Source organism: Strix uralensis, chromosome 4 (assembly GCF_047716275.1).
Source record: "Strix uralensis isolate ZFMK-TIS-50842 chromosome 4, bStrUra1, whole genome shotgun sequence".
NCBI classification, from domain to species: Eukaryota; Metazoa; Chordata; class Aves; order Strigiformes; family Strigidae; genus Strix; species Strix uralensis.
This window is the reverse complement of record NC_133975.1, coordinates 67,465,144-67,535,616: the sequence shown is the minus strand read 5'-3', so window position 1 is coordinate 67,535,616 and position 70,473 is coordinate 67,465,144. Positions and strand designations below refer to the sequence as shown.

The window sequence follows — 70,473 nt, the reverse complement described above, 5'->3', positions numbered from 1 at the left end:
AGGAAGTGGGGAAACTATTGGAGACATCCAGGAGCCCCTGATACACAGGATCTTGCCAAGTGAACCAGAACTTTCAGAATTTTTTTTCAGTAAGAAATTATAGTTTATAATTGCACTTTATAATATTTTTTTGCTAGAGAATCTTTGAGGATTTTTGAAGCACAGTGAGTTGCACTATAAAAGACAGTTACCCTGGGTGCTGAAATACAGTGAGATATGTCTGGGTAACTACAGAGTTTGATTTGTTTGTCACTCATTTTTCATAGGGGGTTGTGTTACTTTTTTAAGCACAATTTTAAACAATGTTTTCCAAATCAGCTGAATTGTCTTTGAATTCTATGCCTCCCCCCCTACCAATTATATTCTCCTGAAAGAGACTTCGGTAGAGTGATTTAATTTTATAAAGAAAAATCAGCTTCTAGTTTGGGGACAAAAAAAGGCTGTAAGCTAAGTTTCTAATTTATATTAATGTTTTCATTTATTTTCTTTCGGTTTTCTTCCCTATTCAGCTGTCCTCTGACCCACTTCCATTTGACACCTATCAATGGCTGTCATTTGTTATTGATAGTGAATTTAGTCAAAAGGGTGCTTGTGGTACTAGAAGCCTACTTATCTAAGTGGTTAATATTAATTTACACAGTTCTGTGGGTGATGTTTTTGGAAAAAGGAGCAAATGTTAAGCTGGCTGTTTCCCAGTTGACAGCCCTCACTGACCTACCAAGAATAGCAGATTAATGACCTCCAAAACACAATGATGTTTAAATAATTTTTACCAAACATTTTCTTTTATACAAGTAGAGGCCTACAGAAATGTGTTCTGAATATAGGAATTTAAGTATTAAAGGAATGGCAGTTGAAATCACTCATGTCATGTGGAAATTTAGTGTGGTACTGCACAGACATGATACAAAGAACTTGCCAATTAGAAGACAGGATGTAAAAGGAAAAGCTTTGAACTCTTTCTTATTTTTTTTTTACATCTGAAGTTAATGTGCTGTCTGTAAGTGCTACAAGTTGCTTGTAAGATGTATTTGCCCTACAGCATGGGAGAAATCCAGCTATCCAGAGGAATGCAACCTCTCAAAATTCAAACCCACAATTAAAACACGAACTCCATTTGTCACTCTTCCTGGCACTGAGAAGATTTCTGACACAATTTATCCAACTGACAGCGAGGAGGTCCAGCAATCTTTCGGCTCTTCAGCAGTCCATTTAGGCAACAAGTCAGCAGTATTTCCTATTAGTGCTTCTAGCCCTGAGGACAGAAATTATGAAACCTCTGTGTTTGGAGAGTATATGGAAGATAGAGAAAGGGAATCCGTACAACCAGTGTTCCCTAATGTGACTTCACAATATAGACAAAGCAAGTGGCTAAAATATCAAAACAGTGCTCAGTGTGACTTGATAACTCAAAACAGCGATGATGGGGAGGTGACTGATGACATCTGTGCTGAGAAGGTCCTTGGAATGCTGTGGGGTGACACAGGAGAGAGCAGTGCTGTGAATAAAAGTGCTCCTGGCTTTGCATCTCTGCTGACTGCAGAGAGCATGCTTGGTAATTGCTGTGCAAATACCAGCAACGGAGATTTGATTTCAGAGAGGAAGTTACTTTCTCTGCACTTAAGTCAGACACCTTTGGCTGAAGCAACACAAAAGGTGTTAAGTCATCTGAGCTGCCACACTGTAATAGGAGACGGCCAGGTGTGTAACTGTTCAAGCAAATACAGTTATAAGTGACAGAAACACATTTTTCTGAACAAAGTAACTGCATTTATCTGATTTCCTGCAAGATATTATCAGTATGATTGGATGAAATGTTTCTACATAGGTAGTAACACAAGAGTCTCAGCTACAGAATAGCAGCTGCTAATGTATTTTTTTAAGTGCTGTGACTAATCCTTTGTAAAGGTAATTCCTTGGCACACACAGTGCCATCTTTAGATTTTTAATCTGAATGTTGATGGCAGGAAGATGAAATAAAAGCTGTTGGGCTGTTTTTTCATCTATAATTGGTAAAAACGTGTTTTCAAGGCATGTTTTTCGCAATTGTGAAATCGGCATCATTTTAATGAACACCCATATCTTGCTTCAAAGCATAGTCTCAGTCTCTGATTTTAATTTTTTTTATATTTCTTCAGTTACAATTGTGGAAAAGTAATTTATGGCATTGAATAAGCACCTAAAAAACTAGCACAGCTGTTTGTGGCCAGTAGACTGTCTTAAACAAATGGAGTAAATAGGAAAAAACCTCAAACCCACCACAAGTCAAGTTTTAAAAGTTGTCAAATTACTGCGTTTGAGAGTTAATGAAAATGCATCAGAAGAAAAATGGAAAACTCTAACAAACTTAGTATGCTGTGTCTTCTAGTTCTTTAAAACTGTTTGTACAGTAAAATATTAATGTGGAATAGAGGTGTGGAAATAACTAGTATTTTTCACTTATAGACTGGTATACACAATGTGTGTATTTATATATTATCAATATATATTGGATTTTTAAAAGCTTATGAAAAGAGTTATCATTATGATGCTCACTGCAGTGTAGGTAGATGGAAGAAGCTCCTCAGGACTAGCTGGGGTGGCAGGCACAGGGGTAGCTTGTGGTACGCATGCTTTCCCCAAAGCGCTCTAGTCTCATTCTTCCTTCCCATGCCTTATACTGCTTTTGCTAGAGTTTCATCCAATGGATTTATTTCTGTGCAGAAATTCTGTTAAAAATGGGGTTTGTGTGTTCCTTCCCCATGTCTAGGGCTGAAAACATCCTGAATTACATAATTTACTGTAAGGCTTTTAAAAGTATTATCTGTGTTATTACAAATGCAGGCTGTTTGTCAAGGGGCAAATTTTAACTTCCTGGTACATCCTAAATGGCAGTCCAAGCTCTATGCTGTAGTTCCAGCTGTACTTAATTTTACTCCTGTTGGCAGTCCTATCGAATACATGCTCCTGTACTTACAGTTAACAAAAGTCTGCAAACGTTTGTGGTGAAGGAGATTTGTATTTTGCTTTTAGAAGACTGACTCTTCATTCATATTCTTCATGCTGAAACTTCTGGTTGCAGCATGTGAGGTCCTGAAATATTTCTATTTAGTTGTACTTATTAATGAGAGTACAATATATAAAAGCAAAAAAGGAGTAACAGAAGAAAAATGCATAAGTTTTGGCATATCTGTACAGCAGCCATTTATCAAAATTTGTCTCATTCAGAGTTTTGCAAGTTTTGATGGTTTATTTTTCTGTTTTTTAGGACATAATGATTTCTGAGTTGTCCTTTCCTAATGTGGATAAAGTAAAATATGCTAATCTTCCTAAAAGAAAGATTTCCATACCAACTGTGTTTCAGTCTCATGTTCACTACAAACAGATTTTTAAAGCTGCTCTGACAGGTATGTCTAACGCTATGTAAAATGCCGTCATTTTTAAACAGTGTATTTCTGAAGCTTCACAAAGCAGGATGAGAGGGAGAGAGATCATCAACATTATCTGTTGGAACAACTATGTGTGTTTGGTTTTGGATATATATATACTGAAATATATTCAGTTTATACCCAAAATTGCAAAGACAAACCAAAAGAGCAATGCATTTCTGGTTCAACTATGTAACCTTGTGCCTGCTTACCAGTGTTTACATTCCTACCTAAGCTTTTTTATTATTTCAACGGTTATTTAGTGTTTGGACTGTTTGGAGTCACATACTTAAATGTGATTTGAATGAAAGTAAGGCAGTTAGAACAAATTAATTGCATGTGCAATATGTGAATTTTGCAGGTCACATGGTGTCTTTTAGGACTCAGATTAAATATTTTGATTTAGATTTGGGATTGAAAGTTTCAAATGAAAAAGTATTTTGTCTGAATCTTGTGTACTTGTGTAACCATTTTAAGGCTGTGCTAATTACTCTTTTATTCTCCTGTCTATGTCAAGAGCAATTAAACATAATGCTATTTGAGTTGTCACAAAGATTACACAATGCTCTTTCAAAAGTGGATGTATCGTTTTACACTTCATTGAAAGATGGGCAAAGTGAGAGCAAAGAAAGCTGCGTTCCACTCTGCAATCACATGCATCCTGCTAAGCTTGTTACAGTTAAGAAAGAAGGTCAAAACAAGGTGCTGTTTATTCTTTGTTTGTTTAGTTTGGGGTGTTTGTTTGGTATATAGTCTGTATTGTGTGAACAATAACAGGGCAATTCTGTGTGATGTACAATTGCAGGTTAAAGTGATGTGTTATAGAGATGGCTCTTAAGATCAGTTTAGTATCCCCTAGCTTCCAGAATTGCTGATGTAATAGTTTTCTCCATACACAAACAGCTTTTTATAGGTAAAGACCTGAATTTGTAATTTTCTAGGTTATGTGGGATTTCTCTAAGGTATGATTACACACACTGGCTTCAGAAGCTGAGAGTTCTGGGAACACACTTGTGTTTTTCAGTCAAACACAGTGAAAACACAGGTGTTTATCTGATTTATTTCTGTAGTAGCAAGTACTGGTCCATTGCTTTACTTTTCTTTTTTTGCTTGGTTGTTTTAATGTGCTAATGGTCTGTCTTTTTTTTTTCCCTCTCCATTTTTTTTCTTTGCCCCACCCATCCCCCTCTTCCTAGGGTCGTTTGTTCTATACCTGTGATGCCCCAAAAGCTGAGCAGTGTTCATTTTTCAAGTGGATAGAAGATGTGAACCCTGCACAGATGAAATTGAGACCTAGTGTAGTGCTTCATGATATAAAAAGTATTGGGACATACCTCAGAAGTCAAAAGATTTCTCTCTATGAGGGATGCCAGCTTTTGGTGAGGTATTCTGAAACACTATGCAGTTTTCACAAGTGCTATGTGAATTGCAGGATTTATAAATATTCCAGCAGCTCTGGATTTCAGTAGTGTTTAACAGACACTTTCACTAACTGTTTAAAGAGACTACAGTTCTGTGTAGAAATGTAAAAGCCAAATTAGTGAAGGAAGAATATTCACAGCAATGTCATTTCAGGTCGGCACTCTTTTCAGAAAGAATCAAAATTGCTTACAGCAATTTGATCAGTTGCTTAATGAAATCCTTTGATTGTTGCATTTGGATTACTGTTCGTTTAATCTTTCATAAGAGAATTTGATTTATTCTGTTAGTGATTCTAGTTTTAATGTTAGAAGTTGTATCGAAGGCTAGTCTGTGCTGCCTAACTGTAGGGGAAACGATTATGGCTAAATATGAGAGAAGTATTTTGTTGTCAAGATAAATGTATTTAAAACTTGGTAATGCAAGATGAACAACCACCATGATCTGTGCTGTGTAATTTGGTCCAATCTGTGGAGCTTTCTTATTTTTGGCGGTGAATCCAAAATGTGCCAATTGTTTACATACTTTTTCTTAAAATGACAATTTAACAGGAAAGCTTTTGAAATTCAGACAAAGCGGTGTAGTAAGTTCAAGAACTTGATGAATACACCTGCCAGATTTGATGGTGATTCCAAAACCAAATTATACCTCAAATTAAGCAGAAAGGAGCATTATTCACTCTATAGCAAAGGTAAGAAAATCTCAAGCATCAGAAGAATTGTCCATGTCATGTGCCTTTTTAAAGCTTTAATTTCTAATCTGAAGAAAAAAACTGAATCCTATTTTTAAACTCCTGACAATCCTGATAATTCTCACTCTAGAAGGGCAACCAAGTATCTCATTAATTTGTCTTTTCTTGTAAATGTTCAGCTGCCTTAGAAAATATAAATTCTATGTCCTTGGGTTTGGAGTGTATTAAATCTGTGAATTGTGTAGTTTCAGGACAGCCCAGTATTCAAATAGATATTTAAGAAAAATTTGATGTAAAAATTGCTGTTTCAGTAGTTGTTGCATATCTCTTCCAAATTAGCAAAATGTCACAAAGTTGGAGGCCATTCCGTGATTCGACTCAGGTAGTCTCAATAGTTCATTTAACTTCAATAATTTTTGAATTGATACCCATATCTTCATAATTTGTTCACTTTGCTGTTGAAAATCATACAAAGAAAATTAGGCGGAAACAAATGTGTTTGTGCACACTTTATGTACAGACTGAAATGTTCTACAAATCAGGGGTTTGTAACTTCAAATCTTGAAGCTCTACATGGGCAAAACTTTTATTTGTGTATGATAATTTTCCATCACTTTTGTTATAGGCAAATATATATGCACCATTATTGCTCCTAACTTTGAAATCTCCCTTGCTGTGCTCTGCAAGACCTGGTATAGGAGTAGTGTAGTAAGTTTCAGTCGCTTCAGGTGTGACAGACTTTGAAAGGGAAGGGAAAATATATGTTTATTTCAGTACCTGTTATTCTTTGGCAAAAGTGTGGTTACCTGGATTTGTAGTATACTTCAGTGATTTGTTCCAAATACTCTTAAAATCAATAAGACTTCAGCTTGGTCAGAAGTCAAATGCTGCTAAGTGCACCAGGAGAGAATTTTACAGTTACTATCAATTTCAGACAGTAAGTACTAGAAGAATTGCAGAGTATTTATTTGTTCTTCTAGAAGTGAACTAATTATTTAGGACTTTATCATACCCTCTACTTACACGTTAGCGGTGGTTTAATTTGCAGCATAGTAAATGCTGAGCTATTTTGTCCAACTTTATTTTCTTTAAAAGACAGCAGTAGAAGAAGCTTATGAGAACTCTGTATTTTTTTGACAGATGATATTTGGGTTGTTTCGAAGACTCTGATCTTTGATCCCCTTGATACTTTCATTGCAAGTAGTGCTTTCTTTGGACCATCCTCCAACAATGAAGTAGAATTACTACCACTGAAAGGCTACTGTCCCTCAAACTGGCAATCAAATAGTGAGTTCTACACCAAATAATTAAAAATTGTGGGAAACAACTACTGGGGGAAGAACCTGGACAGCAATGAAGGATGAGATCAGAATTTCTCAAATCTAATACACAATTTTATACACAGTATTTTTTTTCACTTGTATCTTTGAATATGTAATTTGAACACAGTACTTAATGCGATTAAACCTGCAAAGTAGCTGGTAAGAAATTCTAAATAGGTGATGAAGAAATGAGGATAAAATAAATAATGTAATACAGAATGCACATTGACTGTCAGAGTGTAGGTAACGGGAATATGTTGTTACTATCCTTGAAAAACAAACAAATGGAAACCCCAAACAACTTTCTATGGAAAATTTATATAAAAAGCCACATGTTAAATCTGTGATTTGGCTGTCCTGATGTTCTTTTCTGTATCTTTGTTGCTACTGTCTAGAATGACTAAAAAATTAGTGTTTTGGAATTCAAGAAGAATGCATCTGTCTAGTTTTAGTTATTTTCATCATTGTATTTTTAAAAGAAAATATTACTGAACCTAGCACTGATAGTTTTTAATGATGTGCTGACCTTTTCATCTTTTAGCAAGCTGTTCTGAACTAAGTTGCAGCCATCCTTCTTTTTGGTTTTAACATTTTTGTTTGAGGTATTGTAATATTTTTGTTATTGGTGTTTTGGAAACAGTAAGGTTAGTGGGCCTTAAGTGCACAGAGGAACAGCATAGGTGTGCTATAAATGTCACAGAAAAGTGATGAATGAGCTGCCAACCGTTGCAAAAGTTGCTTATTTTTTGCTGTTGAATTGAGCTAAAGTTTTGGGTCATTTTGGGTTTTTTGTAAAAGAAAGATGTAATATAAAATAATGCATTATGTAGTCATTCTGAAGCTAGTAGTAATATACCTCTGCTTACTTTCTTTTAATGCAATAGGAAAATTGTGTCCTTGATCATGAAAGGCTTTATTCATAGCACTTGCAGGACAGGATCTCTCGAGCAGTCAGGGTCTGGAAGAGTTAATATGTAGCTTTTCAGTCTTAATGCTGTTGAATCATGGCATTTTATTTTTTCTTAGGAAATCTTTGGTTCTAACTCTCTTTGTGATCATAAATACAGATTATTTCATAATTCTATAACCGTTACAAAACTAAAACCTGAAGTTGTATGAAAATACAGCTTTAATGTTTCACTGTTGGCAGTGATAAACAGCAGCAAAATAGAGGCATGTGGGTTACTAAACGTATTAGAAACCTGTTATTTAGGCAATCCCTGAGCCCCAGAACCTTAGGAAACTGGCAGTGAATTTGGAAAAATATAATTGAATGTTTGTTCTGTTCTTATACTCTCCCCTAGGCATCTACTTTTATAGACTTTGGAAATAGGCTAGATGGAACTAGAGTCTGACCCACTGGAGGAGTTATGTTCCTCTCTTGTCTTTTTTAAGAAAACCTCTGCTTAACTATTGTGATACAGATGGTTTACTTACAAAATTCGCCTCCTAAATTCCAAAGCTTTCTAAATATCTCGAGTATTTCTAAAATAAGTATGGATTTTCATCTAAGCAAAGATTCCTGATGTTGGAATCACAAATACTTCAAAATAAAGCACCTTGAAAAGAAGGGCTAATAGGTCTCTCCTCATCTTATAATAGTCAGTCAGACATGGTAATTGGGTTAACTTGGTTTCTGTTAAAGGCTAGTTACTCTTCTGGCATTTTGTAATTCATTTATCTAGCTGATTTGAAATTTTAGCTAATTTCATTTTTTCCTAATTTTATTTTTCTGTGGCCTTTTCAGTGTTTGTTCATGCCTTGCTGGTTTGTAATGCTAGTGGTGAGCTTACATCCTTAAGAAATATGGAGGAGCACTTCAATCCATCTACGTTACCACTAATACCATATCTACTAAGAATGTAAGTTACTGTTTCAGTGATACTGTGAGCATACAGTATGTCAATAGGTACAGAAATAATATCCCAACAAAAGTACCATTAAGTTTGCCCTATTAAAAAGTGGATGAGGAAAACTAAAATCAGAACAACAGTGCAAGGAATGAACTGTTGACGATGCAATTTTCATTTATGTGGAAATGAAAATACATTGGTTGCTTAACTCTAACTTGATTGTAAGGTGTTTTTTTTTTTTCTTAAAACTTACCTGCAACCCATGTTTTACAACCTAGAGATTAATATCGAGCATTATTATGACCATTAAACTGATAGTACAGTCACTGACTGATCTGTATTAAGTTAATGTCTATGTTTCACAGGGGTTCAGTGGAACTGTTTTTCCTTCCCAATTTTTAGAATCACTTGGCAAAACATAAAAATCAACTATTTTCTTGGAGAATCAGAGCAATATAGGGATATTTCCAAGACTGCTTATGATTCACTGTATAAAACAAGTAATGAAACGAATCCCTGCTACCTCTGACTACGTTCTTCTACCACTCTTAAGTTTGTCAGTCTCGCAGCCTTGGAGTAAGTCAGATTGAAAGCGTTAACATACAGCAAGAATGGTAAAACCCAAAAACCTGTTTCATATGATCCAGCTTTCACCTGGGGAAGTAGTAAGGGGCAGGAACATACAGCTCAGGTCTATGGCAGGGTGCAGCAACTTTTAATTATGTCAGCTGTTAATCATAAGGCCTCAGCATTTCAATGTCAAGTGAGTAAGAATATAAGAACCATGAGGTACAAATGATACATATGCAGTATTCTATCACAACTGTTGACCATTGTATTTTTCTTAGGAATTTTGATTCTGAAAATGCTACGAATAGAGTCAACAAGAGAAAATTTATTCCACCTGCCATCAGCCTGAAACACACAATGATGTATGGACCTGTCAGCACTGAAGTGGCAATGGGACTAGCTAAAAAGATGATCCAAACGTTCTCATTGAACCCAGATCAAGCTACATCACTGATTCAGATCGCTCAGATGATGACTTCCTGTGAAAATACCAAATCAGTGAAAGAACATCAGATCTTCCCTATCACAATCATACGTGGTATATAGCAAATAATTGTGAAATTTGCTGCTATTGTATCTTTGCAAAAATGGTAATTAATACGTAATGCCAGTGTTAGTGAAATATCCCAAAGTTCTCTCAGTGATGAAACAGTAGGCTTGTTTCCTTTAATCATATATTTACAATTCCAGTCAGAAAGGGAGATTCTTATGTCTAGGTAAATGTTGACTTATTTTAAATACAGTGCAAAAGATGAGCTTGAATAAACTGCCTCTATGTATGGAATATAGTTTTAAACTCTATTGTAATGCTGCTGTCCTCACCTACTTCATGTGTTTCCTGAAAATTCTTTCCTTGGATGAGGCCCCTCTGATAATGACCTTGACATTGTAACATCCATTCTATCAGCACAGAGCTTTTGATCCTTGACTTTGCATTCTCCCTTTGGCAGGATTTTACATTAAGTATAGATTTCTTTCCTAGCAAGATGTATACACAAAATCAGAGTTATCTAGTGTCTTCAGCTTATTTCTGTTTGTATTAAAAACTTTGTCATGTATCAGCTTTGCTAAATTATCATATAAAATTTTTTCTATTACACATTATTCCTTGCTGCTTTATACTTCCCTCTATCTTTGTTTTATCCCTTTTCAACATGTACAAAAAGGCTAGTAACATCTTGGCTCAAAGATTTCTCTTTTTTTTTTTAAAATCAGGATTGAAAAGCAGTTACCATAAACCTGTTAAAGTAAATACGCTGACAATAATGATGCTCTTAGTACAGATACCACAGACTTAAATTGCCTGAGTTTTTGTTAAGATTAGTTAGTCTAGTTAAAATTATTAGTCATTCCAAAATAATCATCTCTCAAATTCCTTATTCTGTATATGAGGACATGGTATGAGGGATGTGCATGCAGGTACTTGCATTTCTATTATTTTAATGTACTGATGACTCTCCTCAGCAAGTAATGCATGTATTCAACCAGAAAATTTAGGAAAAATACCTTAGCTTCCTTTCTGTAGTTTTTGTAAACTTACTGCAGGCAGTAAATGCAAAGTGTAAGGCAACAGGTGGCCCCTGGATACCTGGAGCTGCTGAAGCAAACGTGAGGTTTTTACAGGAATCAAAGCACAATATTTCACAAGATAAACTTAAGTTATAACAGTTGATTAGAACTGTACTCTCTAGAAAGTTTTCACTTGTAACTTTGGTGTTTTCTCCCAAAATACCAGGTGTTTTTGGAGCAGGAAAGAGCTATCTGCTGTCTGTTGTGATCTTGTTCCTAGTACAGCTCTTTGAGAGCAGTGAAGCTACGGAGGGCCCAAGGCCAGCTCCGTGGAAACTTCTGATTGCTTCTTCCACTAACATTGCTGTTGACAGGATACTGCTGGGGTAGGTTACTGAGATTAGTACAGACTAGTGTTCCAAAAACAATAATGCACGTATATGGTAAAGATAATTTTGCTGATATTTCCAGTGTAACACTTAAAAAAGATTGTATTCTTTCTTTAGAAAGTTTTAGAGCACAGAGGCTTTAATTTGATACCCTTGCTCCTTTGCACAGTATGCATGTGCTAAAGGACTGTAAGGCTAGCTGTGCAGATTTACATGAGACTAATATTGGGCTCTGCTTTCATCAAATTTACTATTAAAATTCATCAGGACAGAAAGTAGTATTGGTCAGGAATCTCTAGGAAGTAGCAGCAGGGGCAAGGGAAGGAAGGATGGAGAGAGGGAGAGGCAGAGAGAGTCAGACTTGGGAAGCTTCAGCATGAAGCTAACAAAATAAAACTCATGGTTTGGAAGGATAAAGGAAGGAAGAGAAAGCACAAATGGAAGACTGTTTATGAGAAGAGAATCATAAAGGCATTAAGTGTTTTTGAGACAAATCATGATGAGGTAGTTTACTTCCATTTATTAAATTGTGGCCTGAGTTACTTTATCCGATAATCACAGAAGTTTGTGTTCTTCGGTGTTCTGATGTGTCCATTAGCCTTTTTAGAACCACTTTGAAATGTTTCAGAATTTCTTTTTACATTTTTGTAACATGTGTCATCTCTTTTTCTTTGAAGTCTACTTGATCTTGGATTTGAGGATTTTATCAGAGTGGGAAGTATTAGGAAAATCACCAAAGCAATTCTTCCCTACAGGTAAGAATCTTAATCTCTGAGGGATCTGAAGCGATTCTAAGATTCATGTTAGTATGCATGCTGTAAAATTACTATTTTGAAGTAATTCAACATGTGATTGTGATACACCTATCTCAGGGTTCCCCCCCTGCACAGCAGAGAAATTTTACCTTGATTTGGGAATGTCACTTGTTGCTGAATAGAGCTAATGCTTTTAAATGGGAAGTAGTAGAGGGCAACAAAATAATGCTGGTAACGGATTTGGGAGTTTACACAAGGAGAAAAGTAAACCAGACAGACTTGAAATAGATTTGTACTGCTGTAGTGGTAAGAACTAGGGGGAAGTAATTATAAATTTAATATTCAGAGAATTAATGGTAACAACTCATGAATTCTGTACTACTTACCCAAGTTATCTTTGCTATAGTGTTCTGGGGTTTGTCCTTTAACTACTTAAAAGTAAGAAATCTGCATAGTACTTCCAACACAATTTGAGAGAACAAAATAAAGTTCAAGATGAATAAAGATTAAATTTCTTTGGTGTCAGTAGCATACCAAGGATATAAAATGGTATGAGAATGAAAAACATCTCCTTGGTTCTACTCCACTCTGAAATCAGCTGTGTACTTGGAGAAGTCATTTACTACATGTGTGTCTCTGGTTGGGTCTGAGCTGGTGGGATAAAGGTCTGTTTTAAAAGAGGTATTAGAGTAGTCTATCTCAGCTGGATTCAGGATTCGTGGGTACATTGTTGTAAAGTACTGTTATGTATACAGCATGATTGTTTTTCTATATTGGGTGTTCACCAAACACTGAAAGCACTGTTGTTTTCTGTCTCTTTGAAGCTTACATGCTGGCTCAGGAAATGAGAATGAGCAGTTAAAAGAGCTGCTTGCTCTAATGAAAGAAGATTTAACTCCAGTTGAAAAAATGTACGTAAGGAAGAGTATTGAGCAACATAAACTGGGGACAAATAAAACTATGCTGCAACAGGTACAGTCAAAGTGATGGGATGGGAAAGTAGGGATTCGCTGTGTCTTATCCACAAGGCCCAGCAAACGGAAACTGGGAATCCCCTCTCACACCTGCCAGGCTCCTAGTTTTGAAAAATAAAATGAATGTTGTTAGGACTAGGACAGGTTTGATTCCACAGGTATAGCTTAGTGTCTGACCTGTGTATGACTTCTCTGAGTTGAACCTGCAGTTCCTGTTTAGTGATTATTATGAGACAGAAACCCTTTCTGAACTTTATTGCGATCTGATTTAATATTATCAATCTTAGTTTACAAAGTGGGGAGAGAAAAATTTGTGAGCACAGCTAGTCTGCACTGTCACCTTGAAACTAAAATTTATGTAGTCATAAAGGTAAAAGATAGGACTGAGCTAAATCTATTCTAAGTAACATTTCATCTAATTATTACCTTTTAAGGTAATTTTTACTTTTTAAGATTACTACTTCCTGTAGAGAAATCTTCTCAATTTCTGCTCTTTCCAGTTACTTGCTTTTTCTCCTCAGTCTTAGGCTCGAAAAATCCAGCTTGTGGTAGAGCAATTGTAACCAAGTAGATCTGAGCACTTTGTTTCTTGTGCTTATTCCTAGTGGTCATTGCTGCCACTCTTGCTGCTGGGGCTCAGAAGGTTTTGGAGGATTGTGTAACCTGAATTCTCTCTGTACCAGACCAGATCTGGTCTTAAAATAGATGAATCTGTGAACGATTCTAACGTATAAGCACCCCAAGCGTAAGAAATGGTAACCTTGGATCCATCTCTGTGCATACACAGTGCCTTTTACTGGAAGTTAGAATACAATTTTTTGAGACCCAGTGAGTATGACACAGCATGCAGTAGAACTGCTAAAAATTAATTTAGGTGTATTCTACCGCCAAAGCTACAGTTATGTACTGCACAGAGATTAACTATTAAAAGATCTTAACTTTTTGTCTACCCATTTTCCCCTCACTAATAACAAAGGTAAAAGTGGTTGGAGTGACCTGTGCTGCCTGCCCATTCTCTTGTCTGAATACTCTTAAGTTTCCTGTCGTGATGCTGGATGAGTGCAGTCAGATGACTGAACCTGCTTCTCTCCTTCCTATTGCAAGGTACAGCCTTTCTTCTGTGTCTCAGCAGAGAAATAACTTTCGGTTAGCAGTGACACAACCTCAGATAACTGCCAAATTTGCACGTCTTTTTAAGAACATGAACTCCGAGGTCTCATCTTAGAAAGCAAGAAGAGTAATTTTAAATCGAGGCCTGCTCTTACGTGCCTTCTTTGAGTTACTGTGTTATTTTAACTGTGGAAAGAGGGTGATGGAGAAGGGAGCCTGATGGAAAGCCATCTGTGATATAGGAACACAGCACTCACTTTTGTTAGGAGTAGTTTGACATCCTTTTTCGAATTTTTTCTTACTTTTTAATGTTCTTATTTAGGTTTCAGTGTGAAAAGCTAGTCCTTGTTGGAGACCCTAAGCAATTACCGCCAACTATTCAAGGATCTGAGAGTGTTCATGAAACGGGATTGGAGCAGACTCTCTTTGACCGGCTTTGCTTAATGGTATGTACTGCTAACCACATCTTCAGAAAAGATGGAGGGTGAAATTTTAGGTCCACTGAAGTCACTAGAAGACTTTTGGTTTAGATGTCAGAGGATCGGTGTTTCAGCCTGGTTTTTAATCACATTCCATTCTAGTGCATTTATCTGTACGTGCTATTTTCAGAGTGTACGGAAATTTGTAAGCATAAGAAATGTAAAACAAGAATGGATATGAAAAACAATGACAGATTCTGCCTTCGATCTTTTTGTGCAGTTTTCAATCCAGGTAGAAGAATCAGGGGCTACAGTATTTGTTCAAACTTTTGTTGAAGTGAATGTATGAAGGTTAAAACAGCTTACTGCAGGAATTATTTTCACTTATTTGACCTAGCTAGCATTGCAAAATATTTATTAATTATTTTCCTAGTCACACTTTCTATATCGTAATTCTTTAGGGACATAAAACAATACTTCTTCGGACACAGTACCGATGTCACCCTGCTATTAGTGCCATAGCCAACGAGCTGTTCTACGAAGGAAATCTCATAGATGGTGTTTCCAAGAAAGATAGAAGTCCTTTATTGGATTGGCTTCCAACACTATGTTTTTATAGTGTTAATGGGGTAGAGCAAGTAAGTTTTGAAACATTTCTTATATAAAAAGTCAATATTGTAGTTCTTCCTCTATTCCATTTCTTTCTGCATTCTGCTGTTTGCGAGTGCTTGACTGGAAGTCTTCTTCCCTATTTCCAGATTGAAAGAGACAACAGCTTTTATAACATGGCAGAAGTTCATTTTACAGTCAAGCTCATCCAGTGTCTGGTTGCGAGTGGAATAGAAGCATCTGCAATTGGTGTGATTACTCTTTATAAATCACAGATGTGTAAGGTTTGTATAATGTATCATCAATAAAACAGTTTCCTTAAATGTATTTGTTTAGAATAAACATAGGCTCTATTTCAACTAAGAAGAGTCAACTATAAGTGAGAAACAAATGCTGGCTAAGTAAACTAGAGTTCACCATAATTCTCTTTCTTATTAAAAAAAAAAATGTGCTTTTTCCTCAGAAACTACTGAAAATATTTTAATTCAAACATATGATTTTAAAAAAATAAATCTTTCCATTTCTTTTCCTTCCACATGCACACTCATGAAATTGGCAAATTAAACAGTACGTAACTTTGATAAATTAATTAGGTGCTTGTTACAAACTGGTATGTGTGACAAGAACAGGTCCCAGAGGCACCTGCTTAGCACGGTTGGAGTTGTACCTCAGCCAGTCACGCAAGGCCTGACATGGGCTGCTGTGATTACTAAGCGAAAGCACTGGCTGCTGCACTGAACGCACCAGTGTTTTGTCAAACACAGGTTCATTGCGTAGTATGTTCCTGTGATGAGCTGAGGATTTACTGTCATTGCACTCTCTAGCTTCTTAGTTCGCATGTTGTGTAGACTCAGACTTGTTGAGTGTGTTTGCTCAAGACAAGTGATGGACTGTGAAGTAGCATAACTCATCCGTACTCATTTGTCTGCAGATTCAGAATTTGCTTAGTGGCATACACTCGGAGGCTTTTGAAGTTAAAGCTGTCCAGGTGTCCACTGTAGATGCATTCCAAGGAGCTGAGAAGGAGATCATTGTTTTGTCGTGTGTAAGAACAAGACAAATTGGGTTCATAGACTCGGAAAAGAGAATGAACGTTGCGCTAACGAGAGCAAAGAGGCATTTGTTAATTGTTGGAAATCTGGCCTGTTTAAGTAGGAACAGACTGTGGGGAAGAGTAATCCATCACTGCAAAGGTAATGTTTTGCTTTCCTGTATTTTTGAAATCATGCAGCTCATCTTTAATTAAACTGTGTATAATACACTTTATATATTATAATGTATATCTACAACATAATATATATGGTGTGCATACTATATAAAACAGTGTATTTATTACATATAAAATACAGTGTATCACAGGAAAATGCAAGTATTTGCAAGCGTGCAAGTTGCATGTTTGCAGTTTTATCTGCAAACTATTTTTATACTTGAAGGGTATTTGTTATCCAGTAATGGGACTTCTTTTTCTTCTTGTGATGCCATCAGATAGCTACATAGAGAGCACACTAGTGAGGGGAATTGAAACCTTTTGCTGCATTTCTAGTCCTTTCCCAGTTTGCTTTTATGTAGTAGACCCAGGCAGAAACAAGTTACAAACGAATTGTTCTATACAGCAGTATTTCTGAATGGATAGTAGCTAAATAATGGAAAGAAAAACGCATAGTGTCTTTCTGCTGCTAGGGCCTCGTTGGTTTTGGAAGATAAATTTTTTGCTGCTAGAAAAAAACCCAGTGCTATTGGAGATCAGCTAATTCTACCAAGTAATTCCCGATTGCTTTGTTTACAGGTCACTGTCATGTGTTTGTTTAGTGGACCACAGAGGGAAATAGTTTTTTACAGTTTTCACATACTTGCTGTGACGTTTATTGCCATTGAGTATCCTGCTTAAAAAAAAACCCAACTACTTATGGTGCCTGTCTCAACCCCTTGCAACTTTGCTGGAAGGTGTTTAAAATGCCTGAACAGCCTTAGTTTTGTGTATCTCTTTCCTCTCTGTGGTATGTACACTTTGGAAAGAGAGGTCAGAGTTTCTCCCTTCCTCGGCACTTGATCTAGTCCCCTTTGAAACGGGACAGTTCGTATCTCAAAAGCATTAGTTGCATTTCACCGTAAATTCTTCTGTGGTGATTTTTCTTTGAAGTAGAGAAGTGAGAGATTAAATGGGGTCCAAATCTCTAAAGTACATTCAATAAACTCTGGCTGAATCTGACTCCCCAGTATCCCTGAGGCTCCATTCTGGAGCAGCACATCCCCTTTTGGCGGGCGAAGGGCCTCACCTTTAGCAGATACTACAAAGGGAGTGCTCAGTCTCTAAAGCAACAGGTCACTGCAAGAATAGGTACCAAAAGAGTAATTATTTTATTTACCTACTTAGTTGACATCAAGGGAAGCATCTCGTTAGTGGTTGAACTCTGAAGAACAACAATTTTTAAAGTAGAAATCTTATAGCCATTTGATAGGCTTGGGAAAATAGATGTTCACATCAACACAGACTAATTACACGATGGATGCTGTAAAGCGAAATGCAATTATCCTGTTTATTGCTGCTTTTAGGATGGGAAAATGGATTACGACATGTAAGCCACTGTGAGCAGCAACTAAATGACATTCTTAAGTGTTATTTGGAGAAACGGAAGGAAAAGGAACAGAAGAAGAAAAAGGAAAAGTAAAATGTGTGCCTATTTTATGAAGAAAATATGAACTATGTCTATAAAAACTATCAGAATGACTGCAAATCTAATATTTTATTTAATGTGGGAAGTTTTTGCTTGTATCTCAGTGCAATACTACATTTTTGACCCCGTGTTTGTATGACTAAAAATAAATGAAGTGACTTTATCCGCTTGATAACTGAAATACTTTTATGCTTATAAAGTTCCTAATTTAGTGTTTCAGTATTCTTCTGATTAGATATGTACCTAACGTCATCTCTTAGAACAATTCTGTCATGTCGCATATTTATAAATCGGTCACATCTAGGAAGGAGCATGCCTAAAACAACTACAACGATAAATAAAACATAATTTCTTCAAAGAAATATTAAGTACCCTAGGTCTATTAAATTTTTGGACGTCAGCAAAACAAAGAACTATTGACCTGTAGCTGGGTTTTTTACAGGTTTTAGGATAAGATCACTCACCTGTGCTTCAAAGCTAGAAAAAGCTGAATGATTTCCATTGGGAAACAGAGTGCTGTTGTGTCAGAAACTCTGACAAGAAAACAAGTTCATTATCTTTACCATGGCAACGGTTTGTCTGTAGGCTGTCTCACAGGTGTATAGGGGAGGCTCAGCAATTAAAATATGGGGAGAAGAGGGCTAAGGTGGACATCGTAGAATTTCTAGATGCTACCACGCTCTTAAATATCTGGAGAAGACTGAGGCCCTCGGGAGAGCCTGCCATAGAGCAGGCATCCCAACAGCATGAAGTTACTAAAGTAAGCTTCTTTTTATGCAGCTTTGAAATAAATCGCCCAGCGAGGAGCTTGTTTCATTCAGTGATGCAGTTGTCCCTGGGAAGGATGTCGACACCTCCTCTGGTCTCGCTGTGAAGTGGGCTGGGAGCAGTCCTGCTGAGGGACAAGTTACATATCCTCTGGTGGAGTTTCTTTATCGTTTCTTCTAACTGTTTTGATGGTTCTTGGCTGAGGGAGAGGATAGTTTTGATCTTAGATGATAGTTGTTTCTGAGGAATTCTTTGGTACCTACGTTGGAAAAAAAAAAATCAGTTTCTGCTTAATTTCATACCTACTCTCCACAATGACTAACAGATGTGTAAAAACCCTAAACCACCTCACTGCTGGGTTTGGAAACAAAGGCAAAGTGTATTGTTTAGTATCTGCCTGAAACCCTATCTGCATTCTTAGCTGTCAATTTAAGATGTTTTTTTCAGGCTGTTGCCCATGTGCTTTTGCAGAGGTTGCCTTTGAAAAACAAAGCCTGTTGTTTTATTCTTGTACTTTATTAGACTGACCATAAAAAAAGAAAGTCAGCCAAGCATTAAGAGAAGTGACCAGCAGGTCGAGGGAGGGGATTCTCCCCCTCTGCTCCTGTGAGACCCCACCTGCAGTCCTGTGTCCAGCTCTGGGGCCTCCAACATAAGAAGGACATGGACCTGCTCAAGCGGGTCCAGAGGAGGCCACAAAGATGATCAGGGGCTGGAGCACCTCCCTTATGAGGACAGGCTGAGAGAGTTGGGGTTGTTCAGCCTGGAGAAGAGAAGGCTCCAGGGAGACCTTGGAGCGGCCATCCAGTACTTAAAGGGGGCTACAGGAAAGATGGGGAGGGGCTCCTTATCAGGGGGTGTAGGGATAGGATGAGGGGTAACAGTTTTAAACTAAAAGAGGGTAGATTTAGATTAAAGGAAGCAATTCTTTCCTGTGAGGGTGGTGACACACTGGCACAGGTTTCCCAGAGAAGCTGTGGCTGCCCCCTCCCTGGCAGTGTTCCAGGCCAGGTTGGACGGGGCTTTGAGCAACCTGGTCTAGTGGAAGGTGTCCCTGCTGCCCGGTGACAGACACACAACCCGAGAATTGCCGGTTTTGGCGTCGCACGGTGCCTCCCGGCCCCGCTCTGGGCAGGGCGGCGGCTGCCGGCTCCCTCCGCCGCCGCCAGGTGGCGCCGCCGGCCCGGCGGAGCCCGCGCAGGGAGCCGGGAGCGGGAGGTACCGCGTCGGGGCGGGGGGTGGCCCCGCCGGCGGCGGGGGGAGCCGGGAACCAGGAGCCCGGCATCGGGAGGGAGCTGGGACCGGGAGGGAGCCGGCGGCTTTCCGGCTCCTCGCCCCGGAGGGCGCGGAGAGTGGCGAGAGGCGCGGAGAAGCGAAGCGGGGAAAAAGAAGGAGCAGCGGAGGGTTGAATAGCGCCTTTAAATTACTGCTGACACCTCTGTTACAGCTCCCTAAAATCTCAATCAACAACCCATTAGAACTCAACGGGAGTAAAACTAAATCCTCGTTTAAGTGTATTTATCCGCTCTCTTTTCTCTCTTTCAAATGCTAAATCCATTTCAGCATATGCCCCTTCTTTCTCTCGCCTTTCTCTAAAGACTGGCAGCCCGTACTACTCTTGTAAATATGAAAGATGCTAATCATATGACATATCACGTCTCAGTCGGAGCCTGGAATAAAGCCTTGAGATTTGGGATCATTGCCTCCAGACAACAGCTTCATCAGCCGGAAAGTTGGTTTTTTTCTCCTTTCCTTCAACTCTCAATCCCTTCTTTGTCTGGGGGAAAATGCAGCCAACTCGAGCCACCCCGGCCATATGGTTCACTCTGTGTTTTCTTAGTTGAATCCTGAATTGTTTGTGACTTGCGAAGGGGTTTTTTTTTTTTTTTTTTGGAAGTGTGTATAAAGACATAGAAGAGGCTGCCCATACTGGGGCGGCTTTGCAGGGTTACTACATGTTCTTTACGTGTTCATTTCAAACACTCCTCCTGCGGCCACTTCAGCGCTACCGCTCTGCCCAAGGGCCAAAAGATAAAGCCCCGGCCACGCTTTTTAACGGTAATGCAACCAATTCCAGGGATCTTGTCATTTTTCCCTTTGGTGGATGGAAATGCCTTCTCCAAACATGATTTGTTTCATTTGTACTCATCCACAGCCCGGTTCGAATTTGTGGCGTGTGTGAAACAGGGTATCTGCTTACTAGCAAATCCTTTCTAGAAATGCCTCAGCTAAGAGAAGCCTCAAAGTATTCTGAGTAAGGAAAAGTGGCTTTTAAGACCTGTATAAATTAGGAGCTGAATGAGTTTGGTGCGCTCGAGTTTGGATAGCCCCCTGTTTGATAGCAGCCTGCCAAATTTTCTTTCTCTCTTTCCTTACACAAACCTCCAAAAAGGCCCTTTCACCAAATCATTAAATTCTACAGAGGTGGTCAAGCTAGTCCTGCTTTTCAGGCGTTTGAGAAAGAAAAGGGTCCTTGAAGTTTAGAAGATGCCCAAGGAAAACTCATTGAATGACATCAAAAGAATGAGTTTCCATAGCTGTTGAAGCACGAGAGCCGTGTAGCTGCACAAAGGCGGGTTGGGGCAGTGGGACTGTCCCACTGCTCTATCCCAGCACAATTGGGTCACTGAAATAGGGAATTAATTACCATTGGAGAGTGGGCAGCCCATTCACCACTGGCTGAGTTTTATTAAACGCCAATATAAATAACAAAACAACTCTTGTGGCTGCACTATTCCTACACGCCAAAGGAAGGATTATGTTGGGGATTAACATCTTAAAGTCTATGAGACTTTCTGACTCAAGGCTCGGAGCTGGTAATCGTATTTGTCTCCTGGTTCAGCGATTAGTGCTCTCCCTCGCGCACCTTCGCCTGGATGGCCAATGTCCCTTTTTGCAGGCACTGGGTTTTTCACACAATCGGCTGTTCTTTTCCCCACATCTATAGAAAAGAATAAGAAAACTGAAGCGTGTTCACGCGATCCTCAAGCTTCTTCTCTTCTTCATGGGAAAGGAAGGCACTGGCGGCCTTTTTTCACAAGGGGGGGGGAGGAAAACCCTCTTGGGGGGGGCCCAGGCAGGGCTCAGGACAGCAAAATCACTCCGCAGGCCTGCACCTGCCATGCAAATCTGCCGGGAACAATCGGCCCCCGACAAGGGGCTCGTCCGCCCGGGGGGGGGGGGTGGGGGGGGGGCCAGGGAAGGATGCCGGGGCAGTGCTCTGAGGGGGGGCAGCCTTCCTCGTCTTGATCCCAAAATAAACCCCAAACTTGCTAGTGCAGCTTGGGAGTCGGGGGTCTGGTCCCCATCCCATCCCTCCCTGCAGCACTTTTTGCTGCAGCATGCACTGGGGGTTCGGGAAGGACCTGGTGGGGGGGGAGGGGAGACACCACACCAGCCTCTGATTTCTCCCCTCCACAGAGCATCCTGGTACCCCGCTGGGTGGGGATGTATTCTGACCCCCAGTTTAAGAGCAGAACCATCCCACTCATGGGGTTTGTGGGTGCTGCCACAGGGCTGGGCACCCCAGGATTCAGGGTGTGGGCAGTCCTGGTCCCCCAAACCGTCAGGAGACCCACAGGGGGCCTCAGCCACAAGGGAGGCAGAGCTGGAAGGGGTCAGGCCATCCTGTCCCCGCAGCTTTGTCCCCCCCCCTTTCCCCAGGGGGGTGTCGCACCCCCATTCACCTGGGGCAAGCAGGCCATTAATGCCGGCTCACAACTTGTGAGGTCGAAGTGTGGATGGGCTGTATCCAAAGGTCTCTCAGCAACACAGACCCTAAACTTTTAGGGCTATTGGGTCGCCTCAGAGTTCAATCTTCTTACAGCAAACAAAGCCTTTCTGAAAGTCTCCCCCTCTGCCGCACACAAGCTCAGTGTCCTTTATTTCTGGGCTGTGTGATAAGCTTAAATCATTGTGCTCCCATTTCTTGATCGTTGCCTACTTTGGGCTTTTGTTCCCGTAAAGTAGGATTGAGTCTGGCAAAGGGGCTGAAGTTGAACAGTTTGACCCTTGGAGGACAGTTCAGGCAGTGGGCAGCAGCAGCAGAGCGCCCTTGCCCCCCGCCACCCCCTCTCCCCACCACTCTCGGCCCCACAGCTCTCGGTGAAGCAGCTCATCCCTCGCTCTGCTGGGGCCGGCCGCGGACCACACAAGCGCCTCTCAGACCTGCCACGCCGGGAGGATTGTGAGGACTCGGTAACCAACTCGTCCTCAGTTACCTTGTGCTCAACCCCACGGAGAAAACCGCTGCATCGAGCCGAACTCTGAAAGTCACCCCAACGGCCCTCCTGCCACTCCCCAGCACCGCAGACGCCTTCCCCACCACTTCCCTGCCTCCCCCTGACCTCTCTGTCGCTTTCACATTGGCGATGGAAGGGCAGAAATCCCGGTAAACGGGATGGGGGCAGAGGGACCGGCTGGCCTGGTCACAGGTGACTCTGCTCCACACTTTAAGGTGCTGCAAAAGAAAGGAGGTCCCTTTGTGTCACTCTCCTGGGATGCCAAGGGGACCTACAGATTTCCCATTTTTAAAAGGGGGCAAGGGGAGTGTTAAAATCTCTTGGTAGAGCCACAGAGATTTTCTAACAGATCAACTAAATTGTAATGAGTGGGTAGTCACTGATCTGAGGGGAGGGTGTATCCAGATGCAGCCCTCAGCTGCAGAGTGGCAGAGGAGGGGGACACGGAGCCAGACTGCGAAAGCCACCACTGGAGAACCCCAAAGGTCGTTTGGGGCAGCCACCTGGCCACTATCGCTCGCACAGGGAGCGAGACGGGGGCCACGAACTCCGCGGGCAGCAAGAGCTGGGGATCGAATCGTGGGCGTGTTTGCAGCGTGCTCGGCGAGACGCTCGCCGAGGTTTTAGCTCTCTCATCTGTTTTGGGCTGTTGCCATGGGTTGCAAATAAAATTCTGTTTCAAAGCCCGACTCCCCCAACGTGCCTCGGTGACAGAGTTCCCGTACACGGAGGACACCGTGCTACAGTTTTCGGTATGGTTTCGGTTTGTAGGTCCTCACCGTCATTCCTTCCCCATGGGTCTGTCAGATAGAGCGAGCCTGCTTGACCCCGGGGGCATGTCGCCAGGCCTAAGCTATTCAGTGGGGCTTTCTGCCCCGGAGGGTGGTCTGGAAGGGAGGAAGGCTTTCCCGGTGGATTGACAAGTTGTGGGGTTTTTTTAAAAAGTCTTCTTGAGCCTCTGTTGTGCCCAAGAGTTGTATCTGACAGCACCGAGCGAGGAGGGCGGGCTGTGCGCCAGGACCGCGGCCCTCCGGACCGCCGAAACACAGATGTTGGAGGCACGTGGCTCTTCCCTCCCCGGGCTTGCTCTGCTCCTTGCAAAACCTCCTGGAAACGAGGGGAAAAGGCAAGGCCAGCCCGGGCGTCGGTGGACTGGCCGAGCTTCAGCCCCCGGCCTCGGGGGGCTTATGCATCCCCGGGCACGCTGCCTCCGGGGCAGCCCGGTATCACTGCTCGCGGCCACAAAAGGCGGTTCCCCCTCCACCTTCCCCGGGGCAGAGGCACTCCCGCGGATCTCGGCATTTCCCTTGACTCCCCCTCCCCCCAAAAAAGGGGGGTGGGTGGGGGTGTGTGTGTGTGTCTGCGAAGGGGATCCCCCTCCCTCCGGGGGGGGGCGGTGGGTGTCGAAGCCGCCGCCGCCTCTTAATGAGCGGCTGAAAGGCGGCGGCTGCGGCGCGCGTGGCGCGCGGGGCGCCCTGATTGGTCAGCGGCGGCGCGCGGCCCCCCCGCCCCCGCCGCCCCTCTCCCATTCATTAATAAATTAGCGGCACGCTCCAGCCGAGCGCGAGGCGCCAATGGCGCGGCCCCAGCCCCAGCCCCGGCCCCGGGGGGGGGGGGGCGGCGGCGCCCTGAAAAGAAAAGCGGGAGGCGCGGGCGGGGCGGCGGGGGCCCCGGGGGTAGGTTTGATTGTTCCCCGCGGGGTATATAAGGGGTGTTAAGGAGGGTCGTGTGCCAGACACGCAGCCGCCGGGCCCCGGGCCGCTCCGCCGCCGCTGCCACCGCCCCGGGGCGCGTGCCAGCGCCGCGGCCCCCCACACCCCCTCCCGCGCGCTTTCTCCCCCACCCACCCACCGCATTCCTCCCCCCGCTCTGTCAAAGCGCCGAACCGTTAAACCGCCGGTCCGGTGAGGCGAGGGGAGCGCGGCCGTCGAGCCCCGTCCCGCCGGGTGCCGCCCAGCCCCGTCCCGCCGGCCCGGAGGATGCTGGTGAAGGCGGAGGGCCTGGCGCCGCCGGGCGAGGAGGAGCTGCTGCTGCTGGGCCTGGCCTCGCCCGCCCCCTCGCCCTCGCTGCCGTCCAGCGCCGAGGAGGAGGAGGACGAGGAAGAAGAGGAGGAGGAGGAGGAGCTGCGGGCCGCCTCACCAGCGCGGCCCGCGGAGGCGCCGGGCGGGCGGGGGCTGCGGCGGGCCGAGGGGAAGCGGCGGCCGGGGCGGTCCCGCGGGGCCCCGCGCCCAGCCCGGACGGCGGAGACGGCGCAGCGGCTGAAGCGGAGCCGGCGGCTGAAGGCCAACAACCGGGAGCGCAACCGGATGCACAACCTGAACGCGGCGCTGGACGCCCTCCGCGACGTGCTGCCCACCTTCCCCGAGGACGCCAAACTCACCAAGATCGAGACCCTCCGCTTCGCCCACAACTACATCTGGGCCCTCACCGAGACCCTGCGGCTGGCCGGGGCGGCGCGGCTCGGCCCCGAGGCGGCGGGAGGAGGAGGAGGAGGCGGCGGAGCGGGGGGGGGCCCGGCCGACGGCAGCCCCTCGCCCGCTTCCTCCTGGAGCGGCGGCTCCGCCAGCCCCGCGCCCTCCGCCTCCCCCTACGCCTGCACTTTATCCCCCGCCAGCCCCGCCGGCTCCGCCTCGGACGCCGAGCACTGGCCGGGCCGCTTCGCCCCGCCGCCGCCGCCGCCCCCCCAGCCCCCGCCGCTGCCCCGCCGCTGCCTCTAACCCGACCCGACCGGGCCCGGGCCTTCCCCCCGGGGGTGACGGCGGCATCATCTGCCCGTTTCCCAGGGCGGGCTGTGGGAACATCACCTGCCAAACCAAACTTCTTCTCTCTCGCTCTCTCCGATGTGCACTTTGTCCAGTTTCCCAGATCTGTCACCAGGGCTTTTGTGTGTGTCCCCCCTTCTCCCCGCTCCCCCTTTTGCCATCTGTCCCTTATGATTTATAGGCGTGGGAGGGTGGGAGTGGGGTGTGTGGAGAAACGGGGGGGAAAAAAAAATAAATTGTTTTGTTAGGGGTCCAGGTTAGAAGTCATTGTATAATTTGTAGGCTTTGTGAGGGCTGAATGCAAGCGTGGAAATTTAGGCTGAACTCTCTATCAAAAGAAAAAATCGTGGGGGGGGGGAAATGGGGAGGGAGGACCTCCTCATGCATTATTTATTTCGACCTTTAGGGGACGAGGAACTCCCCCCTTCTTTCAGGAGATTAAAAATAAATCAACAGACTGAAAACCTAAACAGACACGGAACATTACAGCGATCAGCCACACACGTGTTCACATTTATTTATTATAAAGAAAGATTTCATGGAAAATATGTATTTTTTTTTGTATAATTTACAGAGTTTATTCTAGTATGTATTTACAGCTGAAGAGCAAAGGGATTGTTCTTGTGATAAAATATAAATAAAAATCTCTAATTTTCGTAACTTTTGGGTTGCTGCTTTTTCTGCTTTACTTGCCATCTACTGGGAGTTATGGGCCTCCAGGGCTGGCGCCTGTCCTCGCCTCCGGTGAATCCGGGCTTCGGCGGGAGCTGCCCGCGCTCGTAGGGCCTTAACGGTGGCAAACGCCGCTCACACCGGGCACAGCAGCTTCTTCTTCAGGCAGAACTGCAGCAGAGCGCGGGTGCTGTGGCTGGACCTGTCATGTGGCCTCCGGTGAGCTCATGGACGTTTTCATTTTGAAAATTTCCTTTTGCTTCTTAAAAGAAAAAAAAAAAACAAACTTTTTTTTTTTTTTCCTGCAGTATAAGACTAACACTAAACTCTTGGGGATGTCAGCTGAGCCCCACGGTGGGGCTGGCGGGGGGCACTCTTTCAGTGTAAAGCTGCTTGGAGAGAAGTGGATCCAAACCAAGAAAAATCTATTTTTCCAGCCAAGTAAAGCCTCAGACTGGTTCTAGAGGGAACAGGCACCACCAGGCCCCATCGCACATGGCTCAGCCTCTGCCTCTCTTCATGGCGTTTCATTTCTGTTCTGGGGTTCCTCGTGTGGCTGATAACGTCGAGAAGGAAAACAGCTTTAAGCACAGTATATATATAAATCTCTTAAGTTCGTGGAAGTTTACTGATCATCTGCTTTTGCCTCTCGCTACCGAAGATGCTGCGCAGCAAACGCGTGACAGATGGATAAACTGTTTATTGCGCTTCTTCAGGCTGCTGGGTTTCTCAGAGAAAGCCGTGGGAAATAAATGTTAAAAAAAAAAACCAAAACAACCCAAACCCAACGTGGGTTTAAAGATGAAGAATTTCCTTTCTCTGTCTCTCAGAGGGACGGATGGAACCCAAGTCACAGACAAGTCCAGGGGGGTCAATGGCTCAGAGCACCCCTCGGCTGTGCCAGGGGCCAGCACACAGCACGGGTACCAACAGCACACGGCCAGGGATGTCACCACGGCGGGGTGGGGGGGGCATGGGGATGCTGGAGGCCGCCCAGGCCCTTCAATCATCCCCCCCGTGCGCCCGGGAGCACTTTGTGACTTCTGGGTACAAACACCTGGAAATCATTAAAAAACAGGGGAGGTGCCTGAATGTATTAATTAAATAAAATGTGCGGCACATGAATCCTGCCCACTGCCCCCCGGATCCTGGGAGCGTGAAACCCGGCCCTCGGAGCAACGTCCCCGAAAGAGGGGGGGGGGGGAGAAGGGAAAAAAAACCAACAAAACGTGTGAAAAGAGAATTAGTGAAATTAGGTTAGGCCAATAAAACGTGCGGGGGTTCGCCCCCCCGGCCCCGCAGCCTCGGGCGAGCAGCGCTATCTAGCCTGATCTATTGTTTCCCCCCCTGGCAGGGGGGTTATTGTGTGATAAATAATTCCTCAAAAAAAAGTGGGCGCATTTGCATAATCACTGCTTTGATGTGGCCAGCAAGATGAAGCTGTGTCCCCCCAAATCTGCCACGGGCCAGAAGGAACAAAACAAGAGGGAGCCTTTCAATCCGCTGGCAGTGTGTGGGGCAGCCCGTCGGGAGCGGGTTTTTCACTCTCGCTCTCTTTTAACGACCCCTTTTAATGATTAAACTCCAGGAATGCCAAAAAGGCGGCTAGCGCCTCGCTCGCCCTCTCCGTCTTTTCTGGTCGGGTCTCATTGTCCTTCCCGGTTTCTCTCCTGCTTTTGAGAGGCGCTGGAGTAGGTGCCTTCGGCTCTTTAAAAGGCCGGGATGGGTGGGATGCGCTTCCCCCCTCTCGATGGTGAGCCACGCAGGAGCGGGAGGGATGTCTCCGGTGGCTCAGCACCGGGATGCTCCCCGCGACAGTTCTCGGGGAGGGACGCTGCTTCTTGTCACGTTCGTCATCCTGGAGGGATTTCCCTCCGTCCCGGGAGCAGGAGCTTCCCCCGTTCCGCTGGGGCTACGGCAACGGGAACCACCGTGGGAAAAAGCACGCGTCGCCTTGGAGGAAGGAGCGGGGGAGTGGGAGAGGGTCTTTCTGGGGCCGACCGTGGAGTTTGGGGCAAGCCGAACCTTCCCTGGTCCCCAGGCGAGGCTGGGCCGGACCAGAGATGCCCCCGAAGGAAGCCCGGGCAGGGGAGGGGGAAGCAGGGCAGCGCTGGCAAGGGGTGAGCCAGGGGCGCTGAGTTTGCTGCCTCAGCCATTCACCCACGACCCAGTTTTGCTTCTGAATGCGGGCAAAAGAGTTTATCTCCCTCTTTCTTCCCTCTAAACTTGAAAGAGTTTATTTCCCTCTTTCTTCTTTTTCCTTTTATTTCCCTCTTTTCTCTCAGAAGACTGATTTTTGGAGGTGATGGGAGGTCCCAGCCCCGACTGGAGCTACAGCTCCCCAGAGCATCGGGAAATGAGCCCGCGGCTCCAGAAACAATTACAGTGAACCTGGAAGTGGGCCGGGGGGCTGCAGGATGGGAAAGCACCTCTTTGGATGAAGTGGAAAACTGGGGGGTGGTTTCCATGGCAGCACCTTGCCATAATAACATGTGTTTATGATCCTTCTGTGTATTGTATTTTGGCATAAAAGCTTCTCCGCACCGTCAGAGCTGGAGGGGCATCTCTATGGCCCCCGAGGGGGTTTACAGCCCTCCTTGGCATAAGAATAGCGACAAGAAGTCCAACTAGTGCCGGTGTGACAGCAGCCGCACCCCAAGGGCTTGCACTTGCTTGCTTTCATGTCAGACATAAATCTTGCAACGTATCGCCATAATTAAAAAGAACGTTCCCGACACAGCCCTCATCTGGCTGGCGGATTTGAAGGGCAGCTTTTGCCCTCCCTCCTAGGCGAACACCTATGAGCCAAGGCAGAGAGTTGGCCTTTTGGGCTCAGGCGCCTCACTGCTGAGCCCCTGGATGCTCACCGAGATTCAAAATGAAGGTAGAAGACCTGCGAGGACTGTAAATCCAACTTAGGTAGTTTTCTAGGTAAATCTGAAGACATTTGGGCTCAGCTTGAAGGGTCTAGCTAAAAAAAACCAAATTTCCTAAAGCCTAATTCAGGTTGGGGTTCAGGGTCCACCACTCCACAGGTTTTATGCATTAAATTATTTTATTGTCCCAGTGGCACTTGGGATTCCTGATGGTGAAGAAGTGCTGGGAAAAGTGATGGGAAAAAGTGCTTTTCATGATGCTGGGAAACAACTAGGTGAGGGTTCACCTGCCACGGGGCATCCTGTGGTGCTCTCTAATGATTTTGTTATTGAAACGTATATGACATTAAGTAATTAAGCACACACTGGCTGTTTTTTTAACATTGGTTGCATTAGTTATCACATAATGTTGTTTTAATTGAAAGGACCAGTCATCTGGGATATTAAACAGTTGCATCTTATTGCCTTAAGAAAATATGTATGAGTCCTAAGGAAATATAACAAGATCCCACCCCAAAATATTTGTAAAACATACTTTTGTACATGAAACGGCATATGTTCCTCTGCAGATGAAAAGCAAGATCCCACATGATCTTTGTGTTGCTACCTTCTATCCTGGGACGGGCATTTTGCTGACAGTCTCCAGCCTGGCAGTGCTCTGCCTCTGTCCCCTCTCTCTCCTTTAACTCCCTCCCCAATCTCTCATTTCCATTGCAGAGAAAGCAAGTTTTACCTTCCATCATTTCAGGCTGGAGATGTCCGCGGGGCACACTTTCTCAGCCTCGCCGCAGGCTCCGGCTTTCCCCAGGGGCTGGGGCTTTTTTTTGCATTTCACTACTTCCTCCTCGGGGACTCAGCCTTTCACTGGTTTCATTTACTCGCTTTTTACATAGTAGGGCTAGTCCTCAAATTTTGGGCCCATACTCCTCAGATCGGAATGTCATAGTCTCTTCTCCCTGAGTAGATTTAATGCCGTTAAATACACCAAGATCTTTTAAGCTGATCTCTCTCTCTCAAAAAAAATCACCTTTTCTGTTTTATGATGTTTAAGAAATATTTGAGAGCAGCTGCTGGGGGAAAGTCCATCACCTACCAGCTCAGTTCCCATTGCAGCCTCTGCGGGTCCTGTTGCCCACACTTGCCCTCTCTGGTTTCTTTTTATCACCTGCAGGTCCCATGCCCACAGCCGCCTCGCAAAGCCCCGACCAAAGCAGGGGGAACAAGAAGGGGAGGGGGCTTTTTCCACACCCGTGGGAGGGAGTTTTAGCACCTGGGGGGCTTGGGGAGCTGGCAGACGGGCTACACGTTGGGGTGGGGGACTGGCACCCTGGGGGCACGAGCAGCAGCTGCTGCTCTGGCCATGGGGCGAGGGGAGGTCCCGGGGGGGCCACGAGTCCCCCAGGGAGGGAGTTGCCGGCCATCTTGCCCAGGGGGCTGCAGGTGGCTAGGGGGATGTCTGGTTTCATGCCCGGCTTGCTCTCCCTGCGACGCTCTCACAGGACGAGGCACGGCGTGTGTCCTCCAGGTGGGCTGGGAGCGAGCCCGGCCTCGCCGAAACGGCCGCGCATCAGCAGGGCATGCCGGTGCTCCCACCGTTACCAGCAGAAGCGATTCTGAATCTCCCACAGTCACGGCCTCAGCACCGGGGGGCTTGGCTGCCGTGGGAGCCTGGCAAAGCGCTCTTCCCAATTTGATTTAGGGAAAGGACCAGGACCGGATCCCAGCTCTCCTAGACCATGGGGGCGCTTGGACCCCCAGCTTTGCAGCCAGGTCCCTGGACCTCCCGCTTTGCAGTAGAAATCGGGGTGTTGCTTTGCCTGGCAGCAGTAAAGCCCCTGTGACTTGCTGGGCCCCCCTGGCTTGTCCCGCAAGCTGCTCTCTGCCTGGGGAGGACATTTGAGCATTCCCTGGGGATGTCAACAGGCCGTCTGTTTCCCTCGGCCGAAGTAATCAGATAAAGTCAGCGTGAAGGAATAAAAGTGAGCCAGGAGCAAGGCTAACGGTGACATGAAACTAAGCCGGTGTTTTTCAAGGCAGGCTAGAAAGCTTAGCGGGAGAGCCCGCGTCGGCAGCGAGCAGCTCTGGCAGCTGCGCCCAGCGGCACATCCAGGCTGGTCGGTGGTGTTAAGGGGTGGCTTTGCCTCAGTTTCTCAGTGATGTTTGGGATAAGGCATGAATCCGAGTGAATGTGAAACAGTAATTCATGATCTTGGGAACCCCTGGGTTGCACGTAGGGTACAGAGCCACACCAGAGACTTTGCGGGGCTCTGCAGGGGCACAGACATGGTGGTGTTGCAATTTATCCCCCGAGAGGTGAATCGTACACACCAAATCCTGTAAGCGTTTGGGCTTCACAACATTTTGCCTTTATTATGTGTGGATTTGGCCCATGCAGCCCTGATTCCCATACCATATGGGCGAAAAAAAAATCTCAAGCGCCCGTCTTTTATATAGTAATCGCAGTGCTGCGGCCCACTTGCATAAATAGAAGTCCTGGTGGGATTTTTTTTTTTTCTACCTGGGGTAGGCCGTTGTCTTATTTCCAAATCTTGTGTCTTAAAGTCTAAGACAGACTCTTTTGCTCTGACAAGCTGATACGTTCAACTTCAGGTTATATCTTTCCTTCACCTATGATGCTGCAACATTTGTGCAGGTACAGCAAACTTCAGGCAACCTTCTCATCCCTGTGACTTCTTGTACTGAATTCAGATTTCTGATTAAAGAGAAGTAGCATGCTGGTAATGCCAAGATTTAAAATAAAGCCTTTAAAAATCGATTGGAGAAAAAAATTCTTCGGACTGCTGCCTGTGATGAAGGATTGCTCGGGGCTTCGCAGAGGCCAACAGCATGCAGGGAGGGAATAAGGATGGTGCTGGGGCGGCTGCGACATACAGCCATCCCCTTTCCCTCGCCTCCCCTCCCCCTCCTTTTATTAAAAAGAAGAGTGACTGGACCAAAGCTGATGGCATATTTACCTTCATGAGTTTTAAAAAAAGTTAATTACTGCTCGGAGCAAGTTGGTATGGCTGTCCTGAGCTGTCTTTTATTAGTAGTCGCCTTCATTAATTTCCCTCGCTGGATTTGCTGCTAATAGCTGCTTGGTCCTGGGCAGCACAAAGCAGCATCTGTGCCATTGAGCAGAAAAGCGGGAGTCAGGCAAAGGGGGGTGTTGGGGGGGGGACGCCGTTTGCAAATCAACCTCTATTAACGTGATGGCCTGCTCGGAGGGGACGGCAGCCCCGGTAGCCAGCACGGCAGCTTGGGCTTCACTTGGCTGTTACCGAGGGAGGAAAGGCACCCACTGCCAGCCAGGGTTACCCTGCCCTTCATCGGCCAGGCTGCCCGGGCACCCCTGGGTGCTGGCTATGCCGCCCTTGCACCCCCTTGATGGGGAAGGGACGTGGGATGCTGGACCTGCCTCTACGGGACCTGTGCTCTCACCTTGGTGCTGTGAGTGCTCCGGTCCTGCAGCACACGCAGCTTCGAGTGGAAGCGTTTGGCAGGATCTAGCAATAACCGAATTGTGAATAACTTGGTATCTTTTGATGACAGATACACTCTGTCTTAAAAATAGCTTGGCCAAGTTTTCTGATTAAAGAATGGGATTATGTTCTATGTGGAGGGTCGCCATGGGCAGGCGGGGGGAGCTGGAGGCACCACGGGCTCACAGGAGCCTGAGCGGCAGGCGGCTGAGGAGGCTGACAGCCCCATCTGCTCCCGCTCTGCAGAGGGGACAGTGGAGATGATTTCATCCAAGTGGAAAAAAGGAGGGAGGGTGGTGTGTGCTATTCCCGGGAGAGGGGCGAGAGCAGCACGCTGCTGCCGCTGGGCCATCCCCCGGCTGCTGGCTTCCCTGCAGGGCTGGAGAAGGCACCCACATGGGTGCCGGTGCAGTGACTTCCCTCCAAGGCAGCAGGTGACAGTGGCACTTATCAGTTGACACTTTGCTGCAAATATCCCTGTTCTGGTTATTTCAAGGGAGCAGCGGTTACACCAGTACGCCACACCACCTGTAAATAGCATGCTTTCCCCAACATGCATGCAATGCCTGGAGATACAGCTGTGCATGTTTGGTTTCCCTTCCCCTGGGGGCTCCCCCAGCATCAGCAGGAGCCCCCCACGGCTCTGCAGGGAGACAGGATGAGCTGGGAAAACTCCCATGCTGGGTGCCAGTCCTGTGCCTGAAAAAGCAATCCCACTTCTGTTAGCAAGCCATACGCAGGAAGGAGATCGCTGAGGAGGCTGGTGCTGGTGTGTTCAGCATTAGCGCTGAGTTTTGCCATGCAGAAGAGATTTGGCAGTGCAGGCTGCCTTGCTGAGCTTGCTCGCTTGAGGCTTTCCCCTCAGTAGCCATGAATAGCTCATTCTGGTAAAGGACCGATGCCTAAATCCAGCAGCTGGGCTCTCAGGGCAGCTGATGCCGGCTTCATGGCGGTGGGGACGTGCTGCCTCGCGTGCAGGGGCTGCCTCACAGCTGGAGGGGTCACTCCACGCCCGCTTGCCACTGGCCTCAGTGGCCCAGGATGCTGCTGACTCGGAGGGAGAGGGATGGAGCCAAGCCTGGCTCAGCCTTGTGTTGTCAGAATAACCGAGGGTCTACCTTTTACACTGCAGCTTTTATAAGAGAAGTTCCCCAAAGCGCTTCATAGAGATGTTGGGTATTGCAAGAGTGAGAAAATCGTTCTGCCTGTGGTTAATAAGCTTTGGCTGCATTAACTTGTTCCTTCTTGATACCAGATTTACTAACTTCTACGCATGAGTACATGACACACAGCAAACAAGACCTCTGCCTTTCACCTGGATACCCACAGAAAGGTAAGTGGGAAAAACCTCTTTGATCAAATATCTTCCCTGAAGGACAGGAAAGTGTCATCACCTTGTCAAGAGTGGGATGTTTTTGTGCCTGACTTACTGCAGCGCTTACACTGGGTGTAAACTCAAGTCCTCGAGTTGGCTGCTTTAGCTGAGAGGAAGAGATGTTTCTTCAGACTTTACGTCCCTGCAGTCAACGATAATATTTCATTGCACCAGCACAACACAGTTTCACTCATTTTGTAAGAGACCGCAGGGTGACTGGCTCTTAATGGTCATACTGAGCTCTTATGCTGGACTTTGGAGTGCATTATGATTAATCAAGCCCAAAAAACACCTTTGGTAGCAAGTTACTTAATACAAACCACTGAATTTCTTAAAAAAAAAAAAAAAAAAAAAAAAAGAGAAATATTCCCTAAGCCTTGCTTGGTTCCAACGACTTTCTTCTGAAACCAGAGGAAATAGCAGAACAGGAATTTTTCTGGTCAGTAGCTCCAGGATAAAACTTCCAGGCAAAATATTAAATGCTTCATCATCAGTCTGAGTCAACTATTTATTTCCCCCAATAATCATCTATTTATACCACAAATATGAACAAATAATTTAAGTTCTGTGTGTTTCAGGCAACTTATGTATCTAAGTTCTTCAGGCTTATGAGGTTATAGAGCACATTAATGCAGGACTTCTAGTATCCAAGCCCTGGATGAGTGCCTGCATTTGTGAAGGACTGACAACTTTGAATTTGTGCCCAAGCCTGTGAAGAGTAAGACCAGTAGAAGCTGCGGGGTTAACTATGATGATGCCTTTTTCAACAGGGAACTGGAAAAGCTGATAACTGATACTCACTTTTAACTGTGAGTAGCCACAACTTTGACTGACATAGTAAAATGTATGCTACAACCCAACAAAAGAAACCAGCTGCTAAATGCAAATTATTAGGAAGAGATGAAAATATTAACATTTCGCACAGATCGATTTATTCAGGAGCATGTCTAAATAGATTTTTTCTCCTTTCTTTGAACAAGAGGCATAAGCTGGAAAAGGCATTACTTCTCAGGGGTCTCAAAACTGCGTGTGCTATTAGAGCAGACATCGCAGGGCCGGCTGTTGGCAGCGTATTAGGACACTTTGTTCTGCAGAGATTGTCCGGGAGGTTTTGTTTTGCTTTTAATTGTCTCTATAGAGAAGGGAAAGCCTCTGCAGAGAGGCTTTAACACAGCATCTCTGCCGCCTATTAATTCCAGAGATCTTGCTAACTAGCTTTGTTTCCTCTTTAGAGCTCGGTGCTCTCTTTTGCCGGAGCACGAAGCTATGTATGAACAGCGTTTGTCACTTGGTTAAAGCCAGCATTTCCCTACTGCTGAAGACAAGGCTGTCCTTTATTGGCTGCAGAACAAGATAACGGACTTAATCTTCCCAGTAACACGTGAGTTTTCATGTATCACTTTAATCTGCGAAACACTGGGGCTGAGTGTACCGTCACATGCCGATTTTACTTTTCTATGAGCGAGTGACTCCCCGGCTCAATGATGGATTGTTTGCTCGCTTTTAACAACAGTCAAGATGGTGAATGCCCTGGGGTGATAGACAGTGTGCAATGGGAACGGCAGCAAATCTGATGGCCCAGTTCAAGTTCACCTGACAAAGCTGAAGCAGTCTGCAAGCAGCATTCGAGAAAGGATTATTCACACTAGCATTATATTTTTGAATGCATTTTTCTTCCTGCGCAGCTGCCCAGCTCCCCAACACTGAAGGTTTATGCACCATAATAAAGAGATTTAATTTTTTTTTCTTCTCTTGCTTCTCCCTCTTTACACCTAGTTCTAATCAGTCAGTGCAGTGATAGGGCATCTTTCCAAACAACTCGGCACAAACATCACCTAGAAAACAATAGCATTGCTAAAAAGCGGGAACAAAAGCCTAAAAATCTCTGCTGGCTGTAGAAACAAAAGCGGATGGTTTTGTTAAAGCTAACTCTCTGTTGGGGACCCATCTTTTTGTGGAAGTTTGATGCTGTGTTCCCTTTCTCACCAGAAAAATCTTCCCAAAGAAACGATCCCAGCCTTTGAGCTCGGGGGCATTGGGACATCAGGGCTGTGGAGGAGAAGAGGAGAATTTGAAATGAAGGCAGCTTTTCACTGCTGATGGAGCGGGAAAGCTACCTACCATGTTTCACATGAAGAGCCCCATAATAGACGTGGAAGTGCACATGCATATGCGGGCGCACACAAATATTCTGGAGGTGCTGGCATGGTCTTGGAAGAGTAAAATCTAGGTCTCACCATAGTTTCTTTTGTCTGGAGAGGCAGCAACAAATGTGAGCTCCAGTCTTGTCTGTTATTCCAGTCATATGTGGCACTGTTAAGGGGAATACATCTAACTGTTGCTTTAACTTTCCCAGAAGTAGCTTTTCTGCTTGCTGGTTAGGCTAGCAACACCAGGAAAGATGTGCGGGAAGAATATAAGATCACTTTCCTTCTCCTGTGGAATAGAAAATCAGCTGTAACCTGTAGATGCAAAGATATGCCCTCTGCTTTTAATCAAAATCTGCAATGCACCCCTGACAGAGGCTGAGACAAGCATCGTCCTGGAGGCTCATTCAGGTTAATCATCCCTTGGAAATGAAGGTTGAAGCCCACTCATCCTGGCCAGGTAACTCCTTAAAAGTCTGTCCACAGTAGATGTAAAATGGACAGTTGCATTTATTTAGGAGTCAAATGCATTAGTGTATTTGATTTGAAAATTCTACCTTCAACATAGCCTGATTTTGGGTAATGTTGCCAAGAGTTTTTTGCTTTGGTTGGTTTTTTTTTTTTTTTTTCCTTCACCCAGACACTCCAGTTGGCTTAATTCAGCATTGAAAGGGTGCAGCATTTTGTGTGAGGAGCTCCCATCCTCTCTTTTTTATCGCTATTTTCTTTACAGCACATGTATACATTATCTGACCATGCCAGCAGGTTTGACTCTTTTTAGCTAACATGCCTGTGCAGGGGGAAAAAAAAAAAAAATTTCAGCTCTTCAGCTAGAATTCAGAAGATTGGGAGGGCACTGCTTTCCTCTACGTGCTTCTGAAATTTGCTGTGACAGAGTAACTCTAGCAGTTGGATCTCTTGGAGATGGTGAGTGCTTATCAGTATGTGAATTGCTGTAGGTGTCCAAGGAGGTCACGTGAATGAATCCCGAGATTTAGTTTAAAAACAAACAAACAACAAAACAAAACAAAGCCACAAAAGATTGTTTCATAAAAAGTAAAAGGCTGCAGCTGCCTCTGACCCAGGCAGGCACTACTGAAGCATGTGGCCAGCATACATGTTGCCATGGGCTGTTCAGTCCTGGTGTTAAAAATCAGGGGTAAAGGATAGTAAAAAAATGATGGTAAAGCATGTCCCCAGCACGGGCAGAGTGGTCAAGAAAACCCCTCATCGTGTAGGTATAAATTTAGTCTTTGGTTGTATGAGTAGAGTGGGGTGGGAGGATCAGGATCTTGGTGTGAGCTGTTGGTAGAGGCAGTGTGTAAATATATCACTTAAATATTATCAGACATCTGTTTTACTTTCATAAATGTATTTTCTGGGATGTGCCAGAAAAGAAGCAGGTTGGAAGCTCTCTCTGCAGGCTGTGCCTCCACCAGCACTGAGACACAACCCATTGGATATGTCGTCCTTGCTACTGGCTGCAAATTGCAAGTCTCCTTCTGTCCGCTTCTGTCAGGGACCCAGCTGAGAAAGGCGCCTCTCTTTCCTGAACACCTTCCACCTCGCAGCTCTGTGAGGCTGGACGACAGAGGCTCAAAGGGAAGGGGTGCTTTGCCTGCCTAGCTGGAACCAAAACTGGCACTGAAGCTGCTTACTTGTGCTTATTAGATGCTGGTCTCTCCCCAGAACCGCTCCTTTGTACAAGCGGCTACACTGATGTCCAGTGAGATTATCTGTGGGAATTAGTTATAGAATTGTTCACCAAATCCGCGGTGCTCACAGTTTCATTACAGGTAGAAGAGACATGCTGTCCTTAAGTGAGAACTGTTCTTCTCTTGGGAAAGCCTTCTGAGAGTTTGTTAAACATAGTAGTCTTAAATTATTCATGTGAAGCATCTCTTGATTCAAGAACACTATTTTTCCCTTGAAGAGTAACAGAGCTTTCTTGGCAGTTACAGTTAAAACCATATTTCCATCTGTTTAGATGTTGTGTGGTCACGTATGCACACAGACATACACACCTCTGAAAGAAACCCTGTTATTTTTTAAGCAAGCCAAAACATTACCATTTGTTCCCTGAAGCATTTATACAAGTTTTTGAAAATTTCAGAGATGGTTGAAATACAACTCTCTGCTTCTATCTCTACTTCATATTCCATTTCCAAAGATCAGATGGTGCCTATTGCCCTTACTGGGTCTGAATGGATGAGAAGTTTATACAGTCTTGCAGTACACCTCTAGCTGAATTTGGGAGGCTGTTTTCTTACTCTTCTGTTCTTCTATTCATTCTTACAGATGGCTATAACAAAATGAGGTTCAGATGGTACACAAGTTGGTAACATGGTATTATCAGCCTGGATGCACAGACCCGAACTTGCCAAACTCATGACTGGACTTACATGAGTATCGTCTCAGCGGCTCTGTTCTCACAAAGACAATATGCTCCTAAAAGTGTGTAAGATAAAATACTGTCCAGCTTATGGGTCATTCTTTGCATTACCGTCTTGTGTGAGTCTACAGTGGCAGCTCTACTGGGGGTCTTGTTAAAGAAAGGCAGCGACAGATTTCATTGCACTTCATGTGTTGATTATTAAAAAAGTAATCAATTCCTTTCTTCCCAAAGTTGGAGCGTGAAACATCTTTGCTATTAAGAGAGTGAATCTGGGGGTCTGTGAGGTAGATGAGGCCTTTCCCGTTACCTGTCACCCAACCTGTGGAAGAAAGGATACATCTTGGTATCAAACATCACAGCCTTTGTATTATTGTACTCAGGACTGCCTGCTTGGCACAGGCCACACTCTGCGAACGTCACTTCAGTGATTCCCAGTTTGTGCCTATTTCAGCAAAAGCAGAACCTTAAGAGGTACATAATGAACATTGAATGAAATGGATATTCCAAAGATACCTGTGGGCTAAAGGTTGAGTCCAAAAGGTCTTATCGTTGGCTCTTAACCAAGAGCTCAATCCTTCATTAGCTGAATAAGGGACGGTTTTTTTGGCTTGCCAATTTTAAGAAGGAGAAAGTGTGACAAAACCTGCTGCCTCTTTTAGTGGTTCTCCTTTAGATGGTTCCACAAGGCACATCCTTGCAGACTGGCTTTATTCTAATTGGATGCAGCAGACCACTCCATGGCATGAATCTGTGGCACACTTGGGAGCACACAGCTTACGTGCTCTTGCTGTGATGCAGTGGAGAACATGAGCACTGCTCAAGGCAAAGACATACCTGCACATACCTCCCTCACTTTACGTCGCTTAGAGACAGTATGTCCTTTATACAGCATATTCTGTAACATGAGAGGACACTCAAGAAATGAAGTTCACTGTAATACAAACCTTGCAGATCAACAACAACATCTGTTCCGTTGGAGAACTCATAGGAGAAATGGCCGTAGGCCAGACCATACTCTGTGGCTTTGTACTCATTCTTCACTACCTTCGTGTTATTGGACAGCTTCACAAACTCCCCAAGGATGTAGGGCTCCACGCTCACACATCCTTTTATAGTTCTGTCTTCCAGTATCTGAAAAGAGAGCGTTAATGACAGTCATGCAAGCAGAGATGTGAAAACAAGGATGCTAAAGCTGCTCTAACTGAAGTCTTGTTTTTTCCTCCTAGAACTTTGCATCATAAGACGGATGGGAAGAGTCTCCATGTTAACCCACTGCTGATTCAAAACACAGGCTGTTTAGATGAGGAGCTTGTATTTAACTAGAACAAAGGGTGGAGCGAGATCCAACACAAAATCAGCCTGGCAGGCCAAGCTCCACGAGCAATGAATTCTACAAATATCTAGTTTGTCCAGCAAATAGGGAACTTCTTTCAGGAGACTATAAAGAATAAGCTAGAAAGCTGAAAAGATTTGGCTAAACTGGCACCTGGTCCGTCCTCAGTGTGTAAATAAGCAGTGGGAGGTTCTGGGGGTTGTTTTAGTAATTTCTGTGTTCAGAGACTTGTAAGTACTGATGCCAGACTCTCATTAGGCCTTATTAGTGAGTGGCATAGAGCCAGATCTAGTGCCAGAACGGCTAACAGAAATAGTAATACGCATAGCATGCTATCATGTACCTACTCATAATGAAACAGCGAATTCAGCACTGCACCCCAGAGAGTACCTCTCCATATTTGAAACACAAGCCAAATTGAAAGTTAAGAATAAAGAAAAGATCCTTTACTTTCCTGCTGGGGGTTGGATGTCAGCTTTAACCTCTGTGCCAGGACACCCAGATGCAGCTCCTGCCTCTAATGATCAGGCTGGGTGCTGGCACAGCAGGGCCATTTGTCTCACAGCTTTGCATGCTTTCCTCACAACCGTCATGCAGAAGAAAGAGGGTAGAAGCAACCCACTCAAGAGAGAAAGTAATTCTGGTGACTTTGCTGCCCCTTCCTCCCAGGCTCTCTCAGATAACTCCACATCCCAGCCACCTCTCAGCCACTCGGTCATCTCTGAAGCTGGACCATTGGGATGGAGGGACAGAAATGGCCTCACTGAGAGGTGGCTGATGGATCCGTGGCCTCGCTGAAGGTCATGGCCCTGCCAATTCCACCAGTCTTTCTTCACTCGTCCACGTACGCTCAGCTGCAAGGAAGACATCGGCATTTCCTTCTCATGACTGAGAATAGCCCACACAGGTGGAGAGATAGACACTGGTTGTGCTGTCAGGGGTAAGCAGAAAAGAAGCAGGCTGTTGGGCCTTGGATCAGCGGTGAGGTTGTGTCAACAAGTTAACTGAACCATGGTTTAAAGGTGTCTGTGGTTTAAAGGTGTCCTATACTATGCTAAAGGGTTGTTATTGAGGAAAACAACTTTTCGTGATAGCCATGTGAAGGATGACTGAGCTGCCAGTGTGATCTGACCACGAAAAATGCAGGTCTCACCAAGAGTAAGGATTCCTGTTGCCTCTGCAAAAGGCGTGGAGGGGTCTCAGGGGAACACTGTACAATTCAGATCATCGATATTTAAGAAATGGGAATTCAAAGTAGAGCAGGCTCAGGGCTTCACAGATGAACAGGGGAAGAGAGACCTGTATCTTGAGGTGACACTAAAATGAGCTTGGCTTCCTTAGCCTAGAGAACAGAGGCTATGAGGGGATGTTATTTCTGCTCCTTCCTTAGATCTAGACCTCAAAGAAGTTGTGAGAAAGACAATAAATAGAAACTCGTTAATTTTAGGTTAGAAAATAGTGGAAAGTTTCCAGATGTCAAGAAAGCAGCTCTAAAATGATTTCTTATTGGAAGCAATGAAGGTTAAAACACAACACACAACGTGGCTGCTTTTAAGACATGGCTTAACGGGTATAAAAAGGGATTATGCAGTGTTGCTGCCTGTGATATCAGGGCACTGGACCTGATGAGTCACGAGGTGGTCCTTTCCAGTCCTGTGTTCCTGAAATTCAGCATCATGCAGAAAAGGCCCCAGAGTTGTCCTGCAGCAAATCAACTTGTCTACAAGAACCTCACTTGCTGGATTCTAGTGAGGGTTAAACGTTTTTGTGGTGCTCAACATGGGTCACTTTGCTGTTCAGATTTCATAACTACCCCTGAAAAAAGATGTTTATATACTCTTAGATGATATAAAAGGCCGGGTAACTCCTGAGCTTCATTTACAAGTGAGTTTCTGACTTCTAACAGCACATGGCATCTTTTCTGCCAGTGCACCCATGAACTTGTAGCTCTGCAAGTAGGTGTCTTCTGTCCAGAAATAAGCAAATGCAGCTACCAGGTAAGGTCATAGGTGGCCTAACTGCTACTATTTTAAAATTAGAATTGACTTAAGACATTCTTCCCATCAATTCCTTTGTATTGCTTAAAAGGCAGTTCTTACCAGGAGTACTGCAGATGGGATATAAAAGATTTGGGTGGGGATCTTCTGCTCATACAGCCTTTTGTTGAATTCCGTCACATAGTACTGGGCAGTCATTTGCCGCTCCACGTCACTGAAATGATGAAGAAGTCCTTTTTCTTCCTTATATTCTTTCCCAACATACCTAAACAAAAAGAGAAGTGTTTGGCGTAGCAGCAGACTGCACTGGGGAAGCCCTACTTGTGATACAGAAACATCACTACAAAGCAGAGCTTGGCTGTTCAGAAGCAAAGCCAGCTGTTGGTGATGCATTTAAAATGGCAGTGATTGAAGTTGTGGTTTCTTCTTCTATAGCTGTTACAGGCATAAAATGCTGTACTGATCAATCAAATCCTAGGATGGGGGTTTTGTAACACTGGAATATTTAAAGTCATCTCTTCTTGACTCTGAAGGGAGACCTGACTCAGAGGTACTTAAAATACTGCTTTAACCCATAATAATTCATAAGCTACTTCTAATAACAATGCAGAATCTGCAATTAGTAGTTAGCAGAGCTCTCCTGGTGCAGAGGCCTTTATGAAGCAAATAGGTGATTTTAATCCTGCTTTCAGAGCAGATGCATCCCCATTGCATAAACCTGCTGCTGAAATTAAAGAAAAGCAACTGAAACACCTTTCTGCTTATAAGTATTGCTATATATATATATATATTGCTATATTGCTAATTCTCTAATGCAAAGCTAGACGTCAAATAAAATGGAAGCAATATTATCCCAGCACAAAGGTGAAGTCAGGCCTGAGAGTTGTCATGAGCAAATGAACACTAACTGGCTGTTAGAATGGCTGTTAGAAGACAACAGTGAAGTAGCTTTTTCTTCCCAGAAATTAAAAAGTAGAGAGTTACATGGAGTGGTGGGAAAGACTGCCAAAATGCCCAAGAGATTTGGGAAAGCCATAAAAAATTCTTGCTACAGAAAATCAGTCAAAATCTAACCAAATGTAAACTAGGTTGAAACAGACTAAAGAAACAATCTTCTCCCACTGTGACTATGATTTCTGTAGTTGTCCAGGTAAAAACTCATACTGCCTTCTGAAAATACTTGATAAAAACTCCTGTCTAACAGGGCACTGGACTAGCTGAATCACAGGTATAAGACTAATCTTACCAGACAGTTTTCCTTCATATTTACACAGAAATAGCATTTACACAAAAATAATATTTTCATTCATATTTACACAGAAATAGCATTATGTTATGCTATTTACACAGAAATAGCATAACATTTTGTTTCAGAAATTGGTTTCGTCAATACCTTCCCAGGCTTTCTTCTTGGTGCAGGAAGTGTATCCAAAATGCACTTCTCTGTTTGCCTTCCTTTGCCACGTTCAGGTAGTCCCCAATGAATACAGCTGTTTCTTGGCCTGTCCAGAGGCCCGATTTCTTTGAGTATTTTAAAAGAAGAGCAGCTACAAAAAGAAAACACCACAAGTAGAATGAACAGTAGAATTCCACAGGACTGCTCTAAGCCTGTGCTGAGAGATGAAATAACCCGCCCCCAGGAGATATCCAAGCTTCTCTGAAAGCAAAGTACGGGGCTACAAAATATATACTACGAGGTATCTAGGTGAAGAGTTGGATATTTTACATTAAGGACAAAAAAACTGCTGAGCAGGCTTGAGACATGCAAGATGGGATAAGCCCTAAGCGGGTTTTACTTAAGGAGCTCAGTGAGGCAGCCTATAGTGGTGTTGCTCCTAACTTCTGAATTTCTTAGTGAATTGATCAAGTGTCTACATATTAATGGTATGGCTGTTATTTATGATTAACTTAATAATCATTATCTTAAATACACAGTTTGCAGGGATGAAATGGGGAAACTAAATGGGCGACAAAACCAGAGACTCAAGTAATGGGGTAGAACGGCCTTGATGAACTGGCACAGGGAGTTCAACCAGCCTAAGTAACCTCTTGCATGAAGGGACTGAAGCAGAAAGGACTGAGCGGGCATGGAGACGGAGCCCATTTCCATGAAGCACATCCACGAAGATGTGCAAATGGATAAGAAGAAATAGGAGAAAATGGGTCAAGGGAGTGTCCTTTCATTTCTAAAATTCTTACACAAAACCTCATAAAACAACAACAAGAAAAAGTCATAATAAATGATGACTAAAACATTGTGTTAAAAAGCCTGTTGCTGTGTGAAAATGCCCATTGCTGTGTGGAAACTTACAGTATGATTTACGAAGCTGTCTAGACTTAAAAATTCCAGTAGGCATCAGTCTCTGGACAAGCCAATTATGTTCCACCCCTGCCAGAAGCTTCATGTAATCATCATCATTCAGAAATCGAGCGTCAAGGATTTCTTGCTTCGTTCTCCCAGGCATGAAGACAAAACCACTTGGGTTCAGAAATGAACCTTCAGGGGAACTATTTGGCATCTGTGCTGATTTGCACCATGAACTTAGAGATGAACTGGATTGTCTCTTGCTGCTCACCATGTCCCAAGACTTTTTTTCGTCTTCTTCAGTAGTGATACAGTCAAAGTGCTTGGTTACGGGTATCTTTCCTCCCAAGGGCAAAGCTGTTGGTGCACTGGGAGTTGATTGATGCTTCAGAACAGAGGCTGTAGGATAACTGTTTATTAAGTCTCCAGTACCGATGAAATCAAATTCAGTGTCATCTATTGTTTCTGCTTGGGTGTCAACTTCAGGCACTTTGTGAGATCCATTTCCCACCACAGCAGATTTCCACAGCCAGTCACGCACAGAGGAGTCGCCGGCCGTTTTCAGCTCGATGCTCGTCGACAGTACAGAAGCACCCCCGTTTGTGGGGTGACGTGCCTCCAACGAGGGATCCTCTGTGCTATTCGCAGCTTCTGCTTCTGGGCGGGCACCCACAAATCGGCTCCGGGGCCGGGACAAGGGGGCTCCACCACCGCCCTCCCTGCCACTGTCCTTGGTCCTGCAGCCCAGCTCCGCCCAGGAGGAGAAATTCATCTCCTCCTCCTCCTCCTTCTCCGGCCTGGTAGGAACAGAGTAAGGGGTGGAGAGGGAAGGAACCGAATTCTTCATCTCCCCTTCTTCCTTCTCTGAAGAGCTCTTTCCACAGTGTCTTCCATCCTGCAGCTCTCCTCCACAAAGAGACGCCTTCTCTACCAGCTTCCCAGCGAGAGGTGCATCTACCTCTAAGGGAGGCTGAGGAGATCCCCAGGAGCTACGTACAGGCTCTCGAGGAGAAGGAGGCCAGGCTCTGAGAGGCAATGGGCGCAAGTATGCAGCTTGAGCATTTTCATCAGATTCTGTTGTGCAACACTCTTCCTCCGCTGAGCCCTTTTCCTGCTGCTGCCCTTCCCTGGGAGACCCTTTGCTGCTATTACAGTTTAGTTCCTCCCAGCTGGAAGAGTAACTTGATTTTGACAGCTTGCACCAAGAGCTCTCTGAAGTAGAACTCCTGTTTTGCCATCTGCTGGAAACACTGTTTTCATAATTTATTTCTATTTCTAATGGCTTGATCTCTTCATCTAAGGACATCTTCATCACACAAGAACCAATGCATTTATTTCTCTGGCCACTGAGTCTCTCTGAGCTACTTCCTGCTGTTGCTGAATTCAGCCTTTTCGCAGTGCCTTCCCTCTGGTACACTATTTCTTCAGTAGTACACACAGTGTCTATGTTTCTGGTTTCTGTTCTTAAGGTTGTGATACAAGCTCCCACTTGGGTTTCTCCCGGATTGGTTTTATGAATCCTGCAAGTATTTTCAAACACTTCGCACACTGACAGATGATGCTGAGAATGCATGGCAAGGATTTTCTCAAAGCTGGCTTCCCCTTGCAGGATAGGTTTTTCCACTTTCCCTTTATAACTGTCTGGAACGTAAGACCTGGCATCAGAATTAGGGAAGCTTTCCACTTGCAGGCGCTTCTTCACGGATGTGATCAGAGACATGATCTCCTTGGCAAGCATTCCTTTCTCTTTCTCTTCTGTAAATGGAGTGCTGTATGAATGCAGTTTTTCCATGGCTTCTCTACATAGTTGACTCACCTCACGGAGTTTCTCACCCTCCCCATAGAGCCATCGATGCACAGTTGTGAGGCAGAAAGCAGCTTTAATAAAACTATGGAGCTCCTGCTTGCTGGTGACGGGACTCTTATCATTCTTGGTGAGGAGGCCGATCTCAAAGGATTCTTTGGCTTCGGACAAGTAGAACTTTCTCTTTTCTGGAGGACAGTCCTTGGAATGACTATAGCACAGCAAACACACCCCACGGATGTTCTGGGAGGGGATGAAAGAGGAATGAAGGAATTAAAAACCTGAACCTGTCAGAGATAAATAAAGGGAGGAAAAAATATTTCTTTCCTTTATACAATTTGAAGCAAACATCAGCTCTAACTGCCTGCTGCTGTGTCTCCTGGAGGAAATAACCTTGTTCTTTTCCCTTTGAAATATAGCTGTAGTTATAGGAGAAGCAGTATTCCCAGATGGGCTTGAAATCCCATCCTCACTCTGTCAACAGATACTGCTTTCTGCCTGTCTGCTTAGCGTGATTGGAGTTCAGAGCAACATACAGTGTCACACCCACAACACAGACACAATACCCTGTATGATGCAATGTTTAAAAGACAGATTAGAGGCAAATTTAATAGCCTGGACTCTTCTCTTACACAAATAACACTTTCAGAGTGAAGACTAATACTTACCACGGCTGTGAGGACAAACAGTGGTGTGTACTGGCTGTAAGCTGCTGCTAGTTTGCAGGCCTCAGCAGCTGATAATAAGCGATGACTGAATTCTCGGAGAAGGCTCTAGTGAAATGAAAAAAAAAACCAAGAGGGAAAACCTCATCTCAAAGGCTTTCTTTTCAAAGAGAGGGGTCTACCTGGTAAGCAACCTTGTTAGATTGAAGCAAGGCAGCTTGGGATTTGTTTCTTGACTTTGTAGGTTCCCTGAGCTTGCTGAGACCTTTGAGTCTTGACAGAGCAGGACATCATATCTTAAACAACAACAGCCAGGTCTGTTTCTGCAGGAGCCTTTTTGCTCAGATTTGCCATCAATGTGTCACTTTCTGACCTGTAAGTATTCTATATATTACACAGACACAGACATACATGCTCTATAAATACTCTTAATGCTTTCTTTTTCCTGAAGCAAGGCATTCTTCCATCTAAGTGCTAATAAACTTTTTCCACCAGGAGCAATGGAAGTTTCTTCAGCCCTCTCAGCACAGGAGAGGAACTGGAGGAAGAACAAAGTGTAGGTGAATTTGGGACAACAACATACAGCCCATCTAACAATCTACACACACAAATACCAAACCAAGTCTTACCAGGTCAATCTCAGCACTGGTTTTAAAACGTACATAATCCTTCTCATTCATGGAGGCAAAGATGTCTGCCATAATACCCAAGGAAGTAGCAATTCCCTGAAGAGAAATGGAAAATTATCATAGTGGTTTTTCCTTTGCATTTTGAATTTTACTGCTCACAATAAAGTAGGTTCTGTGTGGAACACACCAGAAAGAAACCAAACCAAACAAACAAGATCTGAAGAAAAGCACTGCTAGAAAATTCAGAGATATCATCTTGGCAGGGTTTTAATAATTTCAACTTGCAGAAAGTATAGCCTGGTGGATATGCATGGGTTTCCATGAGTGGCAGCTATCCCTCTTACCACTAGTTCTAGGTTTCAACTTAAATAGCATTGTATTTTCCTTAGCATTGTATTTTCCCAAGGTGCTCTTTGTGACAACGAAAGTGAAGTCTCATGTTATCACCAAAAGCTGCATTAAACCCTTGGCTAATCATATCTGAAAAAAAGACTCAATCTGTTTTACCGCTGTTTTTCAGAAAAGACTACAGAAAGCCAAAAATTATGTTTAAGAACTGGCCAGTTGATCCCAGTCTTTCTAAAAACTACGTGGTGAATGTCTAGAGAGATGATAGAAGTAATAAATGCTCATCACACAGCCTGAGAAAACAAGAATCTATTTTAACACACTTCTCCAGCTTATTGCACTGTTTAAAAACCAAATAAACAGAGTTGGACAAAAGTCAACAGTTCTTGGTGTTGACATAATTGGGGTTTTTTTTCAGTAATTTGTAATTGGTTCTACAGAACCAATTAAAAAATAAGACATGAACATGTAACATATAGATCTACAAACTTGCTAATTATCTCTCTCTCTCTGGAAGATTTGATCTATTTGCGCTAGCTAAGGGTCTGCCCAGCCAAATAGTTCAGAACGCAAGGAAGTATCTGTATGCTTTCCACAAAATTCACAACCTATCTTTGCTCCCACAGAAATGTTCTGAGCTTGAGGTCAAGCTTTAAGGTATGGCAGAGGAGAGGTGACAAGGTCTGGTTTTGTGCCATATCTTATGCTGGGGTACAATTACAAAACTTCTTAAAGCATCACCCTAGGACTTGCAAGACTTAGGTTCACATTCTTGTTTAGCTACGGACACATGGTGTGACTGTTGCTTCATCTACAGTGAGATTAGTGTGGCCAAGCCTCACAAAGGTGTTAAAGACAGATATGGCAGCTGTTGAAAGGTGCTCAAATACTGCAGTGTCAGGAAAATCCATCACCCACAACAGATTGTGTAGAGCAGCTCAGCAAATAGAGATGCTTGGTTACTAGTTAAAAAAAATTAGCCTTCGTCCTAATCAAAAAATAAAATCTACAGCTGCATTCTGGGGTTAGTCTGTCCTTGCCAGAGGCACCTGTGACATCCTAGGTGATGGTTCACTTCAGATGATTCTGCTTAATGAAAACTGTTACCTTCATTCCCCTGCAGGAAAAAAGGTGTCCGTAAGTCTGTGTATGCATGCGGAAACAATGTGCAATACAGACTTCGGCTAGCATATTTGTCCTGCATGTTAACCTTGTCTGAAGTGCATAATTGAAACATTATTGCTAAAAGACTTTTCTGAAACAAACAAAAGCTAACCTGGAATGATTATTAGATTGGCAAGGAGTGAGAAGGAAACACTACCTTTTTATCTGGTTGAGGAAGCTTGAAATATCCCACAACTGAAGCCCAAATCAACTCTGCTGCCTCGTACCACATCCCTGAAATAAATCAGAAAAAATAGTCACTAAGCAGATTACTGTTACAGATAGCTTTCTATAGTTTATTTTACACCTCCTTAAGTCAGGAGCCCTCCAAAGACTATAAAACCATATCATGGCATTTTTTGCTTTGGTGACACTGAACATTTATTAGTTTCCTTTAGCTTTTGGCTGTGCATAAACACACATTTTATGCTAATAAAAGATTTCAGCTCAACAGTCATGAAAGATGAAAGGTCACATCAAAAGCATAAAATTAAGGTTGTTGGCCTCAAGTACCAAGCCCTGAATACAGAAGCCCATCACGCTGAAGTGTAGGGATTTTCTTGTCTTGAGAGAGGAAATTGCTGTGATGTACCTGTGATAAACTACTGCCTGCCTCTGGGAACAGTGAATTTGGGAAAAGCATTAGCAAACATGGAGTAGCACAGGGAAAAAGGGAACAACATTTCAGAATGCTCCTCAACTTCTGGTAAGATTAGTAATAAAATATAATAATATATATATATTTATAAAATATAAAATATAATTTCTAAGATGTGTTTGCTGGGTACACAGCTCTAGGTCCTTGCTGCAAACAGACGGGTGTACAACCCATCTCTGGGGCTGTGTTACAGGCACCAGGCAGGTGTTCTACACAAGCTAAAATTCTGAGATATGCCAAATGTACCATAAAAAGTAAGAGAAAACCTTGAGCAGACGTTTATAGAAAAAAGCTTTACCAAGCTTTTGCAGAATCTGTCCTCTGATCTGTAAGCAGACTGACTGGACGAGAGTCCTATCACTTTCCTTAGCGTATCGCCAGGTACCTGCAGAAAGAGTGCAAAAACTCAGTAGAGAATGAAAAAAGTTGCTGTCATTTTAAGCCTCTGAGGGTAACCTGAATCCCAGTAAATTGTCAGGATTCTCCCCACTGAATTCAGCTGGTTTGAGTCAGGACTTAGAGTCAGAGAGATGACAAAGTGACAGTGCGTTAAGGAATATAAGTAGACAGCTGTATGAGTATGTAGCTTGAGTGACAGCTATATAGAGCATAAAAACAATCTAAAATGTGAAAGGTACCTCTCTCCTGTGACGTGACAAAAAGTCATTGTATATAAATATATAGAGTTCCACTAAAAACCAGTCAAAAGGATTAATATGGGATATCTTTGTGGTCACCAGTATATACAGAAGAGCAAAATATCATTTGCAAAGCATGTTTTCTTTTCAGATATCAGTATCTCATGAAGATTAAAACAGAAGTTTGTGTAACCAATCATACAGTGTTAAAAGTCTTTCGTTATCAAATCTATATTGGCATTGGCAAAGCATGTTTTCTTTTCAGATATCTGTATCTCATGAAGATTAAAACAGAAGTTTTCGTGTTAACACAGTATGATTAGTTACACAAAGTCTTTCATTATCAAATCTGTATTGGATTTAAGAATAGAATATGAAATAAAATCATCAAGCTTTCCTAAGTATTGTGAACATTTCACTGCAATTCTCAGCGTGAAGCATCTGTTAACAAAACATCTTCAGTGGGAAACAAACAAGTATTAATATTGAATATTATGAAAATAATCTTAAAAGAAAAGCATAATCCCAAAGAGATGAAATGCACCTTACTAGTGATAGTGATAGCGGGTATTTTGTTTAAAGCCCTTCTTGTATGTGTACCTCAGTTTCACATGAAAAACAAACCAACAAAACCCAGAACAGGCTTCTTAAATTTTTTAAGTTTCATGGTTGTAGAGAAACCTGAAAGTATTGACTAAAAAAAACCTGAAGGCTAAGAAAATGGAGAACAGATATAAAACCCTAAAATATATTCTCTCAGAAACATAACTAAATAATAATTATGGATGTCTGTCAAAACTAAAGAATTCTTACCATTAGAAATACTACACATCCCTCCAGATCTGAAACAAGCCACACGACCAGCAGTATAGTCATTTGACAGAAAGGAAAAGAAAAAAAAGTAATTTCTACAAACATTATCATGCATTAAAGAATGGTCCCATTTTTACAGTTTTGCACATCTATCCAGCAATAGAAAAAAGTGCTGTAAGAACCAGGACTTGCTCTCTTTTTTTCTTAACACCAAAAGATACTAAATAACTGCACTGTAGTCTGCTACAGGTTTAGATAAAGTATTCATTTAGTTTGTAGGATCAGCATGAATTTGGAGGGTAAGCATTACTCTAACAATCTGGATTTTTTGGCAGGGAGGAAGTTGTCTTAGTTTTCTAGATCAGTCAATTGCTTAAAATTAGTCCACATTTTAAAATTCTCTGGGCAGAGAAATTAGTATAAAGGCTGTCAATCCAGAATATTTTCCCACCTAAGTGAAGATATAGAAGGAAGAATTATGGAAATTTCAAAACAAAGTTGCAGTTTCCACATTTTTAGCAAAGAATGGTGAAGAAAAGAGAAATGTGATGTAAGGAGCCACTCCTGAGATCAAACTGGCTGTATTTGAAGCTTGTGTGACTGTTAAAATTAGTATCAAAAATCCCACCAAAATAGTAACTATGAAATTGGAAAAGAAATATATATGTACCTGTTGCTCCATTGTCATTAATAAGGCTGCTTAGGATATATTCAGCTTTTAAAAGTTTACCTGATTTAAAAAAAAAAAAAGACAGAAAATGAATAAAAAAATGTTTCATTTGACATGAACAAAAATATTAATCAGTGAAAGCCCCTGCAAATTGTACTCTTCTTCCCAGCACCGCCAGTGTGTTTACACTTAGACTAAACTTTCCTATTAAGTATGCACTGCAGATGCCACCTCGTGCTCAGGAATCTCTGACACAGGCTATTTCACATATACAACAAATATTGCAGAAAACACCGATGAGGCAACTGTTTCTAGCCAGACAAAAAATCTCATCAAGAAGCTGTATGACATTTAACATGATACATCCCGGTATCACTTGCACACAGATTTATTGCTGTCAATAGTCATAAATGTACATGCACTACATTCTAAAGTATGTGGTTGCACAGTAAGAGGAAATTATCCATATATCTGTTTTACTTAACACACATTTCTGGAAGAGTGCTTAATCTTAAAATGTGAGAAAAATCTTCCTCGAGTCAAGCTCTGGTATTTCTGTTGAATTTCTGTGCAATGCTGTCTCTGTTCAACAGTGCAGCTCCACTAAACCAACCACAAGGAGAAAACAACAGATACCTCACCTTTACGGGCAAAGCTAAGGCTGTGTGTTGGTTTTAGAGTAAACCCAAGCCCCATGGTGTAGGCGGGTGCCTCCAGGCACTCATTTCTTGCTCTATTCCTTCCCATGCTTTGGGCTGCTGCAGGATTCAGAGCAGGGGAGGTGGCAACAAGACTGGGATGGGCACTAAGCTGCTGGCTACCCCACCGGTTGGAATTCCCTGCTCTTATTTCTCTTCCAGGAGAAAGTAGTCTAGCCTGCTTCCTTCAGCAACAGAGCTGCTGGTTTCTGTCCCAAGGAAACATGGGTTTTGGAAACCATTTTGGTCTCACTAGGGAGTTCAACAGAAGGGGAAGCTCTGCAGATGCACCTTGAAGACAGCTGACTTGACATCCCACCACAGAAAACATAGCTGCAGGCTACGCTGCCTCCCTGTCACTCTCTACTTAGCTTTTAAGAACCACCTTAAACACAGAATATATAGCCAAAAAATATATAGGATGCAGCATGCAACACAAAGTAGGGATTCTGCCTTTCAGACTCCTGTCATAGGGCTCAGAGCTTTTGTCACATGGCTGGAGTCACCCATGGCAGGCTTGATGGGCTGCAGGAGATGTCTTAAGGTCTAATTTGATCAGCTTGATTCATGTTGAACCTTGCTTTTTGTCTCAATTGTCTGGCTGAATTCAAGAAGGCTGCTCCAGCCAGTGAAGCAGTGTAAGTGTTGGCTGAACTAGCCCATCAAGTGGAGTGTGCCAGTACCCAGACACCACGGCAGTGAGAGCATGAGAAGTCCACAGCCACAAATAAAAACTGGCTATTTTTCTGCAAATAAAATATTCCTCAACTGGGTTTTTCAGAGTAGGTTTATCTGGCTTTGTTTTCTTCTCCCCAGTAGGACAGTGGGAAGATACATTAAAAATCCTTCAGGTGTTGCCCACAGTATGATGGAATGATGGAATTTTTTTTTAAGTTCAGTTTATCCTCGAGGGGTTGTAAGCTGCATTTTTTGCATAGTCAAGTGGTCCCACTGAAGAAAAAAAAAAAAAAGCAGCTGGGACAGTGCAGAGAAAATGCTGGGATTCTAATTTACTTTTTAAAGGCCCTTGGTCAGAAGTATAGCAATTCAGATATCCCTGTTTGAAACCAGCAGGGAAGATTTGTCAAGGAACAAAAGCTCCAATTAGTATTTTCCACACCCTTTCACAATTTTCTCTCCTGCTTTTGGCTCTGAAACCCTTTATACCAGCCCCTTTGTGCTACTGAGAGGAGCTGGGAGGGCTCAAGGGGGCTGGGAGTGGGCTGTGCGTTTGAAAAGATGGCACCAGGGCTGTAAGCATGTCATCCCCAGCAAGGGACAAACTGTCTTCTTCAAAGTCAAGTAGCTCCTAATTGGGCTTGATCTGAGAAAACAGAGTCATACCTGTGTTGACAGAGAGGCGAGCCTGGCGGATGAGCACCTGAGGACTGATCGGCACGGTGGGCTGCAGCCTGTGCAGACCCTTGGCAATCTGAAGAAGTTTTCTGGAGGCATCAATCCAATACAGGAACCGGTCAATCAGGAACACAATAGCAGTTGCCGTTGCGCAGTCCTTGACCATGATGGAGGCTTTCAAATAAACCTGAAAAGAACACCAATGCCATGGGGCAGCCTTGGAGAAACTCACCTCGCAAAGGCTCAGTGAACCGTCTACAGAAAATATTCAGCTTTAGTAACCCTCTGACTAATGGTGCTGCCTACGTACCATTTTAGAACAGATGGGATATCCTTAGTTAGTTGCTGTAAGGTGGCTACACAGGTTTACAGCAAGTGAAGTACTGAACATTACGAGAAGCAAATATTCGCTAGCAATTAAAAGGCTGTCTCAAAATTTCTACTCACCTTATAAACTTTATGTTCCTAGGCATTTATATAATGGAAAAAGTCTTTGTGGCAGTGATCAGATAGGATTTATTATTACCTATAATTATGACTATTCCTGACAATATTTTCATTTTTAAGACAGGAATGTTCCAGCTGTTTATTTTGCGTGAGCCATAGATATTATTCCTGATTTTGAGCCTAGCTCAAACACCTGGGAGCTGGCAACGGCTGAGTACTGCTTTGTCGTGTGGTAATCGCAAGAGAAAGCAAAAAACAGAAAACACCTGAAACCATACAAAGCCTCCTCACAAAAAGGATGTGCTTCTCATTCATGTCAGTGAGTAACTCCACTCGTGACAGAGTAAAAGCAGCACAGGGGAGGCAGGATCAGACCTCACAGCATCATCAGAGGATGAGAGACTGCCAAGAAAACTTTATCCAAATCCCCACGAAGACATCAAGTTTAGCAGCTATCTCCCATTTCTGTCTTGGCACCAGCCTCCTTCCCTCATCTTCCCTGTGTAAATGCCCAGGCAGAGCCAGAGAGACAGCAATGTCCACGAACTGCTTTAGACACCAGACAGGTTTCCTGGACTCCTCCCCAGCCTCATTTCTATTCTCTTTGCTTTTAGCTCAGAAACCCGCAATCTGACAGCAAGACCCCTACTTGATTTTAAGCAGCATAGCCACTGTCTGAGGTGTGCAGGAGAAAGCCCGTGTCAAACTGTTTGGAGAAGAGCCTATGGTATACGGCCTGAAGGATGACTTGCAACACCAATCTGTTGCAAGCATTTGCTAGCTTGTTTGCACTTTGGTGAGGCAGATTTGTACAAATTTCCTTTTTTTTCCTGAGCCAGAGTTGGATTTTCTAAGAGGATGGCACTTGAAAAGGATTCCTGGAGCCCAGCACGCACAACTTCACTTATGCCGGCCAACAATGGAGGAATCCCCCTCTCCAAGCACCTGTAAACTGACACTGCAAACCAGCCATTCGAAATGCTCATCAACAGGCCATATATTTAAGCGCAGAGCATCGCCTAATCTATTTTTTTTTCCTCCCCTTCTTCCTTTAATAGATCGGAGCACAAAAGCCTGAGAGAGGGTGACCTACCAAACAAAAGGGCCTTTGAGTTCCTAGGAAAAGTAGACTTGGAGGAGGATGGAAGGAATCCAAGTGGCCCTATTATTTCCACTTGCACTAATTAGACATTTTTCTGTCAGCTATTGAGCACTGCTGAGAGGCCAAACTCACTGAATTCATTTCTAAAGTGTTTACAGAAGTTTGCATCTGTTTGTGTCTCTTCAGGAGGAAAATAAGCACTTCAATAGCATTGTGGAAAATCTAAACGAAGCATCCTATTCTGAAGGGCTTGGCAGTCTTGCAGCTGCATAATTTAACTCTCCGCTCAATGCCGAAACCTCTTGTGTCCCTCTCCAAACCCAAATGGACACAAAATGTAGAAAAGTCAAGCCAGGGAGAGAAACTCAGCTACTTTTTTTTAAAAGGCAGGGCTGCATGCTGTGTGGCACACAGAAACATAGTTCGATGTCAATCTTTGCAATTACGTCCCCCCTGTTCTGAGCTGTACACCGAGAAATTAATACCCGTTCCTTTCATTCCCTGCCAACTCGTGTGGCTGGAAAATTCCTCAGCACCTACAGCTAATGCACCGGCGTGCTGGGCACACACCCAAACCATGCACAAAGACCCTCCCCACGCCACTCTGAAATGAAACAGGGAAGCGGCTCCCTGTCACCCAGCCTAGACCCAGGGAAACCCTATTGACTTCCAAGATGTCACAGCCTACCCCAACACAATGAGAAACTCGTCGCCGCTCACCGCAGCCGGACATTTGTTCTGCATAGCGGGCTAGCGCCCTAAACAGATTTACTCACTTTCTTTATCGCTTTAAAGCCGATGTCGGCGCATCTACACAGAGAGAGAGAGGGAGAGGGAGAGGGGGAGAGAGGGAGAGGGAGAGAGAGAGAGAGAGAGAGAGAGGTACGTGCGCACTTTGTTTTCACATCTGTGTCCATGATGTGAAATGCATATGTCTAATTGAGTTTATGACACAAAGGGAACCTCACGGCTGGGAAGTGGAATCAGGTGGTGAGAGAATTAAATTTGCACCAGATTTCTATACATGGACCATTGGGGAAAATGCAAAACAGCCTTTAGTGAAGGGTTTTTTTCCTTAATGGCGATGAGTGGGAGGGTGTGCTGTTTGCATGGTTTCCTGCATTAGTGGGTTAGCTCCTCCTCATGCCGGGGCTGAAGTTTGGGTCCCAGCTTTGGGTTCAAAGCCACGACGCCTCCTTTGCATTGACAATGGGGGCCGCTCCCAAGAGAGGGGAGAAGCTCAGAACCAGGGCCATCTGGCACTAGGACTGGCAGGAAAGCGTCAAAGGGAAATTATTGGTGCATAGTAAATGAGGACGAGGAGGAGGGGAAGAAAATAGGGGAAAATCTTTATGTGGCAGCTGATGTAAGAGGAATTACAAGCCCAAATAAATGAAATATTGATTTAATCCACTCTCTCTGTCCTCTTTATAAAGTGAAGATCCTGGAGGCAATCCCCTCTCCCCAGCTTGCAGGCTCGGGAGGGTCCCCTTTGGAAAAACGCCTCTGCAAGCAGAGAAGTTAGAAAGCAGGGACAGGAATCATTTCATTTGCAGTGTCCCCACAGTTTTGCAGACACTCTGGATTTCTGTGTTTGCTTATATCCATTCCTCTCAGACTGCTTCAGTCTTCGTTTCATTTGTAACTGCAGTTGTGGTTTAAAATCTTAAAAACCCCAAAACTAAGAGCAGTCAACAAAGAATTTCTAATCCTGTGCACAGGGCAGGAGTTTTAGTGGCATGTACTTCCAGGTGCTTTAGTTCTCTCCCAAGAGCTGTTCCTAGTTAGCACTTCACTGAACCCTAACAAATTGCCCGGTTTTCTTTCCCTCTACATTTGTCCCCTGTCAGATTAAACACAGAGTCACAACACCAATGGATTTGGCTGAAGTCTTTCACCCTTTTACCCCACACACTGTTAGCAAAGCCTGTCTTTCCAAGAGACCAAAGCTGCTGTCACCGCACAGGACTTCTCTATCAGTCTCTGCCTTTCAGCTGGCAATCAGAGCCCACTTGACAAATAACAAGGAATTAAGCTTCCTACCACCTCTGTGATAGGCAGAAGAAAGCATGTCCATGAGGTGCAGATGGATACGCTCGAAACACAGGACAGTCAAGTCACAGAGTAAATAGCTGCAGACTGAGGAATAAGCAGCTCCTGGACACTTTCCTCTCTGCTCAGGGCAGCGGAGAATCCCATTTAATGGCTTGAGCTTCTGAAACTGTTAATTAGCTCAAGTTATTCATCCTGAAGGCAATGGAGAGTTGGGTGTTATTCAATGGGAGCAGCATTAGATCCATTATTAGCAGCTCAAAACACCACAGAATGGGTTGGTTTTTTACAACCAACCACATCTTGCCTCACCAACTAAGAAAGTACGAGAGGGAGAATAAGTCCTGCTTTTCTCAAGAGCCCCCCTTTTTTGCAGTTAAACTGGCCCCTGATTTCATTTTACTGCTATTGGGACGTTCCACATGCTGCTCTCCGTTTCCACTCTCTAACTGAGAGTCGTTGCTGTTCGCAGGATGCAGAGCTCCAGCAGAGCAGTGCCTGGAGAGTCCTGCTGGCAGGACCAGCTCCATCCCTTGCAGGGCGTAAAGGGCCTCCCATATCCCATCATCACAAGGCAGAGAAGGCACCATCCCTGACCAAGCTGCTGCTGGCATGCAGCTCATGGCACTGGGTAGCGGTAAAGAAGAGAGTGCACCTACCCGTGGGAGAAAGTGGAAGAACAATCTGCGTGATGAACTTGAGTGGTCTTGAGAGGGAGGAAAGCAGCAGGCGGCTCAGGGTGCTGCACAGCAGCATTTTGGGGTGAGGACAGAAGCAGGACCCCTTTAAAGTGCCGAGGAAGCTCCTCGAGGGGGAGTTCCTGGGGGCCTCATGTATCTGACAGGGCATCAGGGGCTTGGGAGACCACAGTCATCTGCTGGAGTACATGTTCTTAATTATTACCAAGGATAGGTGCAACAATCATTTTGTAGCCCTGATTTGTCCTGCTGTGCTCAAGCTCTAGACTATTTATAAACTATTGTGGTGATTCCCTGTGGTACGTTAAAATACTATGTTGAAGGGGATATTTTAATACTTAAAAATAGCTAAGTGCCAGTGCCAGAACCCCCCTGCAAGAGGGTGGCATCAAGACCACTATAATCAGCTAAAAATCTAAGAGCCTCTTTCCTAAACCTGTCCTCAAAACATCAATCCATTTGAGAAGCAGTTTAATTTGGAAGGAAAACACAACACAGCAATCTTAGTAATGCAATATTTAAAGCCTTTTCCGGGGAGGAAATACTCCATGAAGCTGCAGCTGAGAAGACGAAATACTACCCATGAGTAAAGTGAACTGACAGCCCTATAGGTACCCAGGATCAGACTTCCCTTTTTATTATTTGGTGCTCCACATACATTCTGCTGTAGTTTTCCCACACAGGCAGTGGAAGACTGAGTGCTTTGCAGTGTTGCACGCTGGCAGCATCAGGGCAGTCACCCTGGCCAGCTGAAGCTCTCCTGCCTGCACCCGATCTCTGATACTTCTCATTTACAAAGCGTCAGGGATTGTGCAGCATAAGGGAGGCTGGGGTGCCACAGATTCCCTCTCAGGCTGAATTCTCACTTACGTCACTCTCCATTTCACTGGGATCACCCAAGATGAGTTCTTATGAGGCAGGTAGCAAAAGGTCAGCCTGAACAACCAAGATCCCAGGGCTACGATTTAGGGCTTTAATTCTCCTGTTACCACACCAACAGTTGGAAGGAGGAGAAAACTAAATCCTCAGCCTCCTCTTTAGTTCTTTTTCAAAGGCCACCAGCTCTTAAGTGCCACACACACACCTAAGGGTAGTTAGGGCATGTCCCTCAGAATGGTTTCCCTAATGGCAATCCATCAGCACGTAATTAGCCAAGGCCCAGGCAAGGGCTTCAGGGCCTTATTTTCTCCTCTTTTCAATATTCCCATTAAGTCCCATGAGATTCTGTGCCAGGATCCACAACCCCCCATCCACAGCAGGGAGCAAGGGTCAGGCTGCACAGCTCCCTACAGCAGGTGCAGAGGGACGTGCAGGAGCCCTACTCTTGGGGGCTTTTCCTTTTGTATTCACGCTGTACCTGTCCCAGCAGATCCTGGTCATGGCTGAACGCCTGAGCCTGGATGCAGGAACTGTTGGTACATATGATAAAAATGAAGACAAGCCCCACATCATTACAGTGGGTTTGCAAACAGACTGTGATCTTGCAAAAAATAATTAAAATATTAATGTGCCATGAAGCATCCCACAGGAGAATTACTTCTGTGCATAGAGTTGTCCTTCAGTGAAACCCACAACAGGGTTTGTGGGATCAAAGCCTACGTGTACATGGGCATGTTGCCCTCTATTGGCTGGTCACCGAGCGAGAGGCTATTTCCATCCCTTGGAATAGCGAAGATCTGCAGGAACAGTAACCCCTGGCAGCCTCCCTTTTGGGTCTGCAGCCCCAGTCTGAACCCCACAGCGCATGTGGTATTTAGAAAGAAAAAGTAATCCCTCCTTATTTATACTTGTCAGCAAGGATGCTGTTACAATTCTGATTTTGCTTTGATTTGTTAAAAACAAAAATCCCAGTGCTTCCCAGTTTTTGCTTTGGATACAGATGTTGGTTATTGCCCTTCAAGCCTTAGTGCAGACTCCCACCAAAGGGGCATTCGGGCTGAGATGGGGGCTGCAGGACGGGCTTGGTTTGCTAACCGATGGCAGCCGACAGGGAGGCTCTCTTAGAACCTGCTAGAAAAATGTGCAAAACAGTATCTTGAGCTTGTTGAACTGGGGTGGCCTTTGTATTGGTTGATGAATACCCAGCCAGGAAAAAAAAACAAAAAACAAAACAAAACACCCCACCTTCTGTAAGATGCAAAGGCTTCCTAACACCAAGAGTGCTGTTTTGCCTCAAGGATTACAGTAAATCTGTTGCCTTAAAATCCCTAGGGAGGTTCAGAATTTCATGTAGCGGGCAGAGAGGGGGTAAAAAAAAGAAGGAAAAGTTTGCATACATTGCCAAAATCTGCCCTGAGCCCTGCTCCAACAGCAGCATGGTTCCCATTGAACCGAGGCTGCAGCAAGAGAGCTCCAAGGAAAGCCTGGCTTGCTGCTACCCCCTGCCCCCCAAGCTGGTTTTGCCGTGCCTTCCTACTGCTTCAGCCAGTGTGCAGAAGTAATGAGCATCCCACAGCAAAGTTGAAGAAGAGCACTCTAAAAGGCTGCAGGTGCAGGTGGCTTTGCCTTCTTGATGTGTCAGAGTAGCATGCAGCCACCAGCAACGCGTATCCCACTTTTTAAAGTGCAACACTAAGGCAAACCCTTGAAGCCAAAGCCTAATCCGCTTACTTACTGTGTTGGTCTCATGGAGCTTTTCAGTCTACTCACAGAGTAAAACATCCTCATGGTGAGCCCTGGTAGCCAGCTCTGTCTGCTTGTAACACCACCAGTGTGTTATGGTAATGAAGTGCCTTTCATTCATGGATCTCAAAGCACTTTTTAAATGTAATGAATTACGGTTTATGAGCTTATTCTAAGCATGGCAAATTAAAATAAACAGAGATGAAAAATTTTAAAGGTTTTTCTGAACAATAAATCGACAAAGACTTATTTTTTTTCCTCCAGGGAATTAAATTATCCTTCTGTCCCTCATGCCAAAAAAAAAAAGAAAAGAAAAAAGTTGCTCAGACTTTTATCTTTCCTCATCACACTGTAATCATTTCTCTTCAGCCTCATTTCCCCCCCAGCTTTTTATTCAAAGAACTGAAGCAGCCTTTGCTCTGCCTTGAAATTTTATTTAAAAAAAAAAAGAAGGGGGGGAAGGAATGGATGAAGGGGAAAAAAATCCCTTTTCCTGACTAATACTAATAATACAGGTCAAAATGTCAGTCTATCTACAATTAAATGGAAAACAAAAAAGGTTTTCCCTTTTTCCCATGGTACAATGGCACTGGAATATAAATTACCGATGAAGATGAAATAATACTTCAAAGCACATGGGGAAAGGCAGCACAACGTTTACAAAGTATTTTCAACCGCAGGATGAAACATTGAAGACAACGGTAACCAATGGACTTCAGGGGGTGTCAGTGAATAGTCTAAAACTAGCATGCGGTAGGATTTTAGGTCCCTATAGTCTATGACCCCATGATATGCTTTGTTTAACAAGGGCAGCTGCAGTTATCAACAGATGTTTCAGCAATAAATAATTGGTATCATCTCAGAAAAGATCCATCTACCTGGGGAGAGGGCATAATGCTGCAAACACTGCTCCACTATTACAGCCACATTAATCTCCCATCTAGCCAGGTCTCTCAGGGAGTTTACTGCAGGTGTTTATCCTGGGAGAGAGCAGACAAACGCTCCAAAGTTAGAGAGCTGCGTGGGGATTGTAAAGGAGGTCAACCTCTGCCATAAATTTCTGTCTAAGGCCACACACACCAAAGAGAAAAAGAAAATAAATACCCAAGAAGCAGCCGCTCCCTGCCCCCCCCCAGCAAATTCAGGTTCCCTGCAACATGGGATGCTGGCGAGGGGATGCTGGGGCTGACACCTCCCAGCCCTGCAGTTGGCTTTTCCGGGCTTCTCATTGCTCAGTGCTATTCAAAGTAATCGTCGTTCTCAAACAAAACTTGCTGGGCTTACTTGGGCAGGGATCTCTCTGAAGCAGGTGAAATCTCCTGGCCACCTTGGAGTTGAGAGCAGCTTTGCAGCTGGGATTTCAGCAGGACCAGACCTCCTTGCCCTGAACCCCCAGATTTTCATGCCAGACTGCCCCTTCCCATGATGAATGGGACTGTGTTGGCTTCAGACGTGCACCACATTAAGGAAAAAAAACCCCAAACCCTCACAAACCTCATCTTTATTTTATGTCTGTCCTGCCAAAGGGATACTTATTAGCCTAGGTATTATGTTTACCATTGAAAAGGGAGTCCTCTATTTGCTACAAGTCACGTCTGACATGCCTCAGAGAAAATCAGAAAAGCAAAAAGCAACCTAAATTTCTTGCTGCTTTCTAATCTTTAAGCTCAAACTCATTCCCTTACAGGATGGGATCGCCAAGCACCATTTGGATCCTGCAGCTCCTTACACAGCCAAGTATCCTTCACTTGCAGGAGAAGTCACATTAAATTCTTGCCTTTCCTGCCTAGGTTTTGGCCAACTTTGGTCCTCAAAAGAATCCTGTCAAGTAATTTTCTTGAAAAAAGAGAAGCAGGTGATGAATTGTGCAAGCCCTACTAAAGTGAGTAATCCTCATTGCCTCCTAGCGGTGCTGCATTAAACAAGGCACAGCATTCTTTTCAAATTCATGGGGATTTTTTAAACTTTATGTAAACATTCAGCATTTTAGTTTTATTATAATGCCTGTTCTTCAGGGAAGAGGTAAACATTACCTTACTGGAAACAGAAACAGAACTGCCCTGTGAAACCAGAGGAATGGACAAAGCACATGCCCAAACTAGAGTGGACTGAGCATGAAAGTGAACAGAAACAGCATAAATACAGTCAAAATCATCGCTGCATGTTTCAGTGAAGGAATTGGTTGTTCTGCAAGGTGCTCAGTGCATGGACAATCCCTATATACCTCTAGGATCACTTATAGACAAGGCAGTGACAGTGCCCTCCGCTCTGCAATGTCTTTATCATTACTGTCTAGGCACATTTTATTTTGCACAGCAGCAGTCAAATGCCTGGACACACTCAAAACTTTATCATATGAATCCATTTTATCTTTTCTGCACCGGTCTAAAGTAAAAACCACATAAAACTGCAGGTACCAGCAAGACCTCAAATCAGCAGCCTTTCGTGGTGTTGCACATCCATCTGCTGCGAACTACATAGCCAACAGAGCAGAAGCCTAACCCTGAGGCAGAGCTCCCACTGATCTCACAACCTTGGCTGGGTTGCAGCGGCAGCAGAGGGCAGGACTTTTCTTCCCTTGGAAGATGCAGTGATGACATGCAGATGAGCTGTCTCACAAAGAAGAGGAAACCGTGATTCACACATGTTGCTTTAAAGCAACTTTAATGAAAAAAATCAGAAACTATATGTAGCTCCTGGCTCCCGCTCTTGTCTGAGGACTGAAACAAATAAAAGTCACATCTCCACTTTGGCCCTTTGGCCTCTGTGAGCAGCCCCATCCCAATGCAGACTCACTCACCTCTCTTTGCCAAGCAGTTCCTCACCTGCTGCTGCCACCATGCAGAAAAATAAGCCCCTGAACCCACAGGTGATACTACCTACCAGGGCTCTGTGTACCCTCAAGCACCTCAGTGGGACATTTTACACAACAGATGTGTTGAACTTCATACCAACAAATCAGGAAGCCTTGAGCTGATCATATCTTGCAGGTTTGTTTTGTCTTCTGGGCCAAGGTCTTGTTTGTATTGCCACTTCTCCGGCACAAAGGGCCACTTCATTTCCTTTGCCTCTTCCAGAAGGGTTTTCAAGTCCTCAGGAAGCAAAGCTGAAAAGGTCAAAGAGCAGGTAAAGATATTGCAGTGGGTTCAGGCACAACACTTACGACAGAGCACCTACCCTGTAAAAAGCATACCTCCCCTCCCCCTCAGACCTTCTCCCAGTTGCTACCAGATCTTAGCTCTTGCCACCAACCTCACTGGGAGGGAAAATGAGCTTGCCCATCATCCATTACCCTTGGCTGCTCTGCCCTCCAGGTAAATGGGAGCTGTCAGCCATTAAAAAGGCTTTTAGCAGGAAGTCACACTGGCTGGTGGATGGCTGGGTGTGAAGAGCTACTCTAAGAGAGACAGGAGGAAACCTGTTCCCCCATGCAAGGAGAGGACGGCTGGCAGAGCAAATGGGGCCAACAGCGCAGAAGACCTGTCCCTCTTGCTCAGGGCTTGCTGGTGACAGTGGCAGAGCCAGCTTGAAAAGCTGCATCCAAACTGGGAGATAAACCTGGACCATATAAAGCAATTAGACAAAGATCTAAAGGGATATAATGAATAACAAGCATACAGTCTTGAGAATTATTTGACTGATAATTCAGTAAAAAATAAGTTGTTGGCTTGAGTTACTCAACCTGATCTCAAAGCAGTAGCCGTAGACTACAGGACACAATTTCTCTCAGCATAAGAGAGCTCACTGCTATAGCAAGGCAGAATGTTTTAAGCCACATGCCTGAGAACTGCTATTAGCATGGCAGTGCCCACAGATGCATGGCAGATGCCAGCAGAAGCCTTGCTATGAGATACCCTGTTTGAACCTGATGCGCCTTCTTTGAAGCTGATGCACCTTCTTGGAAGCCAGCTTAGCCAAGTAATTCACACTGGCTGAGGATCTGGCCTGAGCTTCTGTATTTCTCTTGCAGATTGCAACAGAAGTTAAAAAGAAGTTAAGAGGACACGGTGCCCTTGGTCCAGGCATGCTCCTACCCAGGCACATGGAGCCGCACAGAAACCCCAGTCCTCACGCCTTTCACTCGAGGGTTTCCAATCCCTACTCAAACCACAGCTTCCCTCCCAGCTGGAAAGGCCAAGCACAAAGGAGTCAAAAGGAAGATTTTCCTTTTGGATGAGGGCAAAGTACTCCCAACTCCCATGCCTGGCCCCTGATACTCCAGCAATGTGCCAGACCTCACAAGGCAAGAGCTCAGTTTGGCCCTGCTCCCTCCCCAGGCTGGCCTTTCACCTCCCATTTACCATCAGCTTCTGTTGGATCTCCAACCTGACCCAACTAAGGATGCAATTGCTAGTAGGAGCACACAGCTAGAGAGCCGAGCTTGGATTTGTCCTTGCCTTTCAGCTACAGCCCACATTTTAATTTTCCTTCAAACAAGGGTGAAGCTGCAGCCCGAGTGTGCTGTGCTAACCACTCGGCTGGGCAGACTCTCTGGCCAATAAAAGTGGATTAACAAGGATTATTGACCAGATGGGGTTAATGGTGATCATCAGCTGCAGATCTACCCCCTTCTGGCCATTAATCCCCAGAAAAAACCCTGCTCAGAGATCATCATTGCTTTCACGAGGCAATGCAATAAATGTATTAGTACATATTTTTTAATCAGTCCTTTACAGATGACTGTAGAAAATGCACTACATTAAAAGTCTATTTCATGCTCATATTACAGCACATCCACTGGCACATTTTTCCTAGGAAAAAGTGGGAAGCCAGATATTTAGGGTCCTTTTTCCAAAAAGTCACCTTTAAAAAGATACCACTTGTTCCAACCCGCATCTTCTCACTTGTTGCTGCAGCTCTGGATACGTTTCCTGTTACACATCCCAGCTTCAGGTGCAGCCCTTCTGAAGTGGTGTCTGGAGGGGGTCAGCCCTCCACACTGTGGCAAGGTGGCCAAGCGGCAGAGCTGGAGGGAAGAGGAGGTCGTGCTCCCACCCTCACACTTCTCACTGCAAAATCAGTGCAGGAACAGGGATACTCATCTCATCACAAGGAACGCAAAATGACAGACAGAGCGCTTTATCTTTTGACATTTTGGGGAGGGATCTAGAGAAAGAGAAATAGGATGCTTAGACAGACAGCCTTACTGTCTCCTTCTCTAACTTCTTCTGTCTTTCTGACACAAACTCATGCTTACTTAAATAACACTGAAATAGGAAAAAAATCAGCAACTATGAAAATAATCAGTGGGATAATGTGGATGTTGGTATTCTCTCTAAAGCATAAAGGTATTACTGCACTAAAGAACAAAGAATATGGCCAAATTCTTTAACATTGAACTTTGATTTTTAAAGAGGCATCCTCAGCAGTCACTACTGCCGAGCTGGTTAGAAATGGAAACCAGGCTAACATTTACAGAAGGATTTGGCAATCTAGGAGCCTTTAGTCATCTTTGGGGTTGGACACTTGTGTAAAGCTAGCAGGATACTGCTTCGAGCCTTGCTGTGACATCTAGTTGTCACCACATAGAAATAAACAAAATTAGCATGTTAATGACAATAAAATGATGCTGTATCACAAGAACATCCGCTAGAACCACACCAATCAGTTGGGGAGCTCGTGTGAACAGTCCTGCAGCTTTCAGCTATAAACCAACTTCCAGGACGAGAGCTTACTCTTGCCACAGATAGCTGTTCTCATCGATAGCTGTTCTCACTGCACGCGATATAAATTCATAAATTGACAAAGGTTGAACTGGCACAGAAGTTGTTTGGAACAATTTCTAGCCTAAAAAGAAACAAAAAAGCAATCCATACCCATCTAACACCCATTCTGCCCCCTCAACTAAAGCGAGATGAGGATGCGCTCCTCCTCTCCCCTCTTCCCCCCATTTATAGGTATCTGGCTTTCAGTTCCTCCTGTGCCTGGTCTGAGAAAGCTGGGGTGAACAAAGGCAGCCCTGGGAGGAGAGGGGGCAAAGCAACCCCCTCCACCAGGAAGGTCCCCCCGAAAACTGAGAGTTGCTGACCTGCGAGGCCCTGCCTTCCCCGGGCAGAGAGCCCCAGCAGTTATTAATGTTGTTGTCACCACCCCGCTGCTGGGTATTTTTCTTTCAGCTGATGGGAACACGGTGCTCGGAAAAGACTGAGCATCACTTCAGGCTCTGATCGCCCATTTCCTGAAGCAGTTTACCTGAAGGACCATGGCTAATCAAGTGATTATAAGGGCACTGATTTACCTTATCTGGAACTAAACTGATTATTTCTCATACTTTGTGGTATTTAATAGGAGAAAAGGAGGGAGGAGCATGAGGGAAAAAAAGCGCTACCTGATTAGGAGTTCAAGAGCCTATTCTAAGGAGCCATAATAAAACTTAAAAGAATTTGTGATGAGGAAACAAAGTACCCTTTGTTGAAAACAAAAAAAAGAAGAGAAAAATCTTCCAGTATCCATAACAGAAACCTATACGCCACTCTCCACCACAGACAGACTTAGGTGCTTCAGAAAAAGGCAGCTGACCTCCCAGCAAGAACAAGGATGGTCAGAAAAACATATTCTCAATGGCTCTGTGCTCCGAGACAAACAAAGGATTTTAAAGATCAAATTAATGTTATGGCTGAGTCATTCATGCAAAGCAAAACTAAACATTATTAACATTAAACTGGAAAATGGACAGTACTGCAGATGTGTCACGCAAAGGAAAAGATGAACATAAACAGGTTTTTTGTGGTTTTTTTGCTAATGGCTTTGTTTTTCCTCCCAGAAGTTTCACCTTCATCCTTTACTATATCCTTCTGTACTTGCTGAAGTTATTTTTCTGTGTGGCAGAAAGGAGTACATAACCTCCCTACCCTGTACCGAAAAGGTGTAACTCAAACAAATTCAGAAATTCAAACACGGCTTTTATTTCATGGATAAATAAGCTGTGGAAATGAAGTTATGCAGCCCTCTGAAAGTCTGAACCTAGAGAAAACTGAACCGTGCATTACATCCTTTTATGACTGACATGAACTGGATTTTCACTGGAATTAAGAAATAATAGATTTTTTTTTTTTTTTTTTTTTTTACAAACCATTCTCAAAGCACCATGGCAATACCAAAATAAATGCTGGTTTCCAGCAGGTAATGCCAGCATTAAAACAAATGAAGAACCCTTCTATTACAGCTCTTGCTAAATACTGCTTCCTTTCCCAGTTATTTATTCCAGCCATTAGCTGGCATGGATTTTCCTTTCAAGAGGGATACTGCAAGTTTTTTTTCTTTGGACACCACTTATAGAGGTCACGCACATTTTACAAGATAAAGATTCAGGCAATGAGCTCTTTAATATATTAGGAGAAGCTGACAAACAAAAAAGGCCCTCCCCCAGTTCCTATGAAAGGAGAGGAAATATGTGCCCTTATTCAAAAGTTGCATCCTTTTCTTTCTTTCTTTTTTTTTTTAATAACTGAAATTTATGTGCATCAGCAAACTTTTGGGCATTGTTCTTCCCAAACTAAACTGTTCCTTACAGCCTCATGTTTACTGAAGCCTAAAATTAGAACTGACAGCAATTCACTACAACAAAGTGGACTTCTTTCTCTGCCTGCCTGTAGCCTGCATCCCATTCATGGCCTCGAAATCCAGGCATCTCTTGACACTCATCTGCCAGGAGAAGAAAAATAGGGCAGGGCTGAGGACCGGCGGTTTCTGCTGTGGTCCTGCCACCTCTCCTGAGGACCTCACCTTGGCACTGACAATATTCTTGCTCATCTTCCTCGCCCGTGTCAGCCTTCGCCGACAGGAGTGTGTCCAGAGCTCGCTTGCACTCCTCCAGCAGCGTGGCCACAACATTTTGATTATTCATGAAGGCTGATCCCACTCGGCTGTGAATTGGGTGTCCCCGGGTGCACAGTGATCAATTACTTAAGAGAAGACACGGATTCTAAATGAAAAGGATCCCTTCAAGGCTGAGGTACCTGGCGAACAAAGGAGGGGGAAAATGATTAACTAAAGTATCATCAATTATCTGAAAGGCTCAAGCAGGGAGAAATAATAGGGGAAATACATGAAAATACATGACAGCCTCGGAGGACTTTATTAGAGGAGTGTGTGAAATTACTGCAGGGTCTCAGTGACAAACTGTGTGAGGCGAACATCTCCGAGGTGCCAGGGAGAAAGGACGGGCTCTTCAATGGAGCTGTGAAATCCCAAGCAGGGAAGTGACTAGCCAGGCTGCTCCGAAGCCCTTTGCACCTGGGAGGCTCAGGCTGTCGCACACTGTTAGCCGGGATTGAATGGCAGAGCCGTGCGTGCTCTGAACTGGTGGAGGAGGCTGCGTGCATTTACCAGACCACAGGGGCCGTCTCTTTTACCCTGGGCCACAGGAGCACATTGCTTTCTCACCTCCTCTCACGCTAGCCAGGCTTCTGCCACAAAACACAGTGCCCTACCATGGTTTGGTTGAGGCACTGAAGCAAAAATAGTCTTTGAAGGAGCCCGCCAGAACGAAAAGACTTTTTGCTGATGCTGCAGCATGCAGCAGGAGCTCACCTAGCACAAAGCCACAGGCTTGCAGGACAAGCGCTGCAGTTGATCACAGCTTCACCAGCTCTGTGACAGACAGAAAGGACTGGGGCTTTCGACCATCTTATCAAACACACAAGGCTTGTTTTTGTCACAGCCAGGTCTCCACAATCAGATCAGATCTCAGGAACCTTTCCAAAACTGATAAGCCCCGCTTCCCACCTCCCACATCGACACCATCCCTCTGCCTCCCCAGGCTGCCCACCTCGTGTCCCCAATCTCAGGAAGCGCTGCTGGCACCAGCATTGCCTGGGTGCTGCCAAGCATCCTTTGGGCCAGGGGCACCCACAGCTCAGGGCTGAGGAGATCAGCTGGTAGCAGCCAGGCGTGGGCTCTGCAACTTGCACATCATGTGCAGGATACCAACGCTAAATCCTTTCCAGTTCCTACACTAATTTTGGGGGAAGTCCCTAGTAGTAGAGGTCTGCCAGTGTCTGCTTGAACTGCTTCTATCCAAGGCTGCCTCTCTGTACATTCACCTGGCTGTCTGGCCTGCCATAATTTTTCCACTGCAAGTCCTTCAGGAGTTTAGGACATTGCCAATGTTGATGAATTAAAAAAACCAACCATTTCCATCCCAGGTATCTGGCTCAGCATCTGCCAAAACTGTTGAGCAGCTTTCAAAACTGAAGCACGAAAGAAATACTTTGTTTTTTCCCACCAATTTGGTGATGGTTTCACTTAGAAAACTACTCCCACAGTTTGAAGCAATATAGTCAGAAACGACCTCTGTGAAAGCATTTCTAAAATTGGGGAAACAGTAAGGCTATGAAGGAGGAAGGGGAGTGCAAAGGGACACACATACAGACAGTTTTCTCTGCTGACTAGAAGAAACGACTTACATTTTAGCAGCTAAATTTCCAGACGTTTTTTTTTCCTTTCTGTTGCAACTCTGGGATCACTGGATCCCAGCGCTGGTGGCAGATAGTCTGTGTTCTCAACAGCACCAAGTAAGAGCAAGCTGCCAGATTGAAAAGCAGAGGGCAAAAGAGATGCACTCATGCGAAAGCAGAGAGGATCAGAGAGCCTGTCGTGGAAGGGCAGGTGGAGCAGGGCAAAAGATGGGATTCATCAGCAAAGAGCCTGGAGGCAGGAGGTGGTCAGTGGGGCTGTGAATGACTCTGCAGACAAACACCAGAAAAAGAAGAAATTTAAAAAGTAGCCAAAAAAGGAAGGCTAAGGGCAGGAGCATAGGCACAACTGGACAGCAGGGTAGACAAGCAAAAGATCAGTTAGATGCAGAGCCATGGATAAAAACTTAGGCAAGACTAACACTTAAATGCTCAACATTTTCTAGCATCTGAGGCTCGGCTTTGTGATCACAGCGGCGTTTTGCTGGCGTCAATCCTTCCTGTGCAACCCACACCGGTGAGCACCTCGGCAGGACTTCCTTCTACTCCAGCTGCACCCCAGAGCACGTCACGAGAAGGTCCTGGCACAGTATTTGACCAGCTGCAAAAGCAGACTGTAGTCTTCACATTCTGGAGGG

General features: G+C 44.4%; 3 protein-coding genes across 3 annotated transcripts in view; 2 read left to right on the top strand and 1 right to left on the bottom strand.

Moving 5' to 3' along the window:
* ZGRF1 (zinc finger GRF-type containing 1) overlaps window positions 1–17,704 on the top strand; it is a 25,671-nt gene extending 7,967 nt beyond the window's left edge. Inside the window, exons 12-29 of the mRNA XM_074865153.1 lie at window positions 1–89; window positions 1,043–1,701; window positions 3,248–3,386; window positions 3,925–4,109; window positions 4,604–4,791; window positions 5,378–5,517; window positions 6,658–6,804; window positions 8,587–8,701; window positions 9,541–9,800; window positions 10,998–11,157; window positions 11,838–11,915; window positions 12,740–12,887; window positions 13,866–13,993; window positions 14,322–14,445; window positions 14,880–15,056; window positions 15,177–15,311; window positions 15,959–16,220; window positions 17,581–17,704. The exon at window positions 1–89 is cut by the window's left edge and continues 62 nt beyond it. Coding sequence (XP_074721254.1) covers window positions 1–89; window positions 1,043–1,701; window positions 3,248–3,386; window positions 3,925–4,109; window positions 4,604–4,791; window positions 5,378–5,517; window positions 6,658–6,804; window positions 8,587–8,701; window positions 9,541–9,800; window positions 10,998–11,157; window positions 11,838–11,915; window positions 12,740–12,887; window positions 13,866–13,993; window positions 14,322–14,445; window positions 14,880–15,056; window positions 15,177–15,311; window positions 15,959–16,220; window positions 17,581–17,696 — 3,250 coding nt within the window. The 3' untranslated portion in view covers window positions 17,697–17,704. The remainder of the gene's footprint in view (window positions 90–1,042; window positions 1,702–3,247; window positions 3,387–3,924; window positions 4,110–4,603; window positions 4,792–5,377; window positions 5,518–6,657; window positions 6,805–8,586; window positions 8,702–9,540; window positions 9,801–10,997; window positions 11,158–11,837; window positions 11,916–12,739; window positions 12,888–13,865; window positions 13,994–14,321; window positions 14,446–14,879; window positions 15,057–15,176; window positions 15,312–15,958; window positions 16,221–17,580) is intronic.
* Window positions 17,705–24,690: 6,986 nt separating this feature from the next.
* On the top strand, window positions 24,691–25,428 carry NEUROG2 (neurogenin 2). The gene has a single exon (XM_074865154.1). The coding sequence runs from the start codon at window positions 24,691–24,693 to the stop codon at window positions 25,426–25,428; it is 738 nt and encodes a 245-aa protein (XP_074721255.1).
* A 12,833-nt stretch (window positions 25,429–38,261) lies between these two features.
* Window positions 38,262–68,265, bottom strand: ALPK1 (alpha kinase 1). Its single transcript, XM_074865152.1, has 13 exons — window positions 68,145–68,265; window positions 63,371–63,525; window positions 53,487–53,685; window positions 51,445–51,504; window positions 49,622–49,708; window positions 48,823–48,899; window positions 47,154–47,249; window positions 46,528–46,632; window positions 44,062–46,102; window positions 43,144–43,297; window positions 41,853–42,015; window positions 39,365–39,551; window positions 38,262–38,739 (listed from the first exon to the last, which is right to left on the bottom strand). The coding sequence occupies exons 1-13, from the start codon at window positions 68,263–68,265 to the stop codon at window positions 38,543–38,545; spliced, it is 3,642 nt and encodes a 1,213-aa protein (XP_074721253.1). The 3' UTR covers window positions 38,262–38,542.
* Between the last annotated feature and the right edge of the window lie 2,208 nt (window positions 68,266–70,473).

Excerpts from the sequence above, each read along its gene's own strand:
- NEUROG2 (XM_074865154.1), top strand. The coding sequence starts at position 24,691 with ATGCTGGTGAAGGCGGAGGGCCTGGCGCCGCCGGGCGAGGAGGAGCTG.
- ALPK1 (XM_074865152.1), bottom strand. The coding sequence starts at position 68,265 with ATGAATAATCAAAATGTTGTGGCCACGCTGCTGGAGGAGTGCAAGCGA. Across the intron at positions 46,633-47,153 it reads CCAGTGCTGAGATTGACCTG|AGCCTTCTCCGAGAATTCAG; the intron begins GTAAGACTTGGT and ends TCATTTCACTAG. Across the intron at positions 46,103-46,527 it reads TGTTTGTCCTCACAGCCGTG|AACATCCGTGGGGTGTGTTT; the intron begins GTAAGTATTAGT and ends ATCCCCTCCCAG.